Raw genomic sequence first — 71,722 nt, forward strand, 5'->3', positions numbered from 1 at the left:
CGTGACTCCAGCCAGTCACAGAGCCGGAGTCCACGGCCCTGGAAGGAAGAGGTGTGAAGAGGGATGCAGGGACATTGCGGGCTTCATTTGCAGGTAAGTGGCACATAATGTGCTAGTATGCAATGCAGCTGTAATTGCAGTGAAAGGCGGTTCTACAAAGTATTTACTTGGGGGGGGGGGGGGGGGGGGCTGAATACAAATGATCACCACACTTTTCACATATTTGTAAAACATTTTTAAAACCATTTATCATTTTCCTTCCACTTCACAATTATGTGTCACTTTGTGTTGGTCTATCACTGAAAATCCCAATAGAATACATTTACGATCTTGGTTGTAACATGACAAAGTGTGGAAAATTGAAGGCACTGTATGTACCCGTATCCTCATGTTTCTCAAACAAAGCCTTCCACAACGCTCCAATGCAGCTTTTCCTCTGTGTCTCTATCTCCCTCCCCTATCAGGGGTATCAGAAGCTCCCAAAAAAGGAAGTATAAGAACATAATGTAAAACTGCAAATAGCATAATCACTACAAACTCTAATCCATGCTACTCACAAAAATGCGTTTTATGTGTACAGCTTAAGTCCAGTACTGACTCCACCCTGCAGGTATTGGTGCATCAATCGCTGTATCTACCTCACTAAATGTAAGATTACCATTGCGCCATCAATTAATCCTCTCTGATGGAAATTCCTCGCTCTTGTATCCAAAATAACACACCTCATAACACATCCAAGAAGTGAAAATGATATACAGTGGGGATGGGAAGTATTCTGACCCCCTTACATTTTTTTAAATCTTTGTTATATTGCAGCCATTTGCTACAATCATTTAAGTTCATTTTTTTTCCCTCATTAATGTACACACAGCACCCCATATTGACAGAAAAACACAGAATTGTTGACATTTTTGCAGATTTATTAAAAAAGAAAAACTGAAATATCACATGGTCCTAAGTATTCAGACCCTTTGCTGTTGCTGTGACACTCATGTATTTAACTCAGGTGCTGTCCATTTCTTCTGATCATCCTTGAGATGGTTCTACACCTTCATTTGAGTCCAGCTGTGTTTGATTATACTGATTGGACTTGATTAGGAAAGCCACACACCTGTCTATATAAGACCTTACAGCTCACAGTGCATGTCACAACAGCCGAGGCTCTCGTGCAACATCACTGGATCTAAATGGGGCTTAGGTAAGTATTGGGGGGGCTGAACACAGAAAGTGTTTTCTCTTAACGCATAGAATGAATTAAGATAAAAAACCTTCTGACTCTACAACCCCTTTAATGTCGTTGTAAAGTCCTGTTATGTTTGTTATTTTTATTTTTTAACCACTTCGCTACCCGGCCATAGTAATATGACGTCCACAGATGGAATCTCCCATCCTGGGTGGACGTCATATGACGGCCTGGGATTCCTGGCCGCTTAGGGGGCGCGCGCGCCCGCCGCGTTGCTCGGGACCCGGTGCGTGTGCCCGGCGGCCGCGATGTCCGCCGGGCACCCGCGATTGCCCATTAACCGGGCCGTACCGTGGATCTCTGTGTGTAAACACAGAGATCCACGTCCTGTCAGGTGACAGGAGACCAATCTGTGTTCCCAGTACAGCGGAACACTGATCGGTCTCCTCCCCTTGTACGTCCCCACCCCCTACAGTTAGAATCATTCCCTTAGGAAACATAATTAACCCCTTGTGTCCCCCTAGTGGTTAACCCCTTCACTGCCTGTCACATTTACACAGTAATCAATGCAATTTTATAGCATTGATCGCTGTATAAATGTGAATGGTCCCAAAAATGTGTCAAAAGTGTCCGATGTGTCCGCCATAATGTCGCAGTCACGAAAAAAAATTGCGATCGCCGCTATTGCTAGTAAAAAAAATAAATATTTTTTTTTAAAAAAATGCCATAAATCTATCCCGTATTTTGTAGACGCTATAACTTTTGCGCAAACCAATCAATATACCCTTAGTGCGATTATTATTATTTTTTTTACAAAAATATGTAGAAGAATACGTATCGGCCAAAACTGAGGAAAAAAAATGTGTTTTGTGGTTTTTTTTTTTTTTTTTTGTTTTTTGTTTTTTAAATTGGGATATTTGTTATAGCAAAAAGTAAAAAATATTGTGGTTTTTTTCAAAATTGTCGCTTTTCTTTTGTTTATAGCGCAAAAAATAAAAACTGCAGAGGTGATCAAATACCACCAAAAGAAAGCTCTATTTGTGGGGGAAAAAAGGACATCAATTTTTTTTGGGTACGTCGCACGACCACGCAATTGTCGTTTAAAGTGCGACAGCGCTGGAAACGAAAAATTGGCCTGGGAAGGAAGGGGGTGAAAATGCCCTGTATTGAACCGGTTAAAAAAAGTTATACTTACCTGCTCTGTGTAATGGTTTTGCATAGAGCAGCTCACATCCTTCTCTTCTCGGGTCCCCCACTGGCACTCAAGGCCCCTCCCTCCTGTCCCCAAAGATAGCAGCTTGCTATGGGGGGCACCCGAGCTGCTCTGGGTGTCCATTCAGACACAATGCCGTGGGTCTGCCCCGCCCCCTCTCTGTCCTTATTGGCTCACTGGCTTTGATTGACAGCTGCGGGAGACAATGGTGTTTGCTGTGTGTCTCAGCTAACCAGAAGGGAGAGTCCTGGACAGCCGAGGCTCTTGTGTAACACTGCTGGATAGAGATGGGGATTAGGTAAGTATTAGGGGGGCTGCTGCACACAGAAGGTTTTTTTTTTTTAATCTTAATGCATAGAATGCATTAAGATAAAAAAAACTTCTGACTTTGCAACCACTTTAAGCTATTTGCAGTATTACATGATGTGCTTATACTTCTGAGATTCTGATACCCATTTGGAGAAAGGAGAGGAAGAATTCTTCTGGAGGGGAGATAGAGACACAGAAGAAAAGCTGCATTGGGGAGTTGTGGAAGGCTTTGTTTGAGAGACATGAGGATAAAGCCTCGCACACACGGTACGATTGTTGGCAGGGGATTGTCTGTTGACAGACTGTTGTCCTAAAATCTGACTGTTAGTACACTCCTTTTGACAACTGTTGTCCTACTTTTGGCCAACAAATGTTGGATGGTAGGCTAGTAAATGTTCGGCGGACACCGATTTGACGTCAGATTTTCGTATGGTCAGTACATAAATCCGTCACACGAAAGTGCAAACCCCCATGCTTGGAATCAATGCTCACCCAACACAAAATGAGCAGAAGGGGCCCAAAGGGTGGCGCTCAAGAGCTGAAATTCCTCGTAGTACGTCACTACGTTCATGTTTGTGGCACGACAATTGTGTACCGTTAGTATGCAAGACAAGATCCCGGCACACGGCCTTTTGTCAAAAAAAATCAGACACTCGGTTGGCCAACAATCGTACCGTGTGTACAAGGCCTAAGGCCTGATTCACATCTATGCATTTTTTGTGCTTTTTGCATTTTGCAGATTTGCACTACAGAACGTGTTCCATAGGAAACCCTGTTAAATGGACTGTAGTGTGAATCTGCAAAATGCAAAAAGAACTAAAAATGCATAGGTGTGAATCAGGCCTTAGGGTACATATATAAGAACACACCTTGTGTTCTAGTGGAATTATTTTCATGACTTTGATGTAAGCACAATATAAATGTATTGTTTAATACACAAAATGGGTTAGACATATTACACTATATGGCATTTTCTTTTTTTTTCTAGAGTATTCACCTTCTTGAGTAAAGCACTACAAGGGATAAGGGAGAGGACAGTGTTGGAGTCTACGTTGGACTTGGAAAGATTGAGCACTTTTGGGAAGACAGTTACATGGACTGGGACATTTAGGATTGCTAATAGTGAATGCTGATTTTTATGTTTTTGATACAATAGATGGTCAGAGACTGAGGACATGCTATGGGAGTTGTTGGAGACTGAGGACATGCTATGGGAGTTGTTGGAGACTGAGGACATGGTATAGGAGTTGTTGGAGACTGAGGACATTCTATGGGAGTTGTTGGAGACTGAGGACATGGTATAGGAGTTGTTGGAGACTGAGGACATGGTATAGGAGTTGTTGGAGACTGAGGACATTCTATGGGAGTTGTTGGAGACTGAGGACCTGCCATAGGAGTTGTTGGAGACTGAGGACATTCTATAGGAGTTGTTGGAGACTGAGGACATTCTATAGGAGTTGTTGGAGACTGAGGACATTCTATAGGAGTTGTTGGAGACTGAGGACATTCTATAGGAGTTGTTGGAGACTGGGAACATGCTATGGGAGTTGTTGGAGACTGAGGACATGCCATAGGCGTTGTTGGAGACTGAGGACTGCCATAGGACAGTGATGGCGAACCTTGGCACCCCAGATGTTTTGGAACTACATTTCCCATAATGCTCATGCACTCTGCAGTATAGTTGAGCATCATGGGAAATGTAGTTCCAAAACATCTGGGGTGTCAAGGTTCGACATCACTGCCATAGGAGTTGTTGGAGACTGTGGACATAGTATAGGAGTTGTTGGAGACTGGGGACATGCCATAGGAGCTGTTGGAGACTGAGGACGTTCTATGGGAGTTGTTGGAGACTGGGGACATTCTATAGGAGTTGTTGGAGACTGAGGACATGCTTCAGGAGTCAGTCATAGACTGGAGAGATCACAGCTATAACAGGGCAATAAGGACACACAGATTGGTGTCTGCAGGGGCCCCTGAGGGCCACACAAAAAAATGCCAGCGTGCTGCAGGTTGGGCCCGCAGGGTACAGTTGCCTTATTTCCTTTCTAATAATAACATTGGCAGCGGGTGTGATGTGTAGCGGATATAGCAGATCGGTGACGGCCCTTCATATACTCCATAGGAGCCCAGCCTGTCTGTACAGCACTATCGGGGCCTGTGCACACAGGGGTTTGTGTTGGTGACATGTTGGCCTCATGACTTCCATAGTGACCTTGTCCCACCTCCAGACTTGTGCCTGTCACCTCATGTCATGAGCTGAGGTACTTGTATGTATTGGTGGGGAGGGGAGAGGGCTCCTGCCTGTCCTCCCCCCTCCCCCAATGTATCTCCTCAGCTCTCCCTCATGTCACTGACAGGCAGCACAACACACAGCGCACAATGCGGCCGCGGTGCACGCCGGGAGTTGTAGTCCGGGGCGCCGCCCACACCCACTGCGCGCACCTCTCCCCCGCCTACGACTCCCATCGCCCCCCGCGCGCCCATGTCCCGGATGTCCCTGGCGCCGGAAGAGAAGACAACCTCTTTCCCGGCCATCTTTCAAGCGAGCTGCGCGCTCCGGGCCCTCGCCGTAATCTGAGGACATCCGCCAGGACAGGGGCCACAATGCCCGGGCATCTGCAAGAAGGCTTCGGCTGCGTCGTCACTAATCGTTTCGACCAGCTATTCGATGACGAATCCGACCCGTTCGAGGTGCTGAAGGCGGCCGAGAACAAGAAGAAGGAGGCGGGGGGAGCCCAGGCCAAGACCGCCGCCCAGGCCGCCAAACAGCCCAAGAAGGAGTCCCAGAAGGACCGCAGGAACCCCCTGCCCGACAAGAAGGAGGAGGCCGCGCCGCCTGTGGCCCTCAAGAAGGAAGGTGAGCGGGAGGAGGGGCCCGCCTCGTGCCAAGGGCCACAGGGGCCCCGTGCTGTCAGGGGAGGGGGGGCCGAGGGCTTCCCGACGTGACACCCCTTCGTGCTGGGGGCCCCTGGCGTTGTCTGGAGGGGGGGGGGGCCCTAGTCCTGCTGCACGTGTGGCCCCTCGTGTGTCTTAACTCCAGGCTGAGGGCCACACTTCAGCACCACGTGCACCTCCTGAGTATAGCTGCACCCCAATGTGTGCTGTCCATGCTGGGGCCCCTGGAAGCCCAGTCCATGCTGGGGCCCCTGGAAGCCCTGTTATTGTGCCCTGTCCATGGTGGGGCCCCTGGAAGCCCTGCTAGTGTGCCCCAATGTGCCCTGTCCATGGTGGGGCCCCTGGAAGCCCTGCTAGTGTGCCCCAATGTGCCCTGTCCATGGTGGGGCCCCTGGAAACCCTGTCCATAGTGGGGCCCCTGGCACTTCAAGGGGACCCTTTCCCTGCTGCACATGTGTCCCCTTAACCCCCCCCCCGATGTCTTTACCCCATGCTGTGGGCCCCACTGGAAGCCCTACTAGTGTGCCCCTCTGAATATAGCTGCACCTCTGTGCACTGTCCATAGTGGGGCCCCTGGCACTATAAGGGGAACCTTACCCTGCCGCACATGTATCCTCTTAATTTAGCCCCCCCATGTCTTGACTCCAGGCTGAGGGCCACATAGCACCATGTGCACCCGCCGATGATGGTGGGGTCCCTGGAAGCTCTGCTGTGTGCCCCTCTGAGTATATAGCAGAGGGGCACACTGCTAATGCCAGTGTGCTCTGTCCATGGTGGGGCCCCTGGAAGCTCCCCTTACGTCTTATGGCTTGGAGAACTTCATAGTCCAGAGATCACCTAGTACCAGTTTTGCCCTTCTAAATATAAGCTGCACTCATGTGTGTGGTCCATGGTACCACTTTGTGCACACTCAATAGTGGGGCTCTTGGAAGCCCTGCTGTCCCCTAATTATTGGAGGGCTTCTTAGATAAAAGCTCACCTAGTATTAGTGTGCCCCTCTAAATATAGCTTCACCCCTGTGTGCATTCTTCCTGGGGCCCCACCATAGAGCTCTGCTCACCCTTTTGCCTGTGGGGGCTTCTTGGATCATTTAACGTTGGTGTGCCCCCCCTGTGTTCTCTCCATGGTGGGGCCCTTGTAATACTTGATGACCCCCTACGGCTTGGACTTCATCCTAGATCTGAGATCACTTAGTAGTGTGCCCCTCTGAATATAGCTGCACCACTGTTTGTACTTTCCATGGTGGGACTCTGCAAGTTCTACTAACAGCCTAAAGTTTGGAAGACTTCCTGGATAAGAGATGGCCCAATATAGGTGCACTGCCTGTGGTGGGGCCTCTTTGGCTTTAAGTGTTTCCTAGATTAGTGATCACCATGTGCCCCTCTGAACATAGTGGTACCTCTGTGTATGCTCTCTGTGGTGGGGCCCCTGGAAGCCCTGCTCGTACACTATGGCTTGGAGTACATCTGAGATGCCTAGTGCCGGTGTGCCCCTCTGGATATAGGTGCGCCCCTGTGTGCACTGTCCATGTTGGGGCCCCTGGAAGCCTTGCTCGTACACTATGGCTTGGAGTACATCTGAGATGCCTAATGCCGGTGTGCCCCTCTGGATATAGGTGCGCCCCTGTGTGCACTGTCCATGTTGGGGCCCCTGGAAGCTCTCCTGACCCCCTATAGCTTAGAAGGATTTCTAGATCAAAAATCACCAAATAACAGTGTGGCCCTCAGTGTACCCCGTCCATGATGGGCCCCTTGTAAACTCCACTCAAACCCTATGGCTTTTAGGGCTTCCTAGATCTGTGTGCCCCTCTGAATAAAGATGCACCTCAGTCTCCATGGTGGGGCCAATGTAAGCTCTGCAAGCACCCTATGACTTGCAGGACTTCCTAGATAAGGGCTGACCAAGAACCAGTGTGCCCCTCTGAACAAAGCTGCACCTGCAAGAGGCTCACATTTAAAGGCCCAGACATAGGGAAGATCCCCCTGGTGTCGGTGTGCCCCTCTGTGCGCACTCTCTATGGTGGGGCCCCTGTAAGCTCTGCTCACACCCTACCACTTGGAGGACTTCTTTAATCAGAGATCACGTGTGCCCCTCTGTGGGGCACCTGCTATCTGCTCACATGTAAAGGCCTAGATGCAGGAAAGATCCCCCTGGTGTCGGTGTGCCCCTCTGGAATATAGCGGCACCTCTGTTCACATTCAAAGACAAGTTACCTAGAGCAGAGGAGAGAAGTGTGTGCCCCTCTGAACATAGCTGCACCTGTGTCAGCCATGTCGGTGGGCCGCTGAGTTACGCTCCCACCCAAAGGCCTGGAGTGCTTACTATAGAAGATCCATTAGTGGCAGTGTGCCCCTCTGAATATAGCTGTGTGTTGTGCTCACAGTGCAGAGGTCATCTAGTATTCGTGTGCCCCCCTGAAGGTTGTCTCTTAGATGTGCTCATGATGAGGGTGGGGGGTATTGAATGTGGATGTGTATTTGTTATCAATGTACTTGGGCACTTGTACTCATACTGTGGGGGAGGGGTTCACTGAATGTATGCAGCACTTTTGGTGTCACCATTATCGGGGTCCTTGTTCCCAGTACTCATGCTATGGGTGAGGGGTAATGAATAGGAGAGCATCCCCTGTGCTCTCTAGCAATTGTATTCATGCTCTGGGGGAGGGGTACTCTGCACCATAGTAGCCCAATATCTGTGCTCTGGTGGGGCTTTGACAACCCCCCTTCCCCCTCCCCCGTGCTGACTAAGGGAGCTCCTCCATTGCTTTGAGTTGGGTGTTCAGATTGAGTGTATGCATGTTGAGGATCTCCCCCCTGCTATCTTCTGGCAATAGGAAAGCCTGGCATGGTAGAAATGAGAACTGTCCTTGACAAAAGGTTCCATTCTAGATCCCACCATGCTGATCCTGGGGGGGGGGGGGCTATAGTACTATAGTGGGAGTCACTGAACCAGAGGAAATGAGGAGACACTGAAGCCCGTTCTAGATAACACATACTTTTTGCGGGTCAGCAACTTGCTGATTGGTGAAGCTGTAGGGTCAGCACAAGTGTCAGCCAATCAGCAAACTACTATGAAGTAGATAATGGCAGTTGTCTGATGCTGGAAGTACTGGGGGGGGTCCATTGAAGCCTTGCAGGATTATACCCCCTGTATAAGGTGGTCACACCTGTTTTTATATTGGCTCCTCAATACTTTTCTGACAGAAGTTTTAGGAGTTCAGTATCAGCTCTCCCGGCTCAGGGACTTTCCTGAAGTTAAGTGCTAATTGTCACCCTAAGGATTTCCAGTAGCTCCACCCACTGTCAGTTCTACTTTCACTTGGAGGGGGGTGTTTTCTACAGCAAAGGCCTGCATTTGGATCTGTTGCTGCTTCTTGTAGCTGTGTGAGGGACACCCCTATAGCCCCCCATTGGTGGGGCCCACAGACCTCATGCATGCTTTTGTATTTAAAAGCTTCTAACCCTCAGCTTGTTCAATTAAGCTTTGGCAATAAAACCTGGAAGCCGATTGGTTTCTATGCAGAAGTGAGCCTGATTTTGCACACTCCAGTTTTTATATAAATAAACCCTTGTGTGTCCTATTTAATGTCCTAAATGTTGGGTTGTGGACTGCTGACATTGGGGAAAGGGGCACCTCCACCTGTATCCAAGACCCCCTTTTATATGTCTCCTGGTGCAGCTTATACAGCTGATCAGTTGTTTTTAGCACCAGTGTCTTGGTCATTCATGGCTTTGCTGTGGTCGGTGTGGCATGGGGTAAGTATATTCCAGAAGTGAGGATTAGTGTAGGACAGTGGTCTCCAAACTGTGGCCTTGGGGCTGGATTCGGCCCTTTGCTTGCCTTTTATCCGGGAGCCTTTGAGACATTTTATTCCTGCCACTAACAGTGGGGCACTATTCCTCCCAACAACGCCAACTATTTCTCCCCCTAATACCAAAGACCGGGCATTGTTTACTCCCACTGGGCACAGTCCGGCCCAACTAAAGTCTGAAGGACAGTAAACTGGCCCTTTCTGTAGAAAGTGTGGAGACCCCTGGTGTAGGGGGATGGGATGGGTTTTTAGTCAGGTTAGAAGGCTAATAAAATGAAGTGTGCCCCCTCTGTCTTCTATTGTACAAAGTGCCCTCTGGGGCATGAAAACCTGTACTGTGCATAACACAGGAGACAAAGTATTCTTCCAGAGTAACAGATCTCCTGTAACACTGATGTGAGGTGGATAGTGATTTGGTAGGACATTGTTAGTTTAGAAGAATACTTTGTATCCATTGTTATGTAGAGTTGAAGATTGATGTATAGAAGGATACAATGTTGTGCAGTAGATCCGGCGACACTTCAGTCAGATGGGAGGATGTGATAATGTGGTTGGTGAGCTTCTATTATATTCTATGTAGGAAGATGTTTACCTTACCAGGGATGGGCACATGATCCTGTACAGGAGGGGAGAATTGTGAATGGATTGTTATGCTTTGGGGGGAGGGCGGCATGTGTGGCATAAGCCAGGAGTCGGAATTCCCATTATAGTAAGAAAATGCGCAGTGCCTGCAAAGACCTGGGTCCTCAATTATATTCATATTGGGGGGGGGGGGGCAGAAACTTATCTGGCACAATGTTGTATGGCTTTTGGACTGACTATACACTACAATCTCCTTTTCATCAAGTATGTAGTGCGAGAGCCTACTAGATTGAATAAATGTGGTAGGCCGTCGTATTATGTAGTTTTGGTACCAAATAAAGTTGATTGTAACATTGAGGTGAACCTCAAAGTGGATTCACTGTATCTGAACACCACAAACCAAAAACACTATTTTCGCTTTTAATATTTAAAGTAAACTCCCCCATCCATCCCTCCATGCTTTATTTTGTTTGGGGGGAAAAAAAGCTAGCATTTCTGGCTGTGGCCATCTTGAGTAAGGGCAAATGATTTATGTAGCATTTACTTCCTGGAGTCCATCTGCCCTTAGCTCAAGCATGCAGGAGTGTATAGCTTAAAAAAAGGACCCTCCCAAAAAAAAAAAAAAAACTCCTGGGATGTGTAAGATAATTTGCCTAGGCAAGAAACCAGGAAGAAATAAAAAGTTTAAAACAAATATCTTCTTTCCTATTTAGTTACTAATGCTAGCAGCATGAAGAGTAAAAATAATCAATGTTGATTGGAGTTCAAGCCAGCCGTGCATGCAGCAGATTTCAGCAGGGACTGGATACATTTTGATCCATGAATGGGCTTTGAGGTTGTACAGAACTAGAATCTAGCAATCGACTTCTGTACAACTGTCCTATTTGGTTCTCCATGCTCGATCAGTACTGTAGGCTATAGCAGGCAAGATTGCATACACAACAAAAAGCACCGACTCTGACTGTGAGAGACTCCAATAGTAATAGTCGATCACTGGTATCTCCACTCCAGGTGCTCGGGTTCAGATATCCTCCCACTGGTCACAAACACTTGAATTGAAATGATTTGGGAGAATCGGCACTCCGGAATCCATCCATATGCTTTAATTAGATAAAGTTACAAGGTAACCGCTACTTTGTAACTATGGTTTTATCTGGATAAGGGGGGGAGGGAAGTCTTCCCACTGTCTGAATATCTGAGTGGGGAGGATACCCCCATCAACATGGAGTGTGTGAATGAGGGAATAAAGTTTCTTTTCTTTGTCAGATTAAAAAAACGGACCCCTCTATGGCAGACCCGTGCACCATGTAGTTGATGGTGGATCTCAAGCCCACCACACATCACCATCTGCTAAGCCCTGCTTCATTCACACTGCCATGACTTGTCATGTGACTTGAGAGTTCAATGTTACATGACAAGTTCCGCCCCATTAACAGCAGTGGAAGCATTCTAATCATTGCGACTCAAGTCGCTCCGACTTAGAAAAAGAATCCTGCACTATTGGTGTGACTTCAACACAACTTGCATTGACCTCTGAGTCGCATGAAAGCAGGGATGTCGAATTCAAAGTCCCGGCAGTGTGAGCAAGGAAGGGGCGGGTACACGCATGCCCTGCAATTTCATTTTTTGAATGTGCTAAAGTCGCACCAAAGTAGTGTATAAATTGCAACTGGATTGCGTGGTACAAAAGTACCATGAGATCCGAGGGTAGGTAGGTGTGTCATTTCCTTTCTTTTGATAATACTACTTTACATGCCTGACGAAGGGGTCCTGCGTGACTCCAAAATTTGCACCTTTCTTGTGATCATGCAATAAACTACCCATTTGGACACCACTTTGTGCCGATCCTTGGTGTGCTTGAAAATATCAACTTTATTAAGTCTCTATTGACACGGTGCAGATCGCAAATGGCGTTTCCTTTGCATGCAGTCTGAATCGCTTGATTGGATAGATGAGGTAGGTCCTCCTATTACAAATACAAGGCCCCCGCCTGATTGGATAGATGAGGTAGGTCCTCCTATTACAAATACAAGGCCCCCGCCTGATTGGATAGATGAGGTAGGTCCTCCTATTACAAAGTTTTGGTACAGCTGAAGTTGGTTATACAGTTGATCATCTGCTGTAGTGTCATAGCCATATTACATTGCTTTTTGCTAAATCCTAAAGTAGATTGTATGGTTACCTTGCAGATTGTACAATCAGGTAGCATTGTGTGTGGTATCGGGCTGATTTGGGGTTGGCTCAGGCAAGGTTTGGATATGGTAAGGAAGGGTCGGGGGGTGTTTTGGTCTGTGCTGGGAGAGATTTGTACAGGGTATGTGCGCTGGCGACCCTGGTCTGAGTGATGGGAAATGTAATATTTGAGTTGTCACCAGAACATAAATAGTGGTGGGATCTTACAATGGGGACACTTTGCTGGTGACGGATGAGAGTTCCCTTCTTCCTGTTGTGACTACAGGACCGGAAGTGAAGGGAAATCGCCCCTATGAGACAAAGGAGCAAAGCTGCTGTGCGTTCTCACCATTCCATACTAGATCCAGCGGGACCGGCGTCCATTGTATGGAGACATTGAAGGGGTTTTAGTGCGCAGCTGCGGGGATGGGGGAAGGGAGTGTTTCCTATATCCGGTGCAGTACCGATCGGACCCCCGCATGCTTCACGATGGCGGCCGCCTCGGTCCGGTGCATTGCGGAGGCCGCTGTCTCCCCCAGCACGTGTTCCCGCACACCGTACCACGCCTGGATCGTGCGGCGCTTCCGGGGGGAGGAGGGGGGGCGGCGCCGGGCACGTGGTGCTGTCAGCGGAGAGGGCGGAGCGAGGCTTGTGGCGGGAGATGGTCCGCTCACCACGTGCTGCTGGGGAGGAGGGGCGCGGCTTGTCATCGCATTATCGCGGGAGGGGAGCGCTCAGTACACGACGGGGGGAGGGGCTTGTTTATATCGGCCACGTGACTCGCGCAGCGTCTCGCTGGGAAGGCAGCCTGTCCGCACATGTCTGATGTATGGAGTGTGCAGAGCATGCTGGGGCTTCTAGTTCTATAGAGGTCTACATCAATATAGATACTCGTAGTGCTTTAATACCATTGCAACTACAAAGACTGCTTCCTTTTTTTAAATAGTATGTCAGATCAGCTCTGGACTGAAGAGCTTACAGTCCAGTCTTAAAGTGAGTGAACAATAAAAAAAAAAATCACCCTTTTTGTATATTCTTATTACTGATCAGCAGCAGCTTTCTGTGTGTATTCTCTCCAATGACTGTCACTGCCAGGGTGGCCTTCCTGAAGGGATGATTGTAGAACATACCGGAGCAGTGGAGACTGGAATAGATTGTTGTCACTTTATATTAGGAAGTGTCTGAACAAGGCAGGACTATTTCTTTTGGAACAATGTTAATATATTAAAGCCTGTGATTATTTCTAGTCTTGTTCTTGGGTATAGAAATCCTTTTATATATAAGTATTATTATATTATACGCGATTTATAGAGTGCCAACAGTTTACGCAGCACTTTACAATGTAGAGGGGGGACAAAACAATTACAGTACAGTTCAATACAAATGGTACAGGAGGGCCCGGCTCGTAGAGCTTACATTCTAAAGGGAGGGCATGGTGGTACAAAAGGTAATAGCTGCAGAGAATGATTTGATGGGGATAAGTAAAGGCTTTTTTTTTTTTTTTAAGATTTCAATGGTGGTGAGGGGTTAGAACCTCGGTCAGCCTTTCCTCCGGGCTGGCAGTGCTAATGATGGTGCCATATTACAGCTCAGAAGAGGCCAGCACTCAACCAGTAGATTTCAATGCTTTTAATGAGGTTATATCACAACAATAATTGCAGAACCAGGTGTAAATAAACAGCCGCAACCTGTCGCCCTAATTATTATTATTATTATACAGGATTTTGTTTTTATACAGAACAGTTTGCACAGTGTTTTACAATTAGGTTGGGTTCACACTGATGCGATTTGAATTTTCCCTGCATCCAATTTGTGTGACCGACTCTCAGTGGAGCCGGTGATCTGTCGAATGGTGCAGATCATCGGATAATGCCTCCGACGATCTGTGCATGAGCAGTACGTAATGTCACTCCAGCTGATCTGCTGATCAGCTAGTGTGATGTCAACAGTGCGTATGCGCAGTTTGCCTGAGGCATTGTCTGACGATCAGCAGAGGCAGAATCCTCCACCTACCGGACCTGTCGCCACTACATGGTCACCTGTGCATGGAATGCTGCCCTGCTCTGTAGATCACATGTACAGAGTTCACATCGTCCTCCCCAGCGGACTCTCCATGTGTTGTAGGACCAAAGGTCCCAGCATCCCTGGCCCCCCTAGGATGGCTTATACTGGGATTTGTAGTCCCTGATGGTCGGGGTGCACAGTGGCCGCCTTCCTGTGCTCTGTCTGGAACAAGAAGCATAGAGAACCCAGCGGGGGTGGGGTGGGGGGATGTGACCCTGTGCAGGGAGCGGGGCCCCACATTTTGGGTGTTTTTGTCATTGGGGATATCTCTGCCTAGGCTGATCATTGCGTTCACCAGAGGCCATCTAGTGTGAAGAGCGGCGGACAAAAGGTATGATATGGCCAGGCTGTGTGGGGAGGGGGGTGAGCCCCGGTTGGGGTCGTGCCTGGCGGCTGGGAGGTGGTAGGGACGGTGCGCCGTGCCCCTGTTGCGGAGCCGATGTTCTGTCTTTGCTGATCGTCGGATAATGCCTCAGATGATATGCGACGTGTTGACATACCAGCTGATCGGCAGATCATCTGGAGTGATGTTGCGTATTGCGCATGCACAGAACGTCTGAGGCATTATCTGACGATCTGCACTATTCAACAGAACACCGGTTCACTGCTCTGTGTGGTGGCCACGGTCCACATTGGACAAGGGTCCTGTGCGTCTTTGGCTCTGGTTTTTTTCAGGTGTGAATTCAGGCAGAAAGTCGGACCGGATTTGCACCTGATTTGGTGTACAGGGACTCCCTGCTGTGAGCTGTGGCTGTAGCAAGTGTGAACCCAGCCTAAAGGGAGACAATACAGCAACATTTCCATACAAGAGGGTTAGGTGGGCCCTGCTCCTGCAAGCTCACAGTCTAATAGGGAGGGGCTGGTGAAACAAAATGTAACTATGAGGGATGAACTGGTGAGGGAATTGGTGATGTAGCTCGGGGCAGAGTTGTAAATGGCTTAATGCCTCGTACACACAATGAGAAAATCGGATGAAAATTACCATAATTGGAGCGATCGTCCGATAATCGAATCATTAGACGGTTGTTCGATTAATCACAGCTTGCAACATCCAATCGTGACCATTCAGACGAAAGTTTCCAAAGAAACATGATAGAGCTGCACGATTCTGGCTAAAATGAGAATCACGATTTTTTTGCTTAGAAGATAGATCACGGTTCTCACAGCGTAACATCATCTTTCACATTAAAACAAAAAAATTGGGCTAACTTTACTGTTTTTTTTTTTTTTTTTTTTTCATTGAAGTGTTTTTTTTTTTTCCCAAAAAAATTGCATTTGAAAGACCACTGGGTAAATACAGCGTGACATAAAATATTGCAGCAATTGGCATTTTATTCCCCAGGGTCTCTGCTAAAATATATATAATGTTTGAGGGTTCCAAGTAATTTTCTAGCAAAAAATATTGATTTTAACTTAAGTGTCAGAAAAAGATTTAGACTTTAAGTGGTTAAACTTCCTGCATTTAAATACACATTGTTAAACACTTGGCAGACTGCCTGGATTTTTACACAGAAGTTTATCCCTTTGATCTAAAATGGAAGAGTTAGTTACAATGTTTCTTTTGACAGCTGAGTGAGCAGATAAGTCTCTCCACTTGTTATATGAAAGAATCTGCAATAGAGATCGTCAGGGGGGTGGAATGGAGATCACAATTTTTTTAACGATTAATTGTGCAGCTCTAAAACATGAGTGAAAATATTTCTCGTTCGATAACTTGACAAACAATTTTTTGTGTAATCCGGTATGGCGTTCGTGCGTAATTGACAACGCTTGATAAAACGTAAGAGAACCCGGAAGAAGAAAAGGGCGATGAAAACAATCGTCTACAACTAAAAATGTTTTTTAATACAAAAACTCAGTTTGCATTTTGTGAAAAATATTTTGTTGGTCGCCCCGTGGAATATTATTTATTTTTGTTATGAGAAGTGGGGTCACAATGACATCCCTTCGGATTTACACACTGGAACATTAGCGATGTACGCAGGAAGTTGTATCCTGTCGTATGAGAATTTTTGTACATTTTAGTAAGCCCCTTAATTTCGATATGAGACTAGCTTGCAAAAAAGAAAAAAAAAGTTCCTTTTTTGATTTTTCTCATTTGCACTAGGCTTAAAGGAGAAGTTCAACTCAGACCGTTACATGTCCCACTCGTTTTAGGGTGGAACATGTAACGTGTTCCCAGCACTGCAGCCGCTGGCCAATCCCCTCTCTCCCTGTGACAGCAGTACGGGGAGAAGCTCCCAGTACTAGCTGTCAAGTGTGGCCGTGCATGGCTCTGACCACACGCCCTTGTCGATCATTCAGAAATTCTGTGAATGAACGAACTACAGGAAAAAACATTCTTTGCAGCTGTCGGCTTGTAGTTCTCAATGAACTCCCGCGGTGCTGTGGATTGCTGTGGTAGTTCATGAATTTTTCCTGTGAGTGTGAACCTGCCTGTAGGAGCAGACAGCACTCAGTCTACAGGAGACCTGCATGGCATCAGCAATCTGCTGATCACGGGTACGATGCTTTCCAGGCTCCTACAAAGAAAAAAAAAATAGCAAATGTACCTTTTTTTTACCTGCAAAAAAATTAATGTGTTGTGTGTTTTTTTTTTTTTTTTTTTTTTTTTTTGGTGAACTTATTCTTTTAAAGGTCCATGCACACTAGGAGCAGACAAAATGGCAGAACCTCTGGCATGAAAAGCACAGATATAGCACAAGAGTTTAGGAGAGTTTATGGGCATTTGGCGGACTGGAGCAATGTCTGACGTCACTTCCGCCCCTCGGGCTTAAAGGCCTGATCTCTTCCTATTAAAAAAAGTGCTAAAAAAAAAATTAAAATGAAGGGACCGTGTAAAAAAAAAAAAAAAAAAAACAAACAAAAAAACCTTGCGCCTGCATATGTAAACGGTATTCAAACCACGCGTGAGGTATCGCAGCAAGCATTAGAGCAAGAGCAATAATTTTAGCAGTAGACTACCTCTAACTGTAAAGTGGTAGCCTGTACGTTTTTTTTTTTTTTTTTTTTTTTTTTAAGCGTCGCCTATGGAGATTTGTCAGTACCGTAGTTTGATGCCATTCCACACGTGTGCGCAATTGTAAAGCATGACACGTTCCGTATCTTTTTTACTTGGTGTAAAATCCTTTACATTGATCAAAAAATTGGGCTAACTTTAGTGTGTTTTTTTTTTTTTTTTTTTTTTTTTTTTTATTATCATTTATTTTCTTTTAGTGTATTTTTTCCATAAAAATTGTGTTAGAAAGTCTGCTGCGTAAATACAGTGTGACATAAAATATTGCAGTGGTCGCCGTTTTATTCTCTAGGGTCTCTGCTAAAACAAAATATAATTGGGAGGGGGGGATTCTAAGTCATTTTCAAAAAATACTAATTTAAACTTGTAAACAAAAAGGTCTGGTCAGCAAGTGGTAATGTACACTTGAAAATGCAAAGGCTCCTAAATTCTTGATTTTTTTTTTTTTTTTTTTGAGCGTTAATCTCTTTATTCTGCCTGAAATTCAGCTCCTCTCAAAAACACCATCCAGAAGGTTTTTTTTTTTTTTTTTTTTTTTTCCTTTCTGCCTCTAAACACCCTTCTGGATGGAGTTTAAAATATTCCTCTAAACAGGAAAAAAAATGCTTTTTTTTTTTTTTTTTTTTTTTTTTTTTTTTGAACCTGTAGCATTGCACCAGCGATCAAAAGATCGCAGGTGCTATGCAGGCCTCCTGCAAGCCTGTCAGTGTATCTGTGTTGCCTGTACATCATGCGTGAAGGAAGAATCTGAATTACCTCGGAGCTCCACAGCGCAGTGATAATTCATTGAGAACTACATGCTGACAGCCGCAAAGGATGTTGGGACTTGTAGTTCATTTGTTCACACAGCTGCTTATGAATGATGTGGCCTTGTGCTGATTTCAAAAAACGGACAGCTAGTATGGCGAACTTCTCCCTGTAAGAAAATCGTAAACACCACGCTTAGGATAAGAACGGGTTGCAGCCCCCCCCTATTAGACTTCCGTAGGGAGCTTACAGATAATACTAAAGCAAAAAATGGGGTAAGTGGCTCTACCCTAGTGAATGAAGGGTGACCATATTCTTTACCCACATTTGTGTACCACCCACACCTTACTTAAAGCCAAGGATGATAGGTGATCATATGTGACAGTACCAATAATCAAATAATGTACCAAGTGTAAATACACGATCAAAAAAAATCATATAAACATCTGTGCCTAAAATTGGATACCTGCATCTATCGGTTAAAGGTGCAGCACCAAGTGAAAAAATAATAGAATTAATATATAACTCGTGTGAAGGATATATACCAAATATGAAATAATGTAAAGTCAATAATGTGGTGTTAAAAAAACAAAAATATATATAAACAAAGAAATATTAAATCATAGTCCCACATATAATGATGTGCAAAAAAGTGGCAACGATTCCAAGGTGACCACAGTGCTCAGCAGATCAGGTGACTCTTGTACTCCCCCCTCAAGGGTCCCTACTCCCCAGCTCCCACTACCCCTGCAGGGGTGATTGGCATGTGTAGAGAACCGGGGGGGGGGGTGTTAGGTGTCCCTTGGTGTGTCCTCCAACCGATTCACCCGGCGAGGTGTCTCCTGATAGCTCATCTGGTCCGTCCTCCAAATCAGAATCAGAACTTCTCCCTGTACTGCTGTCACAGGGAGTGTGTGGATCAGGCATCAGCTGCAGCATTGGGAACCTAAAAACGGGTGGAACATGTAACATTGTGCCATTTTGTTTACTAGTGATGATTGCTAGTGGATTTAACATGTAAAATCTGACAGGCTGGTTGTACCCAAGTTGATTTATCAACTTTGGCTACATTCAGCCTGCCCATACGTGGTTCAAATCCTAGCCGGTTCCCACTGAACTGGCTGAGGTTTGAACAGTCTATGGGGTTAATTTACTAAAACGAGAGTACAAAATCTGGTGCAGCTGTACACGATGGCCAATTGGCTTCTAACCTCAGCATGTTTAATTAGACAGAAAAACTTGGAGCCCCCGTTCACAACGGTGCGATTTGACGGGTCAAATCGCAGCCTATTGCCGGCAATGGCACTATCCCAATCGCAAAGTCCGCGTCACACCGATTTCCAAACGTAGTTCCTGCACTACTTTTGGCGAGGAAGTTTCCCTAATAAGACACAGATGGCAAAAATAAACTGACAGCTGTTTTAACCCAAACACCCCCCCCCCCCCCCCCCCCGGTCGATCAGAAATGAAAGTCTTTTTTTTTTTTTTTTCTTTTCTTTTCTTCGGGTAATTCAAGCCATTTACTTTTTGAGCTTGTGTTAATCTTGTGCTTTCTAAGAATGTCACAATGATTGGTATTGCCTGTGACCTGACTCTTTCTCATTGCTGTAGAAGCAGTGATGGATTTACTATGCGGCTTGTTGGGCTGTCTCGGCGTCTTAAAAGATGAAGAAGGCCCCGTCGCTGTTTTCATGGGTGTGGTAGCCATTGTTCGCAGTATAGCATGTCTGGTGTAATTGCCAGCTCTTCTTTTTTTTTGTGGCCGCACCCAGGTATAAAAGTTTTTAAAGCAGTAATTGTGATCTGAGACGGGTGATACATAGAAAGTGTTTTTTTTGTTTTTAATCTCTTGTTCACATTAAAGTTTTAGGGCTGTGGATGGAATTGGTTATTTGAGCTATAAATGGCATGCAGTAGCTAAATCCATGTTTGCCCCACTTTATGGCTCCCAACAGCTGCTGTCGGAGCCAGTTCAGCAATCATAGTACCAAGTGTCTATTCTTGGTGTGTTGTGGGAGCTCAGGGTGTGCTGTCAATCACCAAGTCTTGCATGGTTTCCACCCTGGAGCCCTTTCAAGATGTTGGTGACCTTACTTTGCCCAAATACCTCAGTATAGTCAGCAGTGAGTCCCCATTCTGTTGAAGTCAAATGGCAGTCCTATTTTGGATCATGTCCCAGGAAAGCCAACAGTAAAACCTAAACTGTGGTTTAAAACTAAATATCAAGAGGAGGTTTTACTAAAAATGGAGAGTGTAAAATCTGGTGCAGCTGTGCATGGTAGACGATCGCCTCCTAACTTCAGCTTCTTCAATTAACCCCTTCCCGCCGAGCGTACTCAGCTTTCCGGGGTTATAGCGGGATGATGCCCACAGCTGCAGGCATCTCCCGGTACCGTTGCTTAGAGCGGGCGATCGGCTATCCGAGTATAACAACCGATGTGGCTAATAGCCGCTCAGCTGTTATACCGGAGGACGTCCCTCCCGCCGCTCTTACCGTTCGAGCGGGAGGCCCGGTGACCAATCGGCTGCCTCTGGCGGCTGGGGGCGGGCTGGAACGAAGCCGTGGGCGGCTTTGTTCCAGCCTCCTAATAGTAAACACTTCCCGTTTACTTGGCTGCCAATGGCGCTGGTTTTAAAAAATACACAGTATTGAAAATCGCTGTTTTTGGCGATCTGAATACTTTGAAGTGCAAAGGAGGGGTCGGGGGTCCATAAAGAGTACCTGTCACCACCTATTACTGTCACAAGGGATGTTTATATTCCTTGTGACAGCAATAAAAGTCATCAAAAAAAATTTTTTTTTTTAAAACACAATTTATAAATATTAAAATAAATAAGAGAAATTTTTTTTTTTTAAAGCGCCCCTGTCCCTGCGAGCATACGGGAAGTGGCGCGCCCATATGTAAACTATGTTCAAATCATGTGAGGCATCGCCGCGATCGTCAGAGCGAGACCAATAATTCTAGCACTAGACCTCCTCTGTAACTCTAACCTGGTAACCGTAAAAAAAAATTTAAAGCATCGCCTATGGAAATTCTTAGGTTACGTAGTTTGTCGCCATTCCACCAATGCGTGCAATTATAAAGCGTGACATGTTTGGTATCTATTTACTCGGCGTAATATCATCTTTCACATTATACAAAAAAATTGGGGTACCTTTACTGTTTTTGGATTTTTTAAAATTCATGAAAGCGTCCCTTATCCCAAAAATTTGCGTTTAAAACACCGCTGCACAAATACTGTGTGATATAAAATATTGCAACAATCTCCATGTTACACTCTAGGTTCTCTGCTAAATATATATAGTTTGGGGGTTCTAAGTAATTTTCTAGCAAAAAATACGGATTTTAATTTGTAAACACCAAATTTCAAAAATAGCCTTAGTCATGAAAGGGTTAAGCTTTGACAAAAAACAGACAAACTGGAAGCTGATTGGCTACCATGCACAACTGCACCAGATTTTGCACTCTCCAGTATTAGACCCCCTTTCACGCTAAAAAAAATGCTCCTAAAAACTGCTTCCCATTAATAGCAATGGATGTTTTCACACTGGGACGCCGCGCTGGTGGGGTGGTGAAAAAAGTCCTGCAAGTGGCATCTTTGGCGCGCCTCCAAAAAATGCCCGTCCACTGAAATGAATGGGAAGTGCCTGATAAGTGCCGCAAAGTTCTTTTGAGTCGCGTGACCATAAAAAAAACAAAAGAACCGAAAACGCCCAACGTTTTATGGGCAGTTTTCGAGCGCCTCAGTGTGGATGAAGAACTAACATCAATGCATCTCTATGGAAAAAGGGGATATAAACGGATGATCATCCGCTTCCATCAACATCCGGTTCGTTCGTTTTTGCATGAAAAAAAATTGTCTCTGGGTCTCAAGGGGTTAGTTTTTACTAAACCCACAACAGTAAAATCCGTCTGTATATGCAGTAAAGCATGTTTGTTATACTCACTGTGGAACCTAAGGGGTTAATCCTGTGCAATGTGTAAAAAAAAGGCTGTTTGATCCTGTCTTCTCGGATCCTCCCCTTCTTCCACTGTTTCCAAAACATGTCCAGATAAGACAGTTACTGGAGTTAGAGCCCATTCACACAGGGACGACTTGTCAGGCGACCTAGTCGCCTGACAAGTCGCCTCCCGTTCTGTGCTATGGAACCGTTCTAAGGGGAGCGACGCAAGTCGCTCCGACTTAGAAAAAGGTTCCTGTACGACTTCGGGGGCGACTTGCATAGACTTCTATACAGAAGTCGTTTTGCAAGTCGCCCGGGCAGTCGTTTGCAGGTCGCCTTGCTGAGGCGACCTGCAAGTCGTGTTGCCCCTGTGTGAATGGGGTCTTAGGCTGCACATGCTCACTTTGTGTCTTGCTAGAGTGTTGTTTTTTTTTTTTTGTTTTTTTTTTTCTTCTTGGGAGGGTGCATGTGATCAGCACAGTCCAGACAGAGGGTCAGGGGTCCTGCATCCTGATAGGACAGCTTAGTGCAGAATGAAAACTCCTACAAGCTTTAACCAGACACTGATAGAAATCACAAGACTGCTATATACTGCTGATGGGAAAAGGTATATAGCAGTTTATATTTACTAAAATAATTGCATTTTAATGTTCTGTGTACTGTGGGAGACCAGATATAGTGACTGCAGGCTCCTGGGTTTAGTAACACTGTAAGGACTCCTAGCTGGAGGATGAAAAACCGATGTAAACTTCATCTGTTTTTTTTCTTTTTAAAAACCCGTGACTAAACTGATGAAATGGTTCCGAATGTGTGAAAGGGGCCTAAGGCTCCATGCACACTAACTTAAAAAAAAATAAAAATCTGCTCCTAGAGGAGTTTAGCGTTTTTGCCTGTAGAAACAGCTTATTATCCTATGTGTGCAAGCACAGGCAGGGAAAAAAAAAAACACTTGGAATTAGCAGTTTTTGTTGTTTTTCATGCCAAAGGCACTGCCATTTTTTTTTTTTTCAGCCAGGCTGCATGGAGCCCAATATGGTATACAGCATAAGTTCAGGAAGGCTCCATTCACATTATCGCATCTCCAAATTCACACGATTTTCAGCATGATTTTTGTTGTGATTTTTTGATCCGACTTTACATTCTATGGGTCAAAGTTGCACCAAAGTAGTGAAGGCTCCTTTTTCAAAGTCGCTGCAACTTTGTTGCACCAATTAGAACGGGTGCCATTGAAAAGAATGGGGTGCGGCGATGTCCAAAGACGCATGCCAAATCGCCCAAGTGTGAATGGGAGCCTAAAAGAGTGCTGTTCATTTTAACAAATGTCATCTGCAAAATAAAAAGCAGCTTTCAATGGGTGCAGGGACCAGTCCTTTTCCTCACTTGCTGCAACTCTGTGTAATATCCTTGCTTGTCTCCCTTTTTGCATTGTCTGTATTCTTACCCTTTTGCAATTTGATCTAAAACCAAGAAAAATAATAATAGTCTTGGACATACACTTTAAACTGTCATGAAGCAAAAACACCTTTTTGAAAGGCTTGAGTTGGACAGAATTATACTGGACATCTGAGTTGCATATTCGTTCCGGGCTTAATTGGCTTCAAGAGGTATAAAACCCAAAACCAAAATTGGAATATTTTGCAGCTTACCAATCTGTGGTGGCTGCATTCGTTTTCTGCCGCTTTGATGTAAACATTTCTCACAATAAAGCAGCTTCTATCCATGTTTCACACAGGCATTCTTTTGTGACACATTTCCTTCCAGAGGAGAATTTTTCTGTGATACAAATGAAATCTGCAGTTGCTGGCCTCCTGAAAATGCCTGTCTCTGCAGTTTTGTTTTGTTTTGTTTTTGATACTCGGGTCGTGTATACAGATCATAATAAAGTGGGAACTCCTAATCTGAATACCTGTGGTGCAGAGAATGTACTGGAGTCATGGGATGAGCAGGACAGCCAGCAAATGATACAACTGGCCTTTCTTCAAACGCAATGATCTTCCATTTTAGTTGGCATCTAATGCTTTGCTGATGGGCCTCTGGATGCTCGTCACCTCCGCTTGTTGAGAAGCACAGTGTTCTATATCACATGCTCTGTTTAGGTCGGATGCACCGTTGACATTCTGACACGTGCTGTTTGTTTATGGCAGGAATCAGGAGGGTCGGTAGGAGACCAGACCAGCAACAACAACCACCACAACCACCACAGCAGCCAACTTCACAGGCCCCCCTGGGCGAAGGGAAGCCCATCGACAGAAGGCAAACAGACAGGCGGCCTCCCCGCGAACGTCGTTTTGAGAAACCAGCTGAAGAGAAGGGTGAAGGAGGGGAATTTGCTGTGGACAGGTAAACCTTGTGCTCCTGGGAAAAAAAGAAAAAAAAACTTTTTCAACACTGCTGTATGAGCAAATGTCATAAAAGGTTAAAGGATATGTTCACTTTAAAGAAATAAAAATGAATGCACATTTTTTTTGCAGGTAAAAAGGGGTCTCAAACTGGCGGCCCTCCAGCTGTTGTGAAACTACAAGTCCCATGAGGCATTGCAAGGCTGATAGTTACAAGCATGACTCCCTCAGGCAGAGGCATGATGGGACTTGTTTCGCAACAGCTGGAGGGTCACCAGTTTGAGACCCTTGAGTAAAGCATGGCACCAGCAATCTGCTGATCACTGGTGCAATGTTTTAAACCAGGGATATGCAATTAGCGGCCCTCCAGCTGTTGCAAAACTACAAGTCCCATCATGCTTCTGGGTGTCATGCTTGTGGCTGTCATTCTTGCTATGCCTTATGGGACTTGTAGTTCTGCAACAGCTGGAGGTCCGCTAATTGCATATCTCTGCTTTAAAGGTTCCAAAAGAATGCACTTTTTTTTTTTACCTGCAGATTGCTGGTGCCATGCAGATCTTTCTGTACATGTGTGTACCCTGTACGGGCAGGCAGATACACTGACAGGAAGAATCGATGAACTACCATGGTGTGCCACAGCGCTGTGATAGTTCATTGATAACTACAAGCCAACAGCCGTAAAGGATGTCGGGGTTTCTTCATTCACACACAGAGCTGTGTGAATGAATGATGCAGCAGTGTGGGCGGAGCCCCGCACTGTTTTAAAAAAGTGACCTCTAGTATGGGGAACTTCTCCCTGTACTGTTGTCACAGGGAAGGGTGGGGAGTAGCTGCAGCAGTGGGGAACTTTAAAAGTGAATTCTGCTTAAGGAAAATTAGGTTTGTTTGCATAACCTCTTGAAAGCTTTTTAATCAGATATATTGTTTGAAAAATGTAGCGTTAATGAATGTCTTTTTTTTTTTTTTTTAACTTGAACTATGGCTGTAGTAAAGTACTGTACTGTGTTAGCCTTTGATTAATTCAGAATGTTTGGAGTTTAAATATAGGATATTGCTTACAGAAGTATAGCCAGAGTTCGTTTGGCTGTACTTCTATGGCTCACAGGAGTGCAGTTCGTTCTGCACTCCTGTGACCTGTTTTCAGCAGAGAGCGGGCTGAAGTCTGCTGTCGGCTGATGTTGGACCGACACTTGGCTCAGCCTCAGCCGCCCCCCTCCACAGTCCAGCGCTCCAGTGAGCGAAGAGGGGGCAGAGCAGAGAGCTGTGAGAACTGAGCGATCGGAGGTGTTCGATCGCTTGGTTCTTAGTGTTAGAGGTGCCAGGGGACAGATGTAGCATCAGAGCGATGCTACATCCACCTAGGTAAATATGAATAAAAAAAATACTTCTCTTTTAAAGATGTAAGCTTTTTAGGTGTGCCTTGGATCTCATTTCAGCCTTTGACATATGCATTAAGAGTAAAGAAGGGATCTAAGAAGCCTTGAAAGCTTGCATCTTTAATACCTAAAGCTATCCAATAAAGGGTATTGCTTCAAACTTTGCCTTCACAAATGCCAAATTCACTATATGTTCCCATAACACCATGGTTTTGCTCCTTTTTAATCCTGTGGCAGGACTCCCAACCCTGTCACAAATGCGGCCTTGCATCGGCTGCAGTAATCTTAAACTATAGCGTGACGTAGCTGCAGCATTGGGCAATGCATTAATCGTCCAATCTCACACAGCACTACTCTGCTCATTTTGTGCCTCCCACACAAGTCAGTCGGTTAATCCCAGTGACGTGCTTCTCCAGGAAGCCAAACGCAAGAGATCAGGGAAATGTAGTTTCATGAGAAACTTCCCAGGCTTCCAGATATGTTTTAGCACTGTATAGCCTGCCCAACATTGCCTAATGAATTGGGGGCTTGGATCTGAACAGCAACATTAAAGAATCAATGTGTTGAGGTGAGTGATTTTTTTTTTTGGTAGGAACTATGAGACCTTTGTTGGCAGTGGGGAAAAAAAAAAAAAACCTCAAACCTGAAGTGTAATACACGCATATAATACCTCATGTTTCCCGTTACCCCTATCAATGCACAAATATAAACTTTCAATTAAATTTTGTTTTCAGGGAATGCCTCTTTTGAGACCCAGTGATGTCATCACCAGGGTCTGTCTGCTGGTCTGTGCTTCGAGTCTGGTCAGAGAGACCGGAAGGCTCCTGTATGCACAGCGCCATGCATCAGATCTTTCAAGATTATTTTATGAAAGAGCATATGCCTGGCATCTCTTTAAACATGAGTGCTGAAGACTATAGATGTGTAGTCTGTTAATCATTTGTCTGAGCATGGATGTCGGGCATTTGTTCTGAACTATATCACTCGACCATCAAATGATAGCTGACAGCTGTGAGAAACAATGACCACATTGATCAGGCGGAGAGGGGATTGATGATTTGAAGTGGTCAGACAGGAAATGAAGGTTGGCTCATGAATTCTGCTGCAGCTTCAAAGGGTTCCATTATGGAGGTGAATCAGTGGTGCTCCAGGTGAGCAGAGATGGGGAGAAAGAGGGATAAAAATCCACGAGCGAGATTCTCCTAAAGCATTGGTGCTCAACCTGTGGCCCTCCAGCTGCTGCGGAACTACAAGTTCCATCATGCCTTTGCCTTTGGGAGTCATGCTCGTAACTGTCAGCCTTGCAATGCCTTATGGGACTTGTAGTTCTGCAACGGCTGGATGGCCACAGGGTGGGCACCCATGTCCTAAAGCGTAGTATTCAGTTCATATGAGAAAAGTGTAAGGTTGCTGGCTACCCATCCTAGGGTCAAGCAACCTATTGCATTTGGAGAATAACTGTCTCCACGCAGCATGTGTGGGTGGTAGCACTTGATGCTTGCCAGGGTTTTCCAGAAATTCTTGCATCATGCTAGGTTGCGATCAGACCTGGTGAACAATCGTAAAAAAAGGATAGAGCCACAAAATGAATATAATACCGAAAAAGGTTACATAGGTTGAAATCAGATAAGTCCATCTAGTTCAACCAATAAAAAAATAAAGTTCTTCCGAGTGGATTCTTCAAGGAGGTTGGTATTGATCATAAAAATACCCCAACGCGTTTAATGGCCACTTTGTCAGGGAAAAAATGGACAGTACATTCAGTAGGTGGGGGATCTGTGTGCATTTTTTTTTTTTTTTTTTTAAATGTAATTACCGACCACCTTGAAGAATCCAATTGTAAGCACCTTTCTACTGAATGGACGTCCCTCCATATTGTAGAGGTTCAGGTTTGCAGGGAATGGAGAGTAAATAATTTCAACAAGGGAGAGGACTTGCTACAAGTTTGGAAAGAGAACGTTAAGATTGAGGCACAGCTTTAAATCTAGTCTTTCAGATAGCCTTTAGTTGTATTTTAAGAAAAATGTTACTGAAGGTAAAAAAAAAAATATGTACGCCTTACTCTATTCTCTATAGTATGTGAATCGATTATTACAGTTGGCCCATTACCAGCGGGACAGTAAGTATCCACTGCATATTTGCAATGGGATTCTATTTCACTTTTTTTTTTTTTTTTTTTTCCCCCTCTCAAATGGTAGCATAGTAGCTTTAACCCTTGCTGTTTTTTTCTTTTTTGTATACTCCTATTTTCATCTTTCCCCTCCAGACCCATTGGCGAAAGACCTCCCCGTGGTCGCGGTGGCCCCGGTGGAAGGGGACGTGGCGGCCGTGGACGTGGCATCGGCAGAGGTGGTGATGGCTTTGACTCTCGTGGCAAACGTGAATTCGACAGGCATAGCGGAAGCGACCGAGCGTAAGTGGATTTTGCTTTGTTTTTGCTTTTCTTGTTCTGTTCCCAATACTCCTTCTCAAACACTGACAATGTAACTCATTTTTGTTAGTTCTTCTTTCAGTGGCCCGAAGCATGAGGACAAGAGGGGAGGAAGCGGATCTCACAACTGGGGCAATGTTAAGGATGAAATGAGGTTGGTTGTAGTAGCTTGCGGTTACCCTTTATTCCTTCTGCTTGTACACTGGGTGGAGATTTTAAGTTTGTAAAAATACTTTGCGCTTGCAGGGGTATAGAATAGATCTGTTTTGGTGTGGTGGTTTTTTTTTTTTTTTTGTGTGTGGTGTTGGAAAATTACTCTTGCATGATTGAGTGTACAGTTTCGGTGGATTAGCTGCTATAAATATCCAGTGTTCGGAGACAAGGTTATGTTGTCACTTATAGTGGACCTTTCCCTAAAATCTGCAGTTTGACTCTCTCCAAAAGGGATTCATTAGAACAGTTTCATATGAGCAGTTAATAAAAAATATATATAATTGCATCGTTCAGGTCCTGATTAGAAGCAGCAATGTGCGCCTTACTTGACAGTGCCTTAGGCACACTTTGTTGTAGCATCTTAGGACTATCATGAAGAGAGGGTTGTCTAGGAATAGCTGTCTGTTTGCCTGAACCTCCACTAATATGGTTGCTGCTAGCAAGATACAGCCACACAGTGCTGTTGAGTGGATGAAGTACACCTATGAATTAAGGCAGCTGAGTGCTGCCTACTGTCAGTGTCCTATCATTCCCAATAGCCTGGTCTTGCACTGTTTGAAAGGTAAGGTTGCCAAAGTCTGGTCATTGTCAGACCTGATGACCATTCACAGATGACAATAGCAATCTGTGCTAGAAATGATGCACTCTGGAGACTTGGTGTTGTCTGCTTTCTCACCTGATGAGCAGGTGCAATGCACATTAGATGAAGCACTTCATAGGAGGAGTCCATCCTACAGAGATTTTCCAGCAAGTGGCTGCTACATGATCTGCATTTGATGATCTAGTCTGTTACAGTATGGCTACCCGATGTCAATGTTGGCTGAATACCACAAGGTTTTGTTCCTTTTCAAATTTAGATTTAGGGGTTCTTTTTAAGTAGCCATAATATACCTCACCATGGCCAATACCACTGGTTTAAAGCTGATCTTTAGCTTTTGTTACACTGGCCAAAATGAGCCATTCATAGAAAGCAATGTATTCTATCAATGAATACAAATCTTCCTCTGATTGGCTGAGTCAGAGGTGGGCTGATGTGACAACCTCTGACCTCATAAACAGCTTGGCCCAAACGAACTATGTTAAAGAGGAAGTAAACGCTGCCATTTTATTTTATTTTTTTTATTTGCTGACCTGCAAAGTAAAAGCATAATGTGCTAGGATGCATCACATCCTAGCACATTATGTGAAACTTGCCTGCAAACTAAGCCCTTGTCACCGCTCTTGGCCCGTCTTCCTTCTGGGTCCGTGGACTTCGGCTGTGTGACCGCCTGGAGCCACCAGTCACGACACAGGGCTCTGAAGAAACAACACAGGTGGCCGTTCCTTCTCAGATCGTGTGCTGATGACGTCATCGGCGCGTATACAGTAAATATCTCCTAAACCAGTGGTTCCCAACCTGGGGGTCGGGACCCCCTCAGGTCAAATGACGATTTACCAGGGGTCACCGAATTCTGGCCTGTTCCTGAAGCCCGCACCGCTCTCTCAGACTTTTTACGGCCACCCAGCAGGGCTGTCCCTGGAGCCCACTCAGCCTCTTCGCAGCCGCCCATTCAGTTCACGACATGGCTGGGGGTCAGAGACTAGAAGTCAGCTGACTGGTGAGGAATGTGAAGTGGGAGGGGCTGAAGAAGACCCCATCTCCTGATTTCGGCATAGGTGTCACTGCTACGAGACACCACAAAGTCAGAGACACAGTGAGTAACACTACCTGTGATTATAGTTGCCATTAAAAGTCCCCACTACAGTTCTCAGATCAGCAGATGACCTTGATCAAGAGCACCTAAGTTGGATGATCAGAACTCCCCCCAGCATTACCACTCATTCCATTCCCCCCACCAAGGAGTAAGAGAAGGAATAAAATAGAGAATACATGGAAAAGAGGGGGAGGCACAAAGAAAAAGGGAGAGCAAGATTAAGAGAACAAGAAAGACGGCTAGAGAGAGGGGTGGGGGAAAAAAAACAAACAAGAAATTAGGATAGAGAGAGATAAAAGGGAAAGAAAGGAGAACAAAGAGTGGTACATCCTAAAATGTATCATAAGGGGTTTTAATACTGTACGAGCTGAAGGGACTCAGGGAGCACTATATGTCCGTGGGCTGGGGGCGCAAATTACTTGTCTTGCCAAAAATAATTTTTCTGTTAGGGGTCCCCACAACTTGGGAAATTTTATCAAGGGGTCACGGCACTAGAGGGGTTGAGAACCACTGTCCTAAAAGGTGCAAGTTTAGGAGACATTTACAGTACTTATAGGTAAGCCTTGCCTATAGGTACAAACAATACAGGGAAAATCACTTCCTCTAAGTGTAGCAAAAGCTGTCGATCCGCTTTAAAATAAGGCACATTGTGTGCTTTATAAATGTTCCCAGCACTCTGCAGGGCCCTATAAAAAGTCATATACCAGGCTTTCCTACTGATAAGTCATTTTAACTAACCCTCCCCCAAGAACGCTGTAGGATGAAACAGCTTGCATAAATGCAGACCATGGAGTGTAACAGAAAGATATCTGTCTGTTCTACATAGGCCCATTAATGTAGTGTAGGGGTGCAACGGATCATAAAACTCACGGTTTGGATCGTTCCTCGGATTAGGAGTCACGGTTCGGATCATTTTCGGATCAACAAAAAAAAAATCTCCCCCACTGTAATATCCACAATCTCCCTATTGGCAGTGTGTGGCAGAGTATTGTCAGGGTATTGGCGGGTATATTGTCAGGGTATTGGCGGGTATATTGTCAGGGTATTGGCAGACTATTGTCAGGGCATTGCAGAGTATTGTCAGGGCATTGCAGAGTATTGGCACTGCTGCCATCCGATCTCTCCCCTCCACTGTACAGATCAGTACACAGAGGGGAGAGAGGAACCGGCATCATGACATGACGCCGGTTTGTTACAAGTGATCGCTGCGTCATTTGACGGAGCGATCACGTGCTAAACGGCCGCCGGGTGTACCAAGATGGCCGCCACTCCAGAGCTAGGCCGAAGCCGCGGCCTTTCCTATGGCCGAGGCCACAGAGCGCTCCGTGGATCGCGGGTGTCCCGTACGGATCAACCTTCGCGGATCGGATCAACCTCCGCGGATCGGATCACGGATTGATGATGATCCGTTGCACCCCTAATGTAGTGGTTATTGTTTTGTATTCATATAACTTATAATTTTAAATATTTTTTTTTTCTTATGCTCTATTTTCAAACCTTTTGCATGCCGACTGGAGCTGGCATTTTAAGGAGTTGTGGTTAGCTGTCACAATGGTCACGTGGTTGGGAGCCCCATCTTACAGGCTTCTAAACATAAGTGACTTGGAGCTGTCGGTGACAGCACAGTCACAGGGCTGGAGGCGCACAATTGATCACATCAGGGATCTGGCTGTAAGCACACATATGCTGCCACAATGGCACAATTATTTATTTTTTTTTTTTTTAATCTTTTTATTTTTTTTATTCGATATGTCCTACTGTTCTCCAAAGATACTGCAGAGCATATCTGTTGGAGGTGGGAAGTAACCACAGGGTGTATTAAATGAAATGTTATGAGAAAAACAAATCTAGGCGGCTTCCAGTGTTAACCCACCCTTCTCACAATGCTAGTCACCTGGCAGATGTAAATCTCTTGATTTTAAAACATGGGCCCCTGGCCCAGAACAAATAAACAGATTGAGGACTTTTGATTTGCTTAATCTAATACATTTTAGGTCAGTGACTCAAAGGCAGTGGGTGAGCATAACAACCAGGTAACTAGCAGCTGTAGGCATCACTCCAGTATCGGTATGTTGGAGCCGGCGGTAGGCTCTCCCGTAATGGCAATCGGAGTGGCTTACTTGGACTCCCACCTCCTTCCACGGCTTTCCCGTCCCACCGTATCCGCCGCCTGGCCAGACAGCCAAGAAAAGCCACGATACAGTATACTGGAAGTGATGACATCCCTCAGAAAACCATCGGTGCCAGTTTTTCAAAATGTAAACCGTTGAAAATCACTGATCTTGGTGTTTTTGCATGCTCTTAATTGCAGAGGAGGCATTTGGGTCCCCAAGACCCCAGATCTCTCCATAAGAATTAGAGTACCTGTCACTGCCTATTGAGGTCACAAGGATGTTTAAATTCCTTGTGACCACAATAAAAGTAAAATTAAATTGATAATAAATTTAAAATAAAAAAAATTAGTACCTCCGTCCTCCCATGCTCGCACGCAAAGGCGAATGCGCGTGTCTGTCCCGCACACAAACAGCGATCATCCCACACGTGAGGTATCACCGTGAACGTTTGATGGGCAGTAATTCTAGCACCAGACCTCATCTGTAAATCTAAAGTGGTAACCGGTAAAGGCTTTTTAAAGCGACAAACGACATACAATTTACGTTTGTTGCTGTCGTGCACAATTTTAAAGCGGCTGGGGTAGGACAAATTTTAGGGGAGCCTGTTTTTAGTCTTGCTTAGGTAAACACAGAAACCAAAATACACCACTGATGGTAAGCATAGAATCCTTTGCCAGTATCTGAGCATTGCAGTTGGCCTTTCTATGTTAGTGGTCTTGCTTTTTTGCTCTGCTTGTGCTCTGTAGCATTCCATGTGTTTCTGCTGGTGTTGGTGGCACCCTTAAGTCTGCAGTGTTGGGCTGATAAGCACTGGCTGTGCAGCATGATAAGCTTTCCCCCCATATTAAGCCTGTTGAAGAGAATCTGTTGGCAGCCATAGACAAGTTATCTAGTATGAAAATGTTTCTCTCTCATGGTCAAGCATCCAGGGGGAAAAAAATTGTGTTTGCTGTACTCTTTAGTGTGATACAAAAACTCATTCAAATCTGTATTATAAAGAAATATCTATGCAATGACTTGGGAAAGTGGATAGGCAGTGCTGGACCCTAGTGTGGTCATATTGGTATTCCTATCCATTAGTAGTATTATTGTAGTCTTAGTACTGGTTACCTGGTCACGTGGCTGGCAGCTTTTACCCTCCAGAGGATTCCCACAGTATTCTTGATTTGTAGAGCCTCGGCACAGAATACCAGTCCAAATAGTATTACTCCCATATAGGGTCAGGTAGAAGATCAAGAGGTAGCCAATGCATTTCAGGGGTCCACACTTGCCCCATTCATCAGTGCTTAAAGAGGAGTTCCAGTCTTCCTCAAACATTTTTAAAGCCAGCTGCTACAAATACTGTAGCTGCTGACTTTTAATATAAGGACCTTTACTTGTCCACGGAACCAGTGATGTCGGCTCGCGAGTCGATTCTTCAATTGGCTTTGGGGGCAGGCTGCGGCATCTTTACTAGGCCATCGGGCTTCACAGCCGGTTTCTTTACTGCACATGTGGGACTGTGTTTTCTGAATGGTCCCACCATCTTTTGGGACCTGTGTGTGCCTCAGAAGGCAGCGGGGAAGAGGGGCCGGACATACTCTTGAATCGCTGCACCGGGAGTGAGAGCGGTACCTGTCAACCAAACCCCCCCCAGTGGTTAACCCCTTCCCTGCCTGTCACATTTATACAGTAATCAATGCAATTTTATAGCATTGATCGCTGTATATATGTGAATGGTCCCAAAAATGTGTCAAAAGTGTCCGATGTGTCCGCCATAATGTCGCAGTCATGAAAAAAATCGCAGATCGCTGCTATTACTAGTAAAAAAAAAATAAATAAAAATTTTTTTAAAAGGCCATAAATCTATCCCGTATTTTGTTGACGCTATAACTTTTACGCAAACCAATCAATATACGCTTATTGTGGTTTTTTTTTTTTTAACCAAAAATATGTAGAAGAATACGTATCGGCCTAAACTGAGGAAAAAAATTGTTTTTTTTTTTTTTAAATTGGGATTTTTATTATAGCAAAAAGTAAAAAATAAATATATTTTATTTTATTTTATTTTTTTTCAAAATTGTCGCTGTTTTGTTTATAGCGCAAAAAATAAAAACCGCAGAGGTGATCAAATACCACCAAAAGAAAGCTCTATTTGTGGGGAAAAAAGGACGTCAATTTTGTTTGGGTACAACGTCGCACGACCGCGCAATTGTCGTTTAAAGTGCTACAGCGCTGAAAACTAAAAATTGGTCTGGGAAGGAAGGGGGTGAAAATGCCCTGTATTGAAGCGCTTAAAAATAACAAATGTTATACTTATCTGCTCTGTAAAGTTGGTTTTGCACAGAGCAGCCCAGATCCCCCTCTTCTCTGGTCCCTCACTGTCGCTCCTGGCCCCTCCCTCTTGCTGAGTGCCCCCACAGCAAGCAGACATGGAACCATGCCTTGGCCCCGCCTCTTATCTCTCCTCATTGGCTCACTAACTTTTGGACAGCGGGAGCAAATGATGCCTGCTTCTGTGTCTCCACCAATACGGAGGGAGAGTCCCGGACAGCCAATGCTCTCGTGCAACATCGCTGGATCAAGATGGTGCTGAGGAGGGCTGCTGCACACAGAAGCATTTTTATCTTAATGAAAAAGGCTTTTCATTTTTTCTGTAAAGGTGAAGTAACTTTTTAAGTCCATATTCATTGTTCCTATCTTTAAGCCCCAATGAAGTATTGAATTTGGTTTCCTGAAATGTTTGCTTGCTCTTCTACCTGACCTTACATTGAAATAAAATTGTCTGGACTCTTAGTTTGTGGTGTGGCACTTCAGTTATAGTAAATATGAAGTAAGAGCATATTTACCATTCAACCTGTTCCCCAAAGAGCATGCACTCTCATGTCGTTCACAGTCATACAGACACTAGAGCCAGTTTATCAAACAGTGTTTTGTTTGGTGTAAAGCATATACAATGCAGGAATAAACTATATGCAGGCAGTGAGTCTGGGGGGTAGGGGAGCCCAATGCCTCAAGGCAAGAGGCGCTGCTCAAATAGCCTCTCTACTACCCATAGATTAAGTACTCCTCTGTATAATTTGCAGTTTCCTTTTTTTTTTTTTGTACTTTTTATCTGCCTCATGAGCACAATTTATGAATTGTGAAGTAATGTGCTGCACTTGCACCACACCCAGCGTGTCATTCAGAGATAATTTCACATGAAGCAGTTGAGTAGTCACTTTTCTGTAGTGTAAGTGTGTTTTTGGCAGGGTATTGGCCTTAACATTGTGATGGGGTGCTGGACTTTGTTGGAATGACCCTTGCAATTGTCCTTTGGTTGGGATTGGCAGTTTTTGTATAGTTTGGTCTAGATCATTATCTTTTACAAACCTGGGTAATTTCAAAATACATTTTTAATGAATCCATATATGAGGTTACCTTGAGGCAATGGCTCACGACAGGGTTCCGGGGCGTCCCTGTTCACCGTTTCAGGCCTGATTTTTTTTGGCTGAACTCAGGCCTGAAACGGACCAGAAGACGCACAGGACTCCTGTGCAATTCGCACCACAGCCATCCGAGAGGTGTATGAACCGGCTCCATTGAGAGTTGGTCAGTCTCCTGACATGCGAATTGGATGCAGACAGTGGGATCTCAGGTTGTATTCACACCTGAGAGTGACAATTTACTGGCATTTTTTTAGTGTTTTTAGACTTTTGTGTTTAAGGGTTCATGCACACCTCGGCGTTTTGATTTGCAGCGATTCCGCCTGCATTTTCATAGCGCCCAGGTGTGAATGAGAAATCGCAGAATGCACATTTGATATTCAATTAATTTGAATGGCACCAAAAATCACGGCGCATCACATCGCATGAAGCTTGTCACCCCAAGAAACTTCAGGAGCTACTTTTGGGTGACATGCTTCATGCGATGCGGTTTGCCACGCTTGCAGCGTGACAATCGTGGCAGAACCGCACTGCGATTTTAGGTGGCATTGAAATAAATGGCATCTTAAATGTGCCTTCTGCGATTTCTCATTCAAAACTGAAAACTTTGAAATCGTGGGTGGAATTGCGGCAAATCTGCCTGTGATACAAAATGCTGAGGCGTGAATACAGCCTTGCAGTGTCAGGCATTTTTGTTTAGCCAATTGAAAGCACGAGGTGGAGAAGAGTAAGGGTGGAGAGCTGCTGTTTGAGCAGAAAATGAGCGACAAAACGCTTGTAAAACGCTCATGTTGCACATTTTCAGGCATTCCCATTGAAGTCCATGGGCCCAATCTGCCAAAAAAGCTTGTACTTTTTTGAGCGACAGGCATTTTGCTTCAGGTTACAGAAGGCTCAGATGTGAACAGGGGCCATTAAAATGACTGAGATCTGGCTCGTTGAGCATTTTTAGTTACAAGCAAAAAATCTCTCGGTGTGAAAGGGGCCTCAGTGATGGCTGCATGTCGAAACAGATGCAGGAATAGACGGCAAGTCGAGGTCCGTAAACAGCATCTGCTGTCCGAATCTACTGATTGGACGAGCGTTTTAACATCCAATTATGTGTTATCTATGCAATGTTCATTGACTAGAATTTCCATTTGTCAATTTGGGAACACACTGCTATGGTGCTCAGACACGCACAGGGATGGCCTCTTTTCCCTGCCTGACAACAAGAAACTATTTGGTAATCTGTCCATGCAGACAAAGGCATCTGTGGGCGGATGCCAACTTCATTGTCACGATCTTGCCCAAGCCTGGACTGGCTCTGTGACGTCGGCATACAGCGGACTTCAGCCCACGGTCTGTTGAAAACCGGTCACAGGAGTACAAAACGATCTGCTTTCCTGTGATCCATAGAAGTACAGCCAAACAAGCTTTGGTTTTACATCTCCTTTAACCACTTCACGCAAAATGACACACCCGTACGTCTGTATTTTGACGCTAAATACCGGGGTTATGGCAGCAGCTAGCTGGCATTACCTTGGTATTTTCGTGAATGCCGTGCGTTTCTCTTTAACTGCTTGCCGACCAGCCGCTGCAGTTTTACTGAGGCAGAATGGCACGGCTAGGCGAAACGACGTTTCCTTATGTCGCTTCGCCTTTTGGCCCCCAGAGGCGCACGCCCGGCCACCCACAATCGCTCACGACAGAGCAAGAACCTGTGTGTGTGTGTATAAACACACAACCTGGTTCTTTCAGGGGAGTAGAGACAGATCTGTGTTCATACTAAGTCTCTCCCTTTCCCTACTAGCCAGTCCCATCCCCCCTACAGATAGAACACAGTTAACCCCTTGATCGCCCCCCAGTTTTAACCCCTTCCCTGCCAGTGACATTTATACAGTAGTCAGTGCATTTTTATAGCACTGATCGCTGTTATTTCTGCTTGCATGTGATTAGATGATAGAACCAGCAGAGCCTCCACTTGAGCTCTAGAGCCACTACACTTGCGGTGCACTTCTAGTGCACAGTAATATTTGCCTTTAGTAAATCAACCATATTGTGTAATGTAAAGGTAGACAGTACAGTTGCAATGAAATACAAGCGGGCCCTGTTCATTTAAAGGGGTTGTAAAGGTAAAAATTTTTTCACCTTAATGCATTCTATGCATTAAGGTGAAAAAACTTCTGACAATACCGCCGCCCCCAGCCCCCCCCCCCCCCCCCCCCGTTTTACTTACCTGACGCCTCGAAAGTCAGCTTCGCGTTCCCGACAGCTATTCCTCTGCTCACCCTGGCCGCCATTGGCTCGCGCTGCTGTCAATCACATCCAATGACGCGGCGCGCTGGGGGGCGGGGCCGAGTGATACAGTGAGCGGCTATAGCCGCCGGCTGTATCACGGGAGCGCGCCCGCAAGCACTAACCACCATGCGAGGGAGCTCGCATTAAGGTGGTTAATGCTTGCGGGGAGGAGCCGAGACAGCCGCTGAGGGACCCCAGAAGACCAGGTTCGGGGCCACTCTGTGCAGAACGAGCTGCACAGTGAAGGTAATTATAACATGTTTGTTGTTTTAAAAAAAAAAAAAAAATTTACCTTTACAACCCCTTTAAGCTTACAATCTAATGATGAGACAGCAGTTTAAAGGGGTTGGTAAATCCTTGTGTTTTTTCACCTTAATGCATCTTATGCATTGACGTGAAAACTTTTCCACCTGAGCCCGTTCATTCCCTCGGCGGAGACATGCTCTCCCTCACTGCACGGGGTCCCCAGCTCTTGATTGGATAGATTGATAGCCTGCAAGGTAACCCCTGGGAGAGCGCTTCTCCGAGGGGGGGTTATCTGATGCGAGGAGGAGCCGCCGAGGGACCCCAGAAGTCGAGGTTCGGGGCCACTCTGTGCAAAACGATTTGCACAGTGGAGGTAAGTATGACATGTTTGTTATATTTAAAAAAAAAAAAAAATACACAAAGGTTTACAATCACTTTAACATTGCCAGTGGAGATCATATTTTTGAATACCTATTCATAGCCTGCGCAACATATCTTTTTAGTCGCTTCAGAGCCCCATAAAAGTGATTGAGATCTTTTTAACATGAAAGCTGATCACCAGCTGTAAAAAATCAATATCAAGGTCCCAGCACCAGCCATGAGCTTGTTTTAACCCTTGAATACAGGATATTTATAAATGTACCCTAGTAGACAAGGGGGTCAAAGCCCAACTCCAGGAATTACAAAATAAAACTGTTCGGGGCAGAGGCCCCACTGCAAGGATTAAATGCATAACACTCGAGGATGAGGAGAAGGATGCAGGACCACCTCTTCTAAAAGCACTTGTTGTGTCTGTTTAGTGGCACTCTGAGTTGTCGAGGAAGAGGAGATAAATGCACTGCTTTTGGGTGAAGAGTTGGCGACATGTGCCGTACTGCTTCAATCGGTGGTGTGACATTTTCTAGGCCAGTTTTGTTTAATCTCTAGACACCAGATATCTGTCTATAGTGTTCTGTTAGTCAGGCTAAATAAAGTTGTAGGTAAAAGTTACAGGTTCACGCTATAGTTGGCTCTGTAAACATTCCTTAGGAGGGGGCACCATCCTGTAGTTTGCTTGAAGGTTAGGGGACTTGTAGTGGTGGTTAAACACTCATCAACTGTAAATCAACTTTTTTCTTCATGAGCAGTAATGGTGTGAGGTGGGAGTGCATTACCCTCCTCCGCCTGTATTGGTATGGGACCGCTCCAGGAGCACAGTGTGTGAACATGCCCCATTTTACCAGGGTCCTTCTGAATGGATAGAGGACATGGGAGAGGGACATTCTAGGGGGGAGGGGTGCTGCAAGGGTAGTATTTATTTTTTTTTCTAATTCCAGGTTGGTTAGGCTTTTAAACTGTCTGATCCATTGTGTAGCATTTTTTTAACCACTTCAGCTCTGGAAGGTTTAACACACCCCCCCTCTTTCAGGACAAGGCCATTTTTTGCTATACGGCACTGCGTAACTGACAATTTTGCGGTCTTGCGACGCTGTACACAATTTTTTTTTTTTCTTTTTGTATCGCACAAATAGAGCTTTCTTTTTGGCAGCAATCAGTGACATAGTGGGACTGCAACTTTGCAGTGGACAAATCGGACCCCTAACTGACACTTCTGTGCTAAAAAAAAATATGCACTGTCACTGTACTAATGACACTAGCAGGGAAGGTGTTATCAGGGGCGATCAAAGGGATAAGTGCATTTCTGGTCAGTGCTTACTAACTGGGGGGAGGTGCTTTGACTGGGGGGAAGGTAAAGATCTGTGTTCCTGCTTAGCAGGAACACAGGATCAGTACATTCCCCTCCACAGAACCAAATGATTGGCGGACATCACATCTGCTGGACCCGCTAATTGGCTCCCGCTGTGTCCAATTACAGTGGGAGCAGGTCGCCGGCCACACTTACTAGGTACATGATCTGACACAATGCGGCTGCCCTGACGCAGTACATGTGCGTGGGGCGGTCCGCACACGCTTAAACACAGGTTAAGGCACTATTTTTTACCTTTTTTTTTTTTGTTTCTGTTTTTTTCTTGTGGTCAGTAAAAGTTTTTATTAAAACCAAAAACGGTGTGCAGCGCGCCACCGTGAAAGATAAACAATGAAAGTCCTTTTTTATATAGAAAGTGTTTTGAAGTCCCAAAATATATAGTCTGCGACATAATTTAAATGAAAAAATTCTTATGTATTCAAATATAATCCAATAAGTGTGCTGTGTCTAAACACTTGCCAGATGTTGGAAAATGACGAGCATCAAATTCACACTTCAACCAATGTGTTTGGAAAAAGCCTGACACGGCCATGCACCTCCAGTGGTCTCCAGACTACGGCCCAGGGGCCAGATGCAGCCCTTTACTTACCTTTATCTGGCACTTGAGGCATTATTCCTGCCACTGACACCCACATTGGGGCTTTATTCCTGCCACTGACACCCACATTGGGGCTTTATTCCTGCCACTGATTCCAAGGATGCTGCATCATTTCTCCCATTGACCCCAATGATGGGGCCACTATGTCTTTCATGGACCCCAATGATGGGGATCCTTTTCACTGACACCAATGATGGTGCCACTATGCCTCCCACTGACATGAGTGATTGGGCGCTATGCCTCCCACTGACCACAGTCCAGCCCCCTCCATGTCTGAAGGACTGGAAAACGGCCCTTTGTAGAAAGTTTGGAGATCCCTGGTCTAAACACTCACCAGAGAGCAGACCACAATATGCCTTGAATTGTTGCTATGAAGAGAAGTGATGTCCTGCTCCGGTGTAGTGATTGGATGGTAGGCTCCAGAGGAACCATGCACAAAAAATGTATGGCTTCTTTGTGTTCCAGACCCTCTGATGGGATTCTGTTGTATTGCATTGTTTAACCCCTTCACGCTGACTATGCAAATGTGTTCATGGCTTGAAGGGGTTATGCCGGGGACCCCAGTAGGTTGGCTTTTTAGTGATGACAACCGATGCGGCTAAAAGCCGGTCAGTCTGTTCTAAAGGAGAGGGAGGGGACTGAGACCCGAACAAAGCCGGATTCGGCTTTGATCGGTTCTCCGATGTAAAATACCAGAAGCGTCGTCAATGCAGGTAGGTTGACGCGCTTCACACTATAGAAGTGCTTTTGACAAAGCACTTCTATAGTGTGAAACACGTCAACCTACCTGCATTTCCCCTGCCTGTACCCATCCAGTGCTTTTGATATTTATGCTTTATACTTTACTTTCTGTGTGGGTGTGCTGCCGATCCGAAGATTCTCTCTTCCATGTTTTCTGCTGCAGTGGCAGGACGTGCACCCCACATCACAGAAGCAACATTCAAGTGTTATCGATTGCATCACCTGTGAGCAGCGATCTCTTTTTCTCTAACCTGGGAAACGTTACATTTTTTTTTAAAGGGTTGCCTATGGAGATTTTTAAGTACCGTAGTTTGTCGCCTGTCCACGAGTGTGTGCAATTTCAAAGCATGACATGTTGGGTATCTTTTTACTCGGCATGAAATGGAAATATTTCCCTATGGGGTTTTATTGCCAGCAAAACATTAAAGAAATGTGTTCTCTATTTTTCAGAAAAGTATACATTTTTTTTTATTTAGTAAATAATACAAAAAGGACAATGTATTAAAACATGAGCTCTGAACATAAAGGTAAAACATGTACATGATAATACAGCCGTGAGTACATACAAAAAGACATAGCATGATATAAACAATTATGTGATCATACTATGCTCACCACACTGACGCGTTTCGACCTTAGCAGTAAGGGTTGTCTTGGGGAATACAGAGGGAAGAAAATTCCCATTAAAAAAAAAAAAAATACTATCAGACAGTGCATATTTGATATTTGTACAAACAATTTTTATGATTAAAATTTGTTTATTTACTCAGAAATACTTAAAACAAGCATGCAGCAAGCAAAATGAGAACATGATCTGCATAGGTGTTTAAAGTCCATTGTTCAGACAATTGAAGCCAGATATGGCCAGCTACCTAGCATTTTGCCCACTTGGCTATTTCCCAAAGGGGGGGGGGGGTTGCAGGCATGTTAAAGAGGAGTTGTAGTCTGCACACATAATTTGTAATAAAAACATCTTTGCCATTCTGAAGCTTCCCTCCAACCACTTTGCATATTTTATATATACTGTGATTCTGTACTTGCCAAATGCTACAGAAATCTCCCACCACTGGTATCTGGCTGCAACCATTTTAATTGTGGGCAGCTGAAGCTGCTGCCTGTTCACTTCCTGGATTCACACAGAGGCACACCTCCAGCCATACAGCTCTCATTGGCCCTCTTATGGCCCATCCCCCCCATTCCTTCCTGGCAAACTCACAAGCGAGAGCTGTGCGTGATGTCATAGGCCGAGGCTTTTTATCAGACAAGGAACAGGAAGTGGGCTGTATAAGGTATTTACTGGCAGAAAAAAATGTTTTACTATCTGAAGTTAAAACCACAAGGGCAGAAGATTTAATAGAGGGAAAAATTTAAAAAAGGACTGACGTTCTGCTTTAAGGTCAGCTTTATTTTGGCAGCTTCAAAACAAATCAAAATCCTGATGCTCTTTTGTAGTGTTCTGGTCTGCCTATTACAGATGCAGGAAATGCCATTTTATATTTAAAAGCAAAAAACAAAAAAAAACCTGAATTTTCACCTCTCTAATTTTCAGTGAAATGGACCAGTCAACCGTCACTGAGGAACCAACTGAAACAGAAGATCAGCCCGTGGTAGACTCCGAGAACAAGTAAGTCTTAACGCTGAGATTTCATCTGCTTACATTTTGCCTCCCTGGTTTATTCTTCACCACTTCTCATGAAAAGAAGTTAAAACTTTTTTTTCTTTTCTTATTACATAACCCTTTTTAGACTTCTATTATCACTGCATATGTTTTCTGTGAAATGGGGGCAGATCATGGATAGTGGGAGGGGCTAGACGTAGCGGAGTGATGACGTTACCCAAGTCTAGGCTAATCACGGATGTCCTCCAGCCAGGAAATTAGGAGGACTTTATCTGACTTTCTTCTAATGAAGCTCAGTGTCTAGTAATACCAAAATAAGTAATTTCAGTATGGGAGAAGAGCCTGGAAAACTGCAAGGCTTAAGGTAAGGCTGGACATCCGATTTAAAAGAAAAGAATGGGAATCGTGTGTGTTTTTTTTTTTTTTTTTTTTTTTTTAATCATTCTTGCCTAGCTGGATGCAGATGCTGCTTCTGTCCACCGCTAGCTCTAACACTAAGAACCGAGGGATCGAACACCACCGATCGCTCGTTTCTCACAGCTCCCTGAGCAGAAAGCTGCTGTCGGTCAGCTGCTTTCTGCTCGGCCCCCTCACTCAGTGGAGGGGGCGGGAGTGGCCAGCTCAGACCCTCAGTGGCTCACTGAGCCGGGTGCCGGTCCAGGCATGCGGGCGGATCCCAAATTCATTGTTGCAATCTTGCAATCCTGGATCGGCTCTGTGATGTTAGCCATCAGCAGGCTTCAGACTGCTGTCTGCTGAAAACGGGTCACAAGGGTGCAGAACGATCTTCACTCCTGTGATTCACAGAAGTACAGCCAAACAAGCTTTGGTTATATTTCTCCTTTTTAAAGACATTGGGGGTTGATTTACTAAGGGTAAATAGTCTGTGCACTGCAAGTGCAGTTGCTCTAGATCTGAGGGGAACATGCAAGGAACTGCATTTTTGCTTGCACATGATTAGATCACAATCTGCAGCGCTCCATCTCACACACCCCCCCATTGTTGCTGCAGCGCTTCCTCTACCCCCCTCCATTCCCTGTTGCTGCAGTGCTTACCCCCTCAGATCTAGAGCAACTGCACTTGCAGTGTACTTCTAAAGTGCACAGTATATTTTAACATGAAAGCTGATCGCCAGCTGTAAAAAAAAATCTATACCAAGCTCCCATCACCAGCCATGAGCTTGTTTTAACCCTTAACTACAGGATGTTTATAAATGCACCTAGTAGACAAGGGGGTCAAAGCCCAACTCCAGGAATTACAAAAAAAAAAACTGCCCTTGTAGTGGGGGAGGGGGCTGTTCAGGACAGGGGCCCCACTGCAGGGATTAAATGCATAACACTTGAGGATGAGGAGTAAGATCCAGTACCACCTCTTCTAAAAGCACTTGTTGTGTCTGTTTAGTGGCACTCTGAGTTGTCGAGGAAGAGGAGATAAATGCACTGCTTTTGGGTGAAGAGTTGGCGACATGTGCCGTACTGCTTCAATCGGTGGTGTGACATTTTCTAGGCCAGTGTTTTTCATCTCTAGACACCAGATATCTTGTGTCTAGTGTGGTGTGTTTTTTTTTTTTGTTTTTTTTTTTTTTTTTTTCTCTAGTCAGTATACAAGTTTTCTGCATATTTGGTTGTATTGTGAAGATGTTCCAGATATCTATATAGGTGCTCCTTTCACCAGCCACCATGTGAAGAGACGCATTATCGGCATATGGGATCACTGTCCCCATCCTGCGCTTTAGCTGTGACTTTTATGTTTCAGGGAAAACGAGGTGGAAGAAGTTAAGGAAGAAGGACCCAAGGAAATGACCTTAGATGAATGGAAGGCAATGCAAGACAAAGCACGCTCCAAAGTTGAATTCAACATCCGAAAACCAAACGAAGGTGCTGACGGCCAGTGGAAGAAAGGCTTCGTTCTTCACAAATCTAAGAGTGAGGAGGTAATGAGCGAGGAGGTAATGATCTGTGCTACACATATGGTAGGCCTTATGGTTATATTACATTGCTGTGTGCTTACGGACAAGCTGCTCAGAAGTCTTTGACATTCTGAAATCATTCTTCATAGGACTCGGGGCAGGTTACTACAATGGTAAAATGAAGCAGAATGAGATTCTAGCCAGGAGCAGCTTGTTCTAAATGCTTGCTTGTTTGTAGACAGTAGATTTTGCATGAGAAGGTGTCGGGCTTCCAATCTGCTTGTGCTATTTAGGCTAACCACTTGCCTACTGGGCACTTTTACCCTCTTCTTTTCCCAAGCTAATTTTTAGCTTTCAGCGCTGTCGCATTTTGAATGACAATTGCGCAGTCATGCAACACTGTACCTAATATGACATTTTAATAATTTCCCCCCCCCCCCCAAATAGAGCTTTCTTTTAGTGGTATTTCATCACCACTGGATTTTTTGCTAAACAAAAGCCTGAAAATTTTGATTTTGTATTATTATTATTATTATTATTATTATTATTATTATTATAATTTTACATTATTATTATTATTATTATTATTATTTTTTTTTTATTATTATTATTATTATTATTATTATACTTTTGATTTATTATTTTATAAATATATATATTTTTTTTTCATAGTTATAAAATTTTGCAAACGGGTAGATTTTCCTCTTTCACTGGTGTGCGCTGATAAGGCGGCACTGGTGGGCAAATGTTGGGACCGATGTTCCTTTTAACAGAAGCCGGTTATTGGCTTTCTTTTCTCCTCCAACTGTCAGCATGGGGGGGGGGGGGGGGAGCCTGTAACTGGCTTCTGTTTACATCGTGTGATCAGCTGTCATTGGCTGGCAGCTGATCACCTGGTAATAGGCCGCTATGATTAGCCCTTTAGACTCCTTTCACACGATCGGCCGATCAAATCTACCTGTTTGTTTTTCAGGCGGATCCGAGCGGGCCACCCATTGACTTCTATGGGCAGGTGCGCTGACACCCGCCTGCCATCCGATCTGACAAGATCCGCTGTAAACAGACAGATGGCGATATGTTCGCCATACGCCGATCGGATGAAAGCGGACAGGCGGACTGTTCATCTGATCTCCCCATAGAGGAGAGCGGGGCTCTGACAGGTCCGTCTCTGCACAGTGAGAGGGAGACTGACCTGTCATCCACCTGCTCAGCGGTGAGAGGGGCCTTACCCCAATATGTTATCAGCCGAAAGACTCTGCGATTACAGAGCACGCCACAAGCACGGGAGGACGTCTATGGACACCCTCCCGGCATTGTAAGCCCGCACCGTAGCAGTCTTTTGGCTATAGCACAGATGGGAACAGATTTAATAACAAACATGTTATACTTGACCTGCTCTGTGGCATGGTTTTGCACAGAGCTGCCTTGACCCTCCTCTTGGGTTCCCCCACCGGCGCTCCTGGCCCATCCTTCCTGCTGAGTGTCCCCATAGCAAGTCGTTTGCTATGGGGCTACCAAGTCAACGCCCTGTGTCCATTCACACATGGAGCTCTGCCCTGCTCTCTCCAGCCAATGAGTAAAAGACCAGAGAGAGCCGCTGCTCTTGTGCAAATCTCTGGATCGAGATTGGGGTCAGGTAAGTATTTGGGGGTGCGGTTGCTGCTGCACACAGGGTTTTTTACCTTCATACATAGAATGCAGTAAGGTAAAAAAAAAAAACCTTCAGTCTTTACAACCACTTTAAGGTGGGCAGTAGTTAGCACTATCTGATGACTTTGCATTTACAGAAGAAAACTGCTCAGATAAGTAGCCATGTGACCAACTGATGGATTGCACATGGCAGGACATTGTGCATAGGCGATCTGCCTACCTAAAAATGTTCAATATAGACACAGTGTTAAAGGAGAAGTATATCCAAAGCTCGTTTGACTGTACTTCTATGGGTCTCAGGAGTGCAGCTCATTTTGCACTCCTGTGACCCGTTTTCAGCAGAGAGCGGACTGAAGTTCTCTGCTCGGGGAGCTGTCAGAACCGAGCTATCGGCGATGTTCAATTGTTCAGTTCTCAGTGTTTGAGGCGCCGGGGGACAGATGCAGTATCAGACCGATGCTGCATCCACCTAGGTAAGTATGATTCCAAAAAAAAAAATCCCTAACTACTTTCAAATGGAATAGCCACTTATCAGAAACTCTTCCATAACCACTAACTGCTGAGATCAAATCTTACCACGTTGCAATGTACATTTTTTGAGTAGATAGGATGCATGACAACTTTTCTGCTTTCCAGGTTCATGCCGAGTCTGAAGGTTTGGATCACCATTTCCGTAAGCCCGCAAATGACATCACTTCCCAACTTGAGATTAATTTCGGAGATCTTGGCCGCCCCGGCCGCGGACGCGGTGGTGGAAGAGGTGGCCGCGGACGCGGTGGAAGGCCCAGCCGTGGCGGTAGAACTGATAAGGTAATTCAGTCTGCTGTGTGCTCGGACGTTGAGACTGATCTGTGGAAACTAGAGGTAAATAAAAGATGCTTTATTACTTGCCCAATCATTGTATTCTAGCTGTCATTTCTTCTACTGCTGGGCAGAAAACTAAAGCATGCCCCTGACTGCTTTACTCTATATTTCCACTTTTTCTTTGCTTATGTTGTCAAAATGCATAATATTTCACTCTTTTATTCTCTCAATTCTTTAATGTGTAATAAAATGTATTACATCTGCAATATCTGAACATTTTACAAACGCCCACTAATCTTCCAGAAATCCTCCACTACAATCACACACAGTAATGTCCGCTTTGTTCTTATATCCTCTGCTGCACTACAGTTCTTTCCCTCCTTTGTTATGGAGAGGGAGGGGTTCTGTAGTCCAGCAGAGAAGTCGTCTGGCAGGCCTGATGACACTTCTTGGGATTTCACTGCAACACAGGCAGTGTCTTGTCAGTCCTATGGGCAAGTTAGGAATCAGTGGATTTCTGGCAGATCAGAAGGTATTTGCATTCACAGCATTTTTTTTTTTTTTAGAGACACAAATTATGGGGGAAATATACATGTATAGTAGATGTACTGAATGTTTTTTCAAGTCGTTTCCTCAGATTTACTTAAAAAAAAATGTATATCTATATTCTCTGCTCTAGGCTTTGTTCCTGCTAAGACTTCTAGAACTTTGTCATTGGCTAGGGTGTCCTATGGCTGGTGAAATCCAATTTGTTCCTTTCTTCAGGAGCAGAATGCTTCTGTCTGTTGGTAGCAGCCACATGACCCTCCAGCAGAGGTTCTGAGTCGTAATACTGGAGTGATGGGGGGGGGGGGGGGGGGGGAGCATGTAAAAACCACTAAGGTCTTCAGTGTTAACAAATACCGATTTGTAAAATATTGAATAATTGTATCACCACCATCATTGCAATGTTTGCTGCATCTTGCCCGCTGTGCCCCTCCCTCTCCACTCCCAGCTGCTTTGTCCCTGTGCCTCTAAGGACGGGTTGACATGTGTGGCTTTGGTTTGTAGTCTGGAGTCCAGTGCGTTTCTGTTCACCGATTCAGGTGCAAATTTTTGCCTGAATTCGTACCTGAACTGGACCCAAAAATACACAGGACCCTTTTTCAAACCACGCCGCAGCTGTACCAGACATGTGTGAGCTGGCTGCATTGAGAGCCGGTCACTTTCACATGTCATGTGAATTGATTGCGGTTTAAAATGCATCCAATCCGCATATATGTGAAACCAGACTAAAGGGACACATGATTGAAGTGAAAGATGAAGATATTGGTGTCAGATGCTGAAGGTTTTAGGGACTTTGCAAGTGAGCAAAGATAGAATGCAACTGAGGTGTCAATGGGAATTATTGATGTTTCACAAGGCAGTTATTTATTTTTTTTTCAGTCTGATCGGGTCTCTAGGGCCCCTTTCACATGAAAGTTCTGATCTGATCTGCCTGTCCGTTTTATCGGGTGGACCCGATCGGACCATCCATAGCTCGTGATGGAGTGGGTCCGTTGGCATCCGGGCCGCCAAAAACAGACAGATTGGAATCTGTTCCCTGTCCGGCGGATGACAGTTGGATGGAAACACAGGCAGTTCGTTTCCATCTGACCGCCCTGTAGAGGAGAGTAGTGGGCTGTGTCGACACGGATCTGTTATCCGCCTGCTCAACAGGGGACCAGCAGAGAGATCCTCCGCTGAGCAGATGAATCTGCTGGATGGAGTCCTTCCTGTGTGAAAGGGGCCTAAGACAATAAAGCTGTATGTGAAAGTAACAAAAGATTAGTTGACATGGAGGTTTACATTTATCAGTGAACTCACAGAAATGATTATTTACAACAGGATTTGTTTAAAATGAATGGCAGATCATTTTTATAAAAAGTGACATTTGGTTAGTCAGTTTGCTAGAGACCTGCTCTGCTTTATGGAACTGGATTCAGTTCTTGATTCAGTCCCATAATTGAAGAGGAATCCTCTCTGTCCCCCAGCACAGTGACTTAGAGGCTAAGCCCATCTGCCTTGCAGCACTGGGGTCCTCGGATTGAATCCTGTCCAGGACATGATCTGCATAGTTTGGATATCCTCCCTGTGCTTGTGTGGGTTTCCTCCCACAGTCTAAAGTCAGAGTGATAGATTAATTTCCTCCTCTCCACATTGATCTTAGACAGGCCATACACAGTGCAAATTTCTTTCCTGCAGCCACGGGTTGCAAGAAAAAAATGTGCACGATTCCCCCATCAACACAGTGCTGAAAGGGGAATCCCCTTGTGCCGAGACATTGTCTTATCCAGGTAGGGGAGGCATTCCCCACCTGGAGAAGACTAAGTATCGCTAGCGGCTATAGCAGCCGCTAGAGATAATCGGAAGAGAATCCAGCAAGGCTGCTTGTACCCAAGTTGATCGATCAACTTGCTACATTCAGCCTGCCCATTAACGGTTCGAATCTCAGCTGGTTCCTGCTGAACTGGCTGAGATTCGAACCATGTATGGCCGGCCTTAATGTGCATGTACGATACTTGGGGGTAGGTACTAATGTGAATGTACAGTATGTAAATGCTGCATAAATTGTCACTTTATACATGCCTGTAGTAAGTTTTGTAATGCAATCTATAGTGCTTTGCTGTCCATAACCCAATTCTGTATCACCATTATTCCTTTGTTCCTGCAGTCAAGCGTCTCTGCTCCCGACGTAGATGACCCCGAGGCTTTCCCAGCTCTGGCGTAAACTGGATGGCTAAAGTCCACCCCTGGTGCCCTCGCGGTTCCCCTTTCTACGAGGCTTGCATGCTTAAGGATCCTAAACAACTACAAATTTAAGAGACTGTCGATCATACCATTCACACCTATGGACTGAATTTTATCTGTTTTAAACAAATGGACTTCTCTCGCTACACAGGAGCAACCATACGGTAGTTGAGTTTTGTATTTAGATACGTACTGGTAGCAGGGACGTTTTCATAATTTTTCCAGAGATTCAGCATTCTTCATGGATACTTTTTTTTGTATGGCTGCTTGAAAATATGCGTTTCCGAACTTGAAATATAGGTGTGGACAGTGTGTACCAGTTAACGTTTTCACTTCATCTGTGTTTTTATTCCTAAACTTTTATTTTTATTTTCAGGCTTTAGTTTCTTGTATAACATAGAATTTTATTTTTTATTTTCTTTTGAAATTGGTTTCAGTTTTAAGTCTTGTCACCTACCCGGCTTCTTTTCTTACAAACCAAAAACGTATTGGCGGTTATAACTGATATACCTAATTTCAATTTGGGAAGGTCATGTTTTTTTTTTTTTTTGGTTTTTTTTTTTAGCATTTAGCGGTGGTACTGGTGACGGTGATCTTTTAATATGCTCAATACCCAGGGGAGGACAAATTCCTGTAGGATTCGAAGCGCCACCCAATAACGGGCTTTCACCGATTACTCACAGAAGAGGCTGAGAGAGGCTCCATTTGTAATCTGTAGGTGTTCTGGGGGCCTGGCTTCCTAGGATTTGTCCAGCTCTGCTTCAACAACAAAAAAATTGCCAGCTTCCGTGCTTGCTTTCGTGTGGCGAAGTCCTGCAGCTTGTTCTTTAATACTACTATTTTTTTTTCCCGCCGCCAATAGCTGTAAAATGCGAATTGTAACTGAAAATGGAGCAGGACGAGCGTTGTAAAAGAAATTGATATTTTTCATTTTTTTTTTTGAAGATGGCCGCACCAATGATTCCTAACTGGCAGCCTGTAAACAATTCTTGCCGTGAAAAAAAGAGACGCTGCAGCTTTTGTATTAGGAAATGGGTTGTATGAGGAGCACTGGGGTGGGACGTTAATCCATTTAAGGCAGATACGGGGCTTCACATTACAAATCCCAGCATGCCCTGGTAGGAAATGCAGTTCCCTCTTAACAGCTTGAGGGCACACTATTGCCTGGAGTGCTTGAAAGCCCTCTTTTTTTAAAGTGGAATAACTTATATCATGTTAATGGTGGGAGGTGGGGGGGATTTGTGTTTTGACATGGAACACCTCTCCTCCATATCAGTTTGAAATAAAAAAAAAAAAATCTGATTTTCTGCTTTTTCGGTTTCACTGGTTGACAACTGAATGTTCCCTTTTGCAGGGGATATTACACAAGTCTTGCTCCTGTGTAGCACTTTTGGTTTAAGTGTGTATAACTGAATGCTGAATTTTGTCCGCCCTCTGATGAGTTTGGCACACTGCACTATCACAAAAAAAAAAAGATGCGACAGGATTATCTAAAGTTAAAAAAAAAAAAAATACACAAAAAGAATAAAAAGAAAGCGTAAAAAAAAAAAAAAAAAAAGTTGTCTACAGTGTTTGTTAGGATAAGATTGTCATTTTATTTAATATTCTTTTTACACTTTTTAGCAGGCTTTGAAATTTGTAGGTTCTTATCTAAGTAGGTAAATTGAAGACAAATATTATTGCCCTATTTTTATAAAACGTTGTACAGTCGACAAAATATCAAACTGGTGTGTACCAAGAAAAGGGAGGAGGGCAGGGCCGTCTGCTCTCTGCATACTTGCGGCGAGGGGGTACCTCTGTTAGTTGTACATGGTCTTTCCAGCATTGGCATGTCGGTAGCAATCTGTTAAATTTATTTTTTTTTTTCTTTTGACCGACCGGCCGTGATGAAATTATTTTGTATCAGATATAATTTACTTTAAATCTACAAACCAGATGTATTATAAACTTCTGCACATTAACCTTCTAGATGAAATAAGCCTTCACGAAAAGGGAGGCAAGTTTTCCAGTGGTGTATGTCTTGTTTTAGGGGTAAGGTGGGGTATTTTTGGTGCAGCTAAGTAAAGATGCGCTCCCCTTGGGATAATAAAGTGCCCGTCGTAAGTAAGAGATGGATTCCAAAAATTGTCACCCAAGAAGCTAAAAAAAAAAGCTGGTTGATAATTCAGGTAACAGTTGCATTTCTTGATTCATTGTGCATGCACTTCTGGGTGAAACGGCCATTATAAGCCTAAAATTCAATTTTTTTCTAAGAGGGATCCTTTTACCAAAATGCATGTTAGACCGGTCTACCGCCTTCGGAATGTTGCTGAGACCAGGAGCTGCCGGTGACGGCTCATCTCTGTTGGGGGGGGTACGAAATGAGCACACTTCCAGGACAAAACTACGACACCTGCATGGAGTAAGGCCCATGGCTATGTTGACACATGGCCAAGGGAGAAGGGTTTAGTGTAGGTAGACTCAGAATCTATCTGGCATCTTGTCTCACTGTATAGTTAAATGTTGAAACGGATTCACAGAAAAGAGAAGGAAGAAGAAAAAAAAATCTTCCCTGGAGATCCTGTCAGTAACAGCATTTCCTGTTGCAGGCAGACAATGCTATACCACTGCCTAAGGCTTCATGTACACTGGCAGCTCCTAAACTTGAGTTTAGGAGCTTTTTTTTTTTGCCAAAGTGCCTAAACAACTCTATAAAAGCTTATGGGGTTGATTTACTAAAGGCAAATATACTGTGTACTGCAAGTACAGTTACACTAGATCTGAGGGGAACATGCAAGGAAAATTTAAAAAAAACAGCATTTTTGCTTGCACATGATTGGATGATGGAAGTCAGCAGAGCTTTCCCTCATTTCAGAGCTTCCCCTTAGATCTAACACAACTGCACTTGCAGTGCAAAGTACACTTGCCTTTAGTAAATCAACCTCCACGTGTCAATGTACACATAGGCTTTTAGCAGAGTTTAGGAGCTGCCCCTTCAACCTCCCTCTCCTTAACATGGAAGAATCGCTTTCGGGATAGAAACCTTTTGACCGGTGGCCGTGGGAAAAAGAAAATTTGTAAAAAAACTGCCATGATTTTGCCATGGTAAATGTAGGCCATACATGGATTGAATTCCAAACTAATTCTCTCTTGAAAATCAAACTTTCTGCATTTTGGGAACTTATCTCGATTTAACTTTTGGACAGGTTTATTGCCCTCTCCAAAGGATACACTGGACACTCAGTGAGAGAGGAGAGAAGCACACAGAGCAGCTGTGCCCTCCCATTGCCCATGCACAGAAGCCTTTGTATTTTGTGAATGAGTTCACAAAATACAAAGGCTTCTGTGAATGGGAAGAGGCTAACATAGCAGTTCCAGTGACTCGGCTCTTTAAAGTGGAAGTAAACCCTCCTATTGGTTTCAGCCAAGGAAGCTGCCATCTTGCCCTCTTTTTTTTTTTTTTTTTTTTTTTTTTTTTAATCAACTGCCATGATGCACATGTGATCTGTTAGGATACCAGCCATTGGATGGTTTGACAGCACAGCCAATGTGACAGCTACATTCCTGGCATGTGCTGTAAATGTAACAGTTTTTTTTTTTTTTTTAACTGTTAAATTTATGGGTTTACGTCTGCTTTAAGGAACAGAGACTGCAATGCCTGGTATCAGAGCTCCAGAAGTGATTTTCCTGGAGCATAATAAACCTATCAGATGTGAATATCAGAGATAAGTCCAGGAGGCGGCAGGCACTTCCTTAGACTTTAACTCATGGTATGTCTGCGGTTTTTATAAAGTAGCTGAATTTCTAGAATTCAGCTTTAAGAAAACTGTATACATTGAGGCATGATGCCATTAATATCTAAAAAATAAAAACAAAGATTTAGGTTTACCGCCACCTGGACAAATGTGCAGTGCAAGGGTCTATCTGGTGGCATGGGAATTACATGGATTATTAGGAAGAGGAACGCACACTGAGTTGATGTGAATCTAAAGGAGATTGTACAATAAAAGGTGTATGGCCAGCTTTAAGGTGTCCATACAAAGCTAAGTTAAACGCTAAACTGGTGGATCCTCACTTGCATTAATTTGGATGCAAAATGATTTAATAGAGTAGTATAAGGTTCACAATTTATGAAATGCAGTTTTTTTTTTTTTTTTTTTTTTTTTTTTTTTACATGCTGGAAAAGCATTATGTGAAGTTTGCTCGAACGTTACATCTGTTGTAGGATCACATCAAGCAGAACATGGTTCAGGTGAGGAGTGACAATGCCTGTGTATGGCCACCCTGAGGCAGTCTGTTTTTATTACAGGTCAGGAAGTTTAATCTCTCATCATTTTTGGTTCTACTGGGCTCCTGGAACTTGTGTGTATTTGGTTTTATGGCCTGATATTAAAAAAAAAAAAAAAAAAAATCTGTGTGATGGCCAAAAGCTACAACAAATTCACTTGAACAATTTTTTTTTTCCCTACTGTTTTGAAGCCTGATAATCTCGGTGTGAAGATGAGAAACGCCCTCTCTGCAAATAAAATGTATTTGGATGGTGGGCAAATAAACAAAACCCATCTGGCTCAGTCTGTGTTTCATAGTTGTAAATTTGCCTCTAAAGTCCATTATATGTGTGAACTGAAACTGTGAAGCCAATCTGTCTTTGGTGGATGCTTATTGAATTAAAGGTTAATTTTCATGCTCTCACCGGTTTCATGAGAGAACACTGTTGGCAGCTTTTATTTTTACATTCTTATCTCTCAAAACAAGAAAACCACCTAACTTTCAGGGAAGGCTCAAAAAGACCATCCTGGGAAGGAAAAACCCTCAACAAAGCAAGCACACTAGAGGTACCTGAACATGCAGCACGCTTCCAAACCCTCCAAATGTTGGCCTGGGTCCTCTATCAAGCAAAGCTCTTCCTAAGTCTACCTTCACGCTGGAGATTTAGGCCGGGCCGGTGCAAATTGTATCGGCAGGAATCGGATTTCTGCTGCGGTTAAAGCAGATCTTTACTGCATCTGAGCACCACAAACATGAATTCGTTTTTACAATTCAAAGCCAATTTTCCTATCCATTCATGTCTGATTTATTATGTTGATAACTTACTTTGAAAAACATCCCCTAGCATTTCTGGCTATTTTGTGTAAGGGCAGATGATTAATGTAGCATCTACTTCCTGGAATCCATCTTTAGCGCATGCATGCAGGAGAGTGTGCTTAGCTGAGAAAAAACACCTCTTCACTTACTGAAGACTCCCTTGGGGTGTGTGACATCATTTACCTAGGCAAGTAAACAGCAAGAAAGCTGAAGAAATTTAAAAAAAGTTTAAAACAAGTAAATATAATATACTTTGCTCTCTATTTACTAATGATAGCAGTATGAGAATTAAAAATAATCAAAGTTGATGGGGGGGGGGGGGGGGGGATTTCTACTTTAAGTGCGGCTGCTGGCCCCCATTCACTATGACAGGTCGCCGGCAGTCGCAGCTATTCTGTTGTCAGCACAGCCAGTGATCACTGCTGGGTGCACAGAAAGTGTATCCTGCAGAAATCACTATAGGTAATTGATGGCTGTGCAGAGAGCCACGAACAAGCGCGCCCGCTGGCAGCCTGTCCTAGTGAAGCAGACCGCACAGAGCCCGCAGCAGGATCTGATTTCTGCTGCTACCGTTCCCACGGGCCTTAAAGTGATTGTAAATTATCATATTGTAAAACAACCCATTCAGTTTAAAATTTAAATGAAAGGCAAAGCATTTTTTCATAAGTGATCACATTCCCTCTGTTCTCATCTGCAGAAGAGCTGGAGGGGGGGAGGAATAGCACTGCACTGAACTTTCCAGTGAATGGCTGTGCAGGAGGTTGGTGTGTCATGTAGGAGTTTGGTGTGTCAGGACAAGTCATGCTAGAGAACTGACCACAGTGTGTTCTCCTGCCTTGTGTGGTCAGTTTTTACACAGTGTGTTCTCCTACCTTGTGTGGTCAGTTTTTAATAGGAAAGCAGAGGGGCTAGCAGGGATTTCACATAAAGGAAGCAATACAAAGAGAACAGGAGATTTTCTCATACAAATGCATGGAACACCAGCCACATATCAGGAATATGAAATGCTGGGGTAACAAACAAACAATCGCTGGTGTGAATGTAGCTTAAAGGTACTGAAGCTTGTGCTGCCTCCTGCACATTCCCTTTGAGCTGGTAAGACTGCTCATTGTTAAGGATTTGCTCGGGGGATGGGATTTTAGCAGCAAACTTCACCACCTACTGTAAGTATCAGAACTTGGCCTTGTATTTGGAGGGTTTATGCACTAACCTGCAGCAGCTGCGTGTATATTTTACACCTCTAGAGATTAGGGAACAGATTTTTCTTTTGAACTGAGCATCTTTATCATTCTGTTCTGTTGAAAAATAAACAGGAGAGCTCTCCATGCTGTTAATTCAGTTTGATCCATGTTTGTGCAGTCTTCAACACCGTTATATTAAAGTAGAAGTTCAGCCAAAAACGATCATCATGCTAAACCTACTCGGCCACATTCTAAACCTAATGTATCTAGCCCTTTAAAGCAGAAATTGCTATTCTTATCTGTTCTGCTGCTGATCTGGCTTCACTATGTGGGAGGGGGCATCTGACAGCGGAAACCCTCAGTAACTCTATGGGTGACGTCACTTCCTATTTATTTCACAGCTGTTGTCAAATCTCTCCTGCACACAGCATCTGTTGCTGCGGACCGGCTTCAGGAAAGGTATGTATGGCGATTTTTGGTTTACATTCGCTCGTTTTAGAATGTGGCTGGGAGTTGGTTTAGCATCAGAGGTTTTTGCTGAACTACTCCTTTCAGCTTTGATTTCTGTAGGAATTAATATCCCATCACACAAGCATAGAGGGGACCACTTCCTGAAAATCTTCTATACTGCATTTTCTACAAAAGGAATTGCACAAGTAGAACTAAAGGCAAAACTTTTTTTTTTTTTTCCCCATTTTGGATAGAGTAAGGGAGAGTTTTATAACCCATCAGATTTATTTTTGCCTCTGTCCCATTGTGGAGATTTCCCTTCACTTCCTGTCCCATAACCATACAGGAAGTAAGAGGAAATCCCTACAAATTAAGGGAATTTCTTGGGGTCTCCATTGGAAGATTTCCCTTCTATTACTTTTCTGGGCACAATCTAAAATGTGGGATTTTCTTTTAGGCCGTGTACACATGTTATGGAAATGATTAAGAGCTCCAATCGAGCTCAAGGTTATCTGCTGCTGTCTCTAATTTGAAAAGTGTTGATATGCATGCATATAAAAGTAAACACACTGAGACACGCTCAGTTTCGTTACTGTTACACTTCTAATTTATTCAAGGCGGTGTTAATGTTTTATACACACAAATACGTCATTGCTATGTCAGTCTAATAGGTACATCTCATTGGTTAAGATAGAAAAGAAGATGGATAATTTTCATAACAAGGTTTGGCTCTCTCTGGTCTTATCTCCAGTTCCGCATTCTTTTGATGTGTGGGAGGTAGGGGGTAATCGCCATCTTGAGAAAATATAGGAACAGAGCAAATCTGTATACTTATATAATGAGTAAGGAGAAAAATATGTATGCACATAAGAAAATAGACATTTTCAGATTACTATTATTATTATCTACATCACATTCCTTCACAATCCCCCCTAAAATGACTATTTTCTCTTTTCTGTCCCTAATACTAAAGGTCCTACTTTTTAGCCTGGCCCTTCTCCTCAGCAACTCTTTTAGGCTGTATATAGAATTGGGCAGCAACTGTTCACTTCCCTCCTCGATACAGCTGGAGAGGTGCAGTCAGGCGCTATCTATCCCTATAACCCTATAGGATTGTGAGATTATGGACAGGGAGTGATTGTAGAGGAGTGAAGGGTTTGTCATCTTCCATCATAAGGGGGTCCTCTTCTTCTTGGTGGAGAAATGTAGGTGTGCTATTGTCTACAGCCTTGCTCATTAACTTTTTTACAAAAGGTAGAATACAGCATATAATCAGGGCTAAAAGATCCAGGATTATTAATACCGTTACCCGTATCTGGGCGAACACCTTCTGCCACCCACTCATCCAGCTAAAATATTGATCCCATGGGTCTGTGATACCTGAGTTCTTCTTCAACTCTAGTGACAGATCTTCTAATTTCTTTATAGCTAAAGTAACCTTACCATTTGGGCCAATATTATCAGGAATGTATGTACAACAGGTTCCCGTTTTTTCCTATGATTTTACAAAACACCTCCTTTCCCAGATAACACCATGTCTAAGGCCATCCGGTCCTGGAATGTCATGTAGGAAGTGGGGGCTAACTGATCAGAAATTCCCTGGAGGGCATCTTTAGAGTAATTTACAAATCTCTGTTGGTTATAATATGTATAGTGTCAGGTCACCTAGAGGCTGGGTGACAGATGCACACCGTTGGGATCAGGAGTGCACTGCAAGGTAGTGGACCCTACGGGTGACTGCTGCGGATTGTACCTTGGGAGGTTCAGGAAGCAGGTCTACTGGATCACTGACACAGATCCCACTGGGAGCTAGAGCATAGATTCCCCAGGGCGCGGAGTCTAAGAGCCAGCAGGTGTTCACCAGAGCCTCTAGTGGTGAGGATGGACTGCGCTGCAGTCTGGCTCCAGGTCGCGGCCCCCAGGGTCTCACAGCTCACGCTCACGGTAGACTACAGGAGCAGAGGAAGGAGGGAGCTGGCTGGAACATCAGGGTCACAGGCAAACAGGGATGGCCGGGAACAGGCCAAAGTCGGTAACAGAAATCAGATGTAGCAAACATAGCAAGTACACACATAGGCTAACACACAGTGGTTGATCAGCACTGCTGGCTTGCAGTGCACAGGTTAATATAGGGTTCCCTGATAGGGCCTGGGGTGGGGCCATGCTTAGAGGGGAGGTTACAAAAGCAGTCAGGTGAGGGTCAGCTGGTCTCTAGAGATGAACACATGGAGACAGGTAAACTGATCGACAAACTCTATTGCATAACCATGACATGTAGTTAATTCAATCTACATTCTTGCTGACAGTTGTTATGGGGATCAAAGACTCAAAACCAGCTTTTACCTGATCCCTGCCTTTAAACTCATCAGGGACCCCCCTTGTAACCCCTATGACATGTATGTATACATGAGGATCAAAGCTTCCGGAGAGAGCTGCTCGCTTCCTCCTCTGACTGTGTGCTGGGTCAGTGTATGTATCAGGGGTATCTTTGGTTAGGATATGGGGGCTTTCTATTTTCATCTTTTTTGTCTAATGCACTCTGTGGTCGCCCAGTCTGGCCCTGTGTTCCAACCCACTGGCCCCCACAGAAACCACAACTCTGTCCCCAGTAACTGTATGTATGGCATACATATATGTCCTTACCGTCAGGGATATCACTGTACCAATGGCATCACCATGAAGGGTCAAACGGACAAGGTACTATGTCACCGTAATCTAAGGTAAAGGTGGTCACATGTGTACCTGAAGAGTTACACCAAAACGTAATTATGTTATCATTTTTGTGATGGCCACCTCCTGGGCCCCTCCCCCCTAGATCAAACAGAAAAAGGATATGCAGCACCCGAAAACACGCTCTCCTGCAGTGATAAGCGTGCATTCAGGTGTTCTTCCTGGCCAACTTGACTGAGGTGGCTGTGGTCAGCAAAACTTGGAATGGACCATCATAACTTGGCTCAAGGATCTCCAGACAGTAGTTGGTGTGTTCCTGTATCTAATTCAGGATCTGGAATGGAAGAAAACACCTGGACATGCATTCAGGTTAATTCTCGTGATAATGTGGTTACATAATTAGTCAACACATCAGACTGTAACTGTAACTGTTGTGGAAAGTAACAACCAAGTCTGGGAGCTGAACCAAACAAAATTTCATAAGGGGATAGGGCATGTTTCCCCTGGGGGTGTGTCTGACACTGAACAGGGCAATGGGCTAACTGTCTGGCCAACTCATGTTAGTCTCTTGGGCCATCTTTAACATCCTGTTTTTAGTGTCCCATTCATCCTTTCTACCTTCCCGCTACTTTGAGCGTGGTATGGGATGTGTAGTGCCAACTGAACCCCCAGTGCTGCCCAAATCTCTTTAGTAAGGGTTGTTGTTAGGGCTGGTCCCTGATCTCTCAATATCACCTCTGGGACCCCAAATCTACATACTATCTCACTCAGTAATTTCTTAGCTGTGGTCCTGGCAGTCATGACCACTTCCACTAGGGCGTATTCGAATCTGCCACTTCTTGGCACTTGAGAATGATCAATTTGCATCCTCTGGAATGGGGTATAGGGCTTTTGCCAGGTGCTTCTTCTGTGCATTCTGGGTTACATTTGGTGCAGATAATGCATGATCTGCAGAAGCTGTCGGTCAGTGGAGTAACTCTTGGTGCAACACTTGTTGATAAGAGAGTTCATAAAAGTCTTTGTCAAGTGGGCAGCTCCATGTGCCCATTGCACCACGGCTGGGTACATACTCCTGGGTAGACAAGGCTTCTTGTTGCACTCGAATAGTCCATTTCTGAGAGTTGTTCCTCTCCGTTTCCAGCTTTCCTTCTTATCCGGACTTGCTGTTTCCTGTAGTTCTTTTAGATAAACTCTGTCCACTGGGAAAGTCTGTAAGGTAAGCACGGGGTGGTCTTCTTCTACCACCCTGCTGTCCACTTCCCGCGGACCACCAGCTGTCTGTTTGGCAGCTGGATCTTGGTTGAATATGGCAACAACGTCATGGGGAACAAGCAGAACGAGGCAGTGTCCGAGGACCAAGTTCAAAGTTTTGTCAAGCAAGTCTTGTGTAGCAAATCCAGCTCGCAGACACAATAGGCCTCCTCTTGCTACCGCATCCAGCCGACAGGAATAATATCCTATGGGGCGTAGGCTGATGCCGTGTGATTGGGTGAGTACACCTGCAGCATGTCCCAGACGTTCGGATACAAAGAGCTTGAGCGTTTTGTCGTAGGCTGGGAGCCCTAGCGCCGGGGGTGGCGCACTCAAGGGTTTCAAACTTTAGATATTTCTTCAGGAGACATCTGGAAGGGTCTGATTGCAGAGCATCAGTAGGAAGGCTTCTGGAATCCATGCTCTGCACTAGGAAATTAGTCCAAGGAAAATGACAGGTGTTGAGCACCACTGCAATTTGGGCTTTGAGGCTCTGCAGCCCTGGTTGGCAAGATAGCACAACAGGCTTTCTGAGGTGACTTCAACAGGGGGTAAGTCAGCTACACAAAGGAGAAGGTCATCAACATGTTGGAAGAGAATCACTTCCGGGTGTTCCTCTTGTCATGTGTCAAGGATGATAGCCATAGCTTTTGCAAACTGGCTTGGAAAGTTCTGTGCCCCTTGTGGCACAACGGTTTAGGTATGTTGCCGTTTCTTTCCGTGGATGAATGCGAAAAGGTACCAGCAGGAGGGGTGAGGGTGGACACTGAAGAAAACGTTTGTAAGGTCCACCTCTGTGAGGTACTTTGCAGTCAAAGGCATCCACAGTAGGTACCTGGTTCTCTTTTTAGGATTCTCTTCTTGGGGTTATTGTGGTTTCCGGGGCAATGAAGCGCCCTCTTTTAGCTTGACTGAAACTGGTGGCACCTTTTAAGTGACCGTTGTCTTCCGGTCCTGTGGACCATAGGCACGCAGGGATTCTGTCAAGTACTTCCTGCAGTATTGAACCTGAAGTTTTTGCTTCATTAAGTGTCATCAGGAGAGGCTGAGAACACAAAGCAGATGAGTCTTCTAAAAATAGGGGAGTATGTAACTTCACCCCCCCTTCAGGCGTGTCCTGATTGAGGCCTGTAGTCTGGACAACACATCAGCTCCTAGTAGATTCAAGGGACATGTAGAGGACACCACAAATTTGGCAAGCAAATCAGGAAGTGGACTGGAGCGGGGCACCCCATCCATTCCTACGCAGGAAACATCAATAGTGGAAAGGAAAGAATTATCAGGCAGGTCCACAGCCCTCAACACGCTTCTGGCTGTACCCGTAGAAAGGTGGTAGGTTTTCCTTGTATGGGTAACGTGACTTTTGCTAAGGGTCCCCCGGTTCCACTTGAGGACACTGCCATAAGGGGTGACACGGGTTTGCCCATTTCCTAGTGAGCGTTGGGGCGTGGTGGTGGTGGTTCATGTCCCCGTTGCCCTGCATAGGGTTCCCTGCCTCGTCTGGGACATCTTGGGGCTCTGCATTCTTTCTTTATGTGGCCCCGTTTCCCACAGTTGTAACAGGTGATCCTTTCCCTGGTATTGGGCAGTGGTGGTGGACGAGTGTAGGTGGGATCTTCGTCATGGGTTACCATGAGGGGCGTTGGTTTTTTACCTTTTTGATTTTCTATACCTCTGGCCACCAACAATAAATCAGACATTTTCATTGAATAGTATTCAGGGCGGGCCACCATCAGGCCTTTTCTGATATCCTCTCTGAGCCCTGAAACAAAAGCAGTTGATAACATGTGTGTGTGTGCCTTTATGAGTCTAGCATGATACTTCTTCACAGACTCCCCTTTATCTTGGGTAATATCTTGGATTGTGGTCTTCTGATCCGTCAACTTCTCCTTTGCCCAGTCGTGGAGTTGTGCACAGAACTCCACGCCTGAGGTGTAGGAAGTGGCACTTGTCAGGCAGGCATCATTGAAGGCCATCTGCATGACTGGCCAAAAGACATATCCTGCTTTGATTTGGCATAGGCTGATCAAGTCTCTCCAGGCAGCTGAGTAAGTTTCTTGTATTTGCACTATCCTGTGGTAGAAGGGAATTGGCTGCTTCTCTGGGTCAGGCAGACTTGTCACTAAGGCCGCTGCTTGTGATAGAGTAAAAGCGACATACATCACTGGTGCCCCTTCTGGTAACCGAGACTGTTGTTGGGGCGGGGGCTGACAAGAGGCACTGTTCTTTACGGTTGCCAGCATGTGTTTGAGATCCTCTCGGAACTGAGAGTCTGGAGCCGGATTGGGGGTTAAATCAGTGGGTGGCCTTGCTGCCTGCTGTCGGGCTTCCCACTCAGATGCTTCTTCATCATTAACATATCCAACCTGGGAATGTGATGCTCCCGTATTGGGGAAGACAGGTGTGTGGTATGAACCATCTTGGTCTAAAACAGGGAGGGCTGGGTACAGGCTGTTTAAGCTTACTGGGTGTACCAAGATGGCCGCCGGCAGGAAGTGCACTGGACTGGGTAGAAAGTGAAGGCATGGGTGCACTAAGATGGCCGCCGGGCTGAGTTGTCACAGTGGGTTGTGCTTGGGTGGTGAGAAAGGAGTGGTTGTTAGACGGAGGGCAGTGCTGTCCCTCCCCTCCTTTGTTTAAAGTTCCAACATATCATCAGCTATACATACATAATACAATCGCCATCTTTCTTAACTTCCTTTATCCAATTTTCTTTATCACACAGGATTTTTCTCCCTGTTTCTTCTGCAACATAACTTTCGTCACTTCTTTCAACTTTGTTAACTATTTCAACATCTTCTTCTCTCCTTCTTTACAATATCACTTTCATTACAATATCACTTTCTGTTTCTCGGCTAACGGCTTGAGAGGGGAATACATACAACCAAGGAGTTAATATTTTTCTCAGCGTTCTTATCAGCAAATTCCTTCGGTGTGGGCACATAAGACTAATGTACAGTTAATCTCAGAACAAGAACAAACACATCAGGGGTAGTGAGGAGCAACAGCCCGCGACCCAACAGATCCCCCGGGCAGCCCCCCTCCCCCTCTCGTGTATATCAAACAATAAACCACAAATACAATCACGACAGGACATTACACCTGCCACTCTTCGAACTGCAAAATTTCAGCAGGCTAAAATAACCACAAGGGCAGACCACCCTGCAAAATAAACACGTTTATAGACGTTTGCCACAAGGGAAACAATCTCATGCCAGAGGCCAAAAGCTCATCTGGAGATGAGACTACCCATTCACACATGTAGCACTTCAGGCTGCAAAGCCAGCAGCTGAAATTCCCCTCAAAGGTTCGTCGAACCTAGAGTAACAAGTCTACAACGTTTGCTACACGGGAAACAATCTCATGCCAGAGGCCAAAAGCTCATCTGGAGATGAGACTACCCATTCACACATGTAGCACCCTTAGACTGCTGAGTTTCGTAGCCCAAAGAATGGCAGACAGTGAACAAAGAATACAGTCAGCAGAAACCCATTGGCAGGTTCGTTAAAACAACCTCAGGCGAGGAAATACCTGCCTCTAAAACAGTCTCAGCATACCGACAGAATCCAGCCGTCAACCGAAAGATAAGAGAGTCGTACAGTGGTAAGAATATCAATCAACTCACCGGTACTGTTAGGGCTGCGCAAACCCCACTCTCATTAATCAGTTAACGCCCGAATGCTTGTCGCGGTATAACTTCGACCGTAGCCTGAGATCCCGGGTTTCGGCACCATCTGTTATGGAAATGATTAAGAGCTCCAATCGAGCTCAAGGTTATCTGCTGCTGTCTCTAATTTGAAAAGTGTTGATATGCATGCATATAAAAGTAAACACACTGAGACACGCTCAGTTTCGTTACTGTTACACTTCTAATTTATTCAAGGCGGTGTTAATGTTTTATACACACAAATACGTCATTGCTATGTCAGTCTAATAGGTACATCTCATTGGTTAAGATAGAAAAGAAGATGGATAATTTTCATAACGAGGTTTGGCTCTCTCTGGTCTTATCTCCAGTTCCGCATTCTTTTGATGTGTGGGAGGTAGGGGGTAATCGCCATCTTGAGAAAATATAGGAACAGAGCAAATCTGTATACTTATATAATGAGTAAGGAGAAAAATATGTATGCACATAAGAAAATAGACATTTTCAGATTACTATTATTATTATCTACATCACATTCCTTCACACACACACGGGCGGACTTTTCGGCATCAAAGGTCCGACGGTCTTTTGGACGGACTTTCGAACGAACGGACTTGCCTACACGCGATCACACCAAATTTTGTCCAACGGATTTGTACGTGATGACGTACGACCGGACTACAATAAGGACGTTGATAGCCAATAGCTGCCCTAGCGTCGGTTTTCGTCCGTCGGACTAGCATACAGACGAGCGTTTTTTTCGACCGGACTCGAGTCCGTCGGAAAGATTTGAAACATGTTCTAAAGTCCGTCTGATTTTTGACAGAAAAAGTCTCCTGCAGGTCTGATGAAGCCCACACACAGTCGGATTGTCCGACGGATTCGTCCTGTCGGGCCAGTCTGGTCGAAAAGTCCGCCCGTGTGTACACGGCATTACTTTCAGTGATAATGGTAAACTGGGGTAAAGCCAGCAATAAAACCGGACAGGGGTTCCAATCTCACTCCACCCACAACTAAAAAATTTTTTGCCTTTAGTTATACTTTAAGGGAACAAAACTAACTGCTACATACACAGGTGAAAAATACATATATGGGAGCTGTGTTGTCTGCCAAAGGCTTTGTTTTTCTGCACATCCAGTCCTAGGACTGCCTAGCCCTGTCTGGAAGGCAACAGGACCTGTCTTTCTTTTTAAAAATAAGCATGTCATAATTACCTGCTCTCAGTGGCGGCCCGTGCACTACGGGCGCCGCCCCCCATCCATGCGCCCAGCCCCTTTCAAAACGCCGGATGCATGGATTCCTATGGAGGGGAGTTGGTACTTTTTGAAGCACCTGATTAGAGCCAGAGGCTCTAATAAGCTAAATAGGGTGGGCTCGGGGGTGTAGAGACCCCACCCAATTGTGCGACGATAGCGAATTAATTTTTGCTAGTTCCACACTAACCTTCCTCTCCGCCAATCAGTAAGCAGCAAGCCCCGGCAAGGCACCCTGAGATGCTGCTCTCGTGCACATTGCTGGATTGAGATCGGACTCGGGTGTTGCGGGGGGGGGGGGGGCTGCACACTGAAGGTACCTTTAGTTTCACGCATGAAGGTGAAAAAAAAAAAAAAAACTCCAGGCTTTAAAACAACTTTAATGATGTATTAATGGAACACTGAGCTTTGTTGATTTTGTCTTTTTTTTTTTTTTTTTTATCTGCCTGTAGTTTGTAAGGTAAACATTACAGTGACAGTTCAATATATGCACTCACTAAACACAATATAGTTTCAATGTGTTTTTTTTTATATAAGAAATCACTTAGGGGTTGTACTGGGTTCACTGCGTCTTTGTGGGTCTAAACAACGGCTACCTTTGACACTGACATAAGAAAAATGTGGAGACTGCAGTGCTGGCCTTCTAAAAATCCTAAATGCTGGCTAGATAGAAATCTTTATACTTGTTTTAAATCAGTAACTTGAAACGTTACATAGTTACAAAGTAGGTGAGGTTGAAAAAAAGACACAAGTCCATCAAGTCCAACCTATGTGTGTGATTATATGTCAGTATTACCTTGTATATCCCTGTATGTTTTGATCGTTCAGGTGCTTATCTAATAGTTTTTTGAAACTATCGATGCCTCCCGCTTAGACCACCGACTGTGGAAGGGAATTCCACATCCTTGCCGCTCTTACAGTAAATAACGCTCTACGTAGTTTATGGTAAACCTCTTTTCTTCTAATTTTGATTAGTGGCACGAGTCTTGTTAATCTTCCTTCCGCAAAAAAGTTTTCTCCCTATTGTGGGGTCACCAGTACGGTATTTGTACATTGAAATCATATCCCCTCTCAAGCGTCTCTTCTCTAGAGAGAATAAGTTCAGTGCTCGCAACCTTTCCTCATAACTAATATCCTCCAGACCCTTTATTAGCTTTGTTGTCCTTCTTTGTGCTCGCACCATTTCCAGTACATCCCTCCTGAGGACTGGTACCCAGAACTGGACAGCATACTCTAGGTGCAGCCAGACCAGAGTCTTGTAGAGCTGGAGAATTATCGCTTTATCTCTGGAGTTGATCCGATTTTTAATGTATGCCAATATTCTGTTTGCTTTGTTAGCAGCAGCTTGGCATTGCTGAGCCTATCATCTACTAGGACCCCCAGGTCCTTTTCTATCCTAGATTCCCCCAGAGGTTCCCCCCCCCAGTGTATAGATTGCATTCATATTTTTGCCACCCAAAAGCATTATTTTACATTTTTCCACATTAGACCTCATTTGCCATGTAGTCGCCCACCCCATTAATTTGTTGAGATCTTCTTGCAAGGTTTACACATCCTGCGGAGAAGTTATTGCCATGCTTAGCTTAGTATTGTCTGCAAATACAGAGATTGAACTGTTTACCCCATCCTCCAGGTCGTTTATGAACAGATTAAATAGGATTGGTCCCAGCACAGAACCCTGGGGGACCCCACTACCCACCCCTGACAATTCTGAGTACTCCCCATTTATCACCACCCTCTGAACTTGCCCTTGTAGCCAGTTTTCAATCCATGTACTCACCCTATGGTCCATGCCAACGGACCTTATTTTGTACAGTAAACGTTTATGGGGAACTGTGTCAAATGCTTTTGCAAAATCCAGATACACCACGTCTACGGGCCTTCCTTTGTCCAGATGGCAACTCACTCCTTAATAGAAAGGTATTCTATTTGTTAATACGCAAAAGTAAGAAATGATGCCCGAATACTGGCATTTTCAGAAGGACAGTGGCAATGAAAGCCTCCGTTTCTCTATTGAGGGACATGGCATTTCATGTTTGAACCATGGGTTTTGGACACAAGCAAAAAAAAACTGAAGGCCCAGTTTTGTTTTCCTAGTTGTTGACCTTCAGGCTCGGTTCACATTGGAACAGGCTGCGGATCGAACAGGAACGCTGTGCGTCCACATTCGCCGGTTCAAGGCCGAATCTTTGCCTGAATTCGGCCCTGAAACAGAGCCAAAGACGCACAGTGCGCTCCGCTCTGTGCAGTGCGCTCCGCAGTCACCCCGGATATATGTGAACTGGCTCCATAGAGAGCGGGTCACATTCTCCTGCTATTCAAATTGGATGTGGAGAGACTCCACATCCAATTCGCTTTGGTGTGAACCCAGCCTCAGAAGGTTTTTATGGGAGGTTTTTCTTCCTCAGTCAACAGTTGTTGATAGATTTGGGTCCGATGCTGGATGCCTAAATGCTGGGAGCCTCTCCAGTCAGCCATCCAGTGGTTATTGCTAATCGCCTGAAATGTTGGTGATCTAACTTTGACAGCCCTCCTGCAGCAATGCACCTTGATGTGTCTTCTTGTGGGCAGAAGATGGTCGTGCAAAAGGTTTCCTGTCTGGGGATTCCTGCAAAGCTTTTTCCAGGTTCAGAGCTGTGGCCTCCACTGTCCCTGTCTGAAGACTCTGTGACTACACTGCATGCAAACCGCTGCTCTTGGAGTTGTGTCTTTTTAAGGTTTGAATGCACCCTAACCAAGTCCTGGACACCCAATGACTGCCTACTTGATATGTTCCAGTTAGGGAAGGATTTTGCTAGCCAGGATTTTTCTAGCCAGTGACCCACCTTAACAGGTAAAGCAGTAGACCTGTAGAGAGTTTTCTACTAGACCTGTAGAGGGGTTTCTTACTGACCAACAGCTAGGCTCCCTCTTTAAAACCAATTCTCATTGGTGGGCCCTGCCCTTTGCCCTATTCTGTCTCTGCCCCTAATTTGAAGATTTAAAGAAGGGGCTAAACCACTTTAAAGGCATGTGAACATGAACACTGTCCAAAAAGCACCTGACTTGTTTGGTCTCCAAGGGATAATGCCTCTTTACACTTGGGGTTATCCTGGATATTACTGGAGCACAGAGAGTCCACCTGCTACGGTGTTAGAAATCTAAGCTAAAGCCAGCTATATATGGATCGAAACTCAGCCGGTTAACCAGAAACGGACTGAATTTTGATTCATGTATGTATAGGGTGGTTGTGCAGAAGTTTGATCTACCAATCAACTTCTGCACAACCGCTCTGTCAAATTTATTTATTGTGCACAGCACATTTTGTTCATTGTGGCTATCACATCTGTCAGATATGTCTCTGGGTTAGCAGCGCTCCCATAAAAAGACATTACTCATTCTTTATATAGTTGTATGCCTAAAGAACTCCTTTTTTCCTTATGGTGCCAGCCTTCCACCTCAATAAAGACATAAGTCGGGTACACACAGGCCAACACTGGTTGGTTTGGCAGGAACCGGACGACTTTTGGCCCATGTGTACAGCTCCCTGTCTGACAGAAGCTGGTCTTACGACAGACTTCTGTCGAATGGGCATGCTGGAAAACCTTTAATCGGCAGCTGATCAGTGGGTCCTGGTGAGGGCGGTCCCCCTGTCAGAACATAATAGCACAGCAGGGGAGATCGCTGTACTAAGATCACTTGTGTTAGTACAGCGATCTCCGTTTTTTTTTTTTTTTACGTTCAGCCCGCTGGGTTGAAAGAAAAAAAAAAAAAAAACTTAGTGTGTACCAAGCTATAGCCCTACCTTCGTTGTGCCCTACTCCAAAGCTTCCAAGGAGATTGCTCGTGACTCTCTGGGCGTGGTCACAGCCATCAGAGTCTCCCTTAAAGCTACAGCTTCTATGAGGAAGACAGACTCCCTTTTTCTTTTACCATCAGGACCTCACAGGGCGCATCAAGATTCATCGTTGCTAGATGGATAAGGCAACTAATCTCAAGAGCTTACACTCTAAAGGACAAAGAACCTTCTGCACTTATATGTGCTCACACTACCAGATCAGTAGGAGTACCTGAGCATTCTGACATCAAGCCCCTTATGCCCAGCTTTGTAAGGCCACCTGTACGTACCTTTTTAACGTTCCACCAGGTGGACGTCCAATCTTCTGCGGATGCAGCTATCAGCTGCAAGGTTCTTGCAGCAGCACTCTGAGGTGGGTCCGTTGACCATTGTTGGACCAGGTGGCAAGTTCTGTCTGCCCACCCTAATTAATTTCTTGGGGATGTCCCAGGGTCTGTGAATATCCAGCCTATGTCCTGTACTATATGATTAAGATAAAAATTATTTTTACTTGCCTGTTAATTCCATATATTGGAGTACCCAATAGGACACCCTCCCCTCTATTACTTTGTTACTCTGCATCGCTTGCTAAAAAACTGAGGACTCAGAGTGAGGTGGGGTTTCAGAGGGATGCCCAGGGGGGATTTGCCAGCGTCCAATCACCTGAAGAAACCAGACTATAGTCCAGGGTCTATGAATATCAAGTCCATGTCCCGTACTCCAAGAGATGGATTTTATATATAAAGTGGTAGTTCAGCCAAACACTAACTCTACTGGCAGCCACATTCTAAAACGAATCTATCTAAGCCTGTGAAGCAAAAATCGCTATACATACCTTTTCTGCAGCCAATCTAGTCCGGTGTCCAGCGGCAGATGCTGTGTAGAAGAGACAGCCGACAACAGCTAAGAAATGCCTGGGAAGTGAAATCGCCCATAGAGTTACTATGGGGCTTCCGTTGTCGGCTGCCTCTCCTGCACACTCCTACACAGAGAAGCCACCACTGACAGCTCAGCGCGGGACCGGATCGGCTGAAGAAAATGTATGTATAGCAATTTTTGCTTCACAGGGTTAAATAGATTAGTCTTATGCCACATACACACTAGCAGGTATTCCGCCAGAAAAATCTTGGATGGTTTTTCTGACGGGATTCCGCTCAAGTTTGCCTTGCATACACACGGTCACACAAAAGTTCGCTGAACTTTCGACCGTCAAGAACGTGGAGACGTACAATACTCCGACGAGCCGAGAAAATGACGTTCAGTGCTTCCGAGCATGCGTAGGAATTTTGCGCATCGGAATTGCTACAGACGATCGAAATTTCCGATCTGAACTTTTTCCGACCGAAAAATTGAGAACATGCTCCCAATCTTTTGCTGGCTGGATTTCGGCCAGCAAAAGTCCGATGGAGCATACACACGGTCGCGTTTTCTGACCAAAAGCTCTCATCGGTCTTTTGCTGGCCGAATTTCCAATCGTGTGTACGCGGCATTAGGATGTGTCTGTCAGTAGATTTAGGCTGTGTTCACACCTATGGATTTTTTTGTGCATTTTCAGTTTTGCAGAAGCACACTACAATCCATTTAACATGGTTTCCTGTGGATGTAGTTCACATCTGTGCATTTTATGGAAAGGGCCAGGGACTTTTTTCTGGTTTTTGGTTCCGTAGACTTCAATGGATCAAAAATGCGTATTGAAAAACGCAAAATGCACCTGGAATCTGCAACCTGCATAGGTGTGAATCAGGCCTTAGGCTGGGTTCACACCATTGTGGAAACCCGCATCCAATTCGCATGTCAGGAGATTTCAGAGCCGGTTCACATATCTCCGGAGCGGCTCCGAATTTCTCAGGAGTCCTTTGCATCTTCTGGTCCGTTTCAAGTCCAAATTCAACCAAAAATTTGGACTGAAATCGGACCTGAAATGGTGAACAGGGATGCGCCGGACCCCTGCTAGGAGCCGCTCTGTGCGGCAGTGTGAACCCAGCCTTATGCCGCGGTACACACGATAGGATTTTCCGACGGAAAATGTTCTATGGGAGCTTGTTGTCGGAAATTCCGACCGTGCGTAGGCTCCATCGGACATTTTCCATCGGAATTTCCGATTTGAGCTGGTTCTCAAATTTTCCAACAACAAAATCCGTTGTCGTAAATTCCGATCGTGTGTACACAATTCCGACGCACAAAGTTCCACGCATGCTCGGAATCAAGCAGAAGAGCCGCACTGGCTTTCGAACTTCATTTTTCTTGGCTCGTCGTACGTGTTGTACGTCACCGCGTTCTCGACATTCGGAATTTCCGACAAGATTTGTGTGACCGTGTGTATACAAGACAAGTTTGAGCCGACATCCGTCGGAAAAAAAAAACATGGATTTTTTTGTCGGGAAATCCTATTGTGTGTACGCGGCATTAGAGTTCGTTTTTGGCTAAACTTTTACGTTAAATCAAAATTTCTTTTTTTTTTTTTTTTTTGCCAGCTAGCGATCGAAATGGATAGTTTTTTTTGTAGCATTAATTAACAC

At 44.8% G+C, this 71,722-nt stretch overlaps 2 protein-coding genes and 2 non-coding genes across 7 annotated transcripts in view; 3 read left to right on the forward strand and 1 right to left on the reverse strand.

Annotated features, from left to right (window-relative positions):
* Positions 1–5,188: 5,188 nt before the first annotated feature.
* On the forward strand, positions 5,189–50,195 carry SERBP1 (SERPINE1 mRNA binding protein 1). Of its 4 annotated transcripts, none has more exons than XM_073593775.1 (8): positions 5,189–5,562; positions 24,083–24,278; positions 27,920–28,066; positions 28,155–28,238; positions 42,671–42,745; positions 44,495–44,672; positions 46,935–47,162; positions 49,795–50,195. In XM_073593775.1, the coding sequence occupies exons 1-8, from the start codon at positions 5,310–5,312 to the stop codon at positions 49,849–49,851; spliced, it is 1,218 nt and encodes a 405-aa protein (XP_073449876.1). In that variant the 5' UTR covers positions 5,189–5,309; the 3' UTR covers positions 49,852–50,195. The 4 variants fall into 4 exon arrangements, with proteins under 4 accessions (XP_073449876.1, XP_073449875.1, XP_073449877.1 ...); XM_073593774.1 differs by having other exon boundaries at positions 28,167–28,238; positions 44,495–44,687; XM_073593776.1 differs by having other exon boundaries at positions 28,167–28,238.
* LOC141104077 (small nucleolar RNA SNORA21) lies at positions 38,803–38,935 on the forward strand. Its single transcript, XR_012235460.1, has one exon. It is a non-coding gene; the product is annotated as a small nucleolar RNA SNORA21 (small nucleolar RNA).
* LOC141104078 (small nucleolar RNA SNORA21) lies at positions 44,108–44,240 on the forward strand. Its single transcript, XR_012235461.1, has one exon. It is a non-coding gene; the product is annotated as a small nucleolar RNA SNORA21 (small nucleolar RNA).
* Positions 50,196–71,354: 21,159 nt separating the features above from the next.
* Positions 71,355–71,722, reverse strand: part of IL12RB2 (interleukin 12 receptor subunit beta 2) — a gene marked incomplete in the record, with an annotated part of 83,927 nt that continues 83,559 nt past the window's right edge. The window contains 1 exon segment of the mRNA XM_073593778.1: positions 71,355–71,722. This exon segment is cut by the window's right edge and continues 972 nt beyond it.

The sequence above is a fragment of the Aquarana catesbeiana genome, linkage group LG07 (assembly GCF_042186555.1).
Source record: "Aquarana catesbeiana isolate 2022-GZ linkage group LG07, ASM4218655v1, whole genome shotgun sequence".
Lineage (NCBI taxonomy): Eukaryota > Metazoa > Chordata > Amphibia > Anura > Ranidae > Aquarana > Aquarana catesbeiana.

What these genes read in the sequence shown, in the direction of transcription:
- SERBP1 (XM_073593773.1), top strand. Translation starts at nt 5,310, where the DNA reads ATGCCCGGGCATCTGCAAGAAGGCTTCGGCTGCGTCGTCACTAATCGT. An exon ending in GGGGAATTTGCTGTGGACAG is followed by an intron (nt 24,279 to 27,919) that starts GTAAACCTTGTG and finishes TTTCCCCTCCAG; the next exon opens with ACCCATTGGCGAAAGACCTC. An exon ending in GTGGTAGACTCCGAGAACAA is followed by an intron (nt 42,746 to 44,494) that starts GTAAGTCTTAAC and finishes TTTATGTTTCAG; the next exon opens with GGAAAACGAGGTGGAAGAAG.